Below are 72089 nucleotides of genomic sequence, written 5' to 3' on the forward strand. Positions count from 1 at the left end.
TTCTCTTCCCCCTCACTCCCAACAGGTAAGTCCCTGAGCCTTCGTCCTGCTAAAGTCAATATTTCCTTCCCACTGTCTCACAGTTATCATCTGTCAGCCCCATGTTGGTTCTTACAGAAAGGTTCCCTTAATGAGATTCATTTTTGTCTGCAGAAACTGCACCCCGGGCAGATGACCTGCCACCTTGATGACATCAAAGCCTACGAGGGAAAAGAGTTGGATTCGGGGTATATTTTGGGTTAGACAAGCAAAAGCATTAAAATACAATGCTGTCTGTTGACAAAGAATAAAAAGAACAACAACACAAATCTCATTTTACTTTCCAAAATAAGCTTCTTTTCCTAATTATTTACCTTTTCGTCTAAATTCTGTATCAAGAGCAAAATCTTGGATGAATAGTGACATAAAAAATATCTTTCATAATTTTGGAACACTTGATGAGATGATCCTGTACCTCAGTAGAGTTGAACACTTTTATATATGAGCCATATTAACAAATATCACCAGCAATGTTGTCACCTTGAAAGACTGAGAGCAACATTGTTTCACAAAGCAGGAGACCCAAACAGCAACACTCTGCTAATAACAACGATAACAGGACATAGAGATCAATCAATCATTCAAATTACTTTCATGACCTTTAACCTTTTTGTTTGCCATTTTCTTGAGCAACAATTTTCAATGTAAGTATTCCAGGTTGCTAGAGTCTGTCCTCGACTTTATCAGCAGTCATATTCAACTGGCAAGCTCTCAAAGCATCTATTAGCATGTTAGTTTGGGCTTCAGCTCCTCGACTCTTCCTCCACTCCTTCAGCAGCTCCACTGCCGTCTCCTCTAGATCTGTGGGATGCCTTTTAGAGATGGACTCCAGCTTGCTTTCACTCAAACCTAATTTGCGGCCAAGTTTTCGCCAACTCTTTCCAAGATTTTCGGCAATTACCTCTGTGGCAATTTTCAGTTTTGCTGAAAAGGAGAAAAACATATTAACAGGTTAAATGTAGAACATGTTTCTGATATGGGTAAAGATTCAACTTTAAGATACTTTCTGGAAACCAGGGCAGCCATCTAAACACCCTCCAGGAAACAATGAAATGTGGCCCCAAACAGGGACGACTAGAAACAAGCCTGTAGCATGAAAGCCTCTCTGTGTAAAGACCTACTTATAATTGCACTTATCTAGTCGATGACTGTTGCAGACGTCTGCAGACAATACAATACACTCTTGATGTATTTATGGTTATACATACAACAGTGCAAGTCTGGTTTGTTGTATGTAGAGATAAAACCCTCTAAGAGAAAGCATGTGGCGACAGTGGGAAGGAAAAACTCCCTGCAGCAGGTCTTTAACCGTCTCCAGGCAGACGTTGCAGACTTGCAGCAGTTAAACACTAATACCCTGATTACCCCACAGACATATTTTATGAGGTTTTGTACTCAGAAGTACGACTGCAGGACTTGGTTGTGCATTAGCAACAAAAACCTTAATTTGGGCCTGAGAGGGTTAAACTCTGGCTCTCTCCCATGAGCATCTTTTAACCTGTGTGTCTGTGCACTCACCCCCAACTGTTCATGGCCCCGCCCCTCCCTGAGCCTGGTTCTGCTGGAGATTTTTCCTGTTAAAAGGGAGTTTTTCTTTCCCACTGACACGCTTTCTCTTAGAGGGTTGTGAGGTAGGGTCTTCTTTCTCTCTACAACTGAGCTGTCACATGGTGAAACCTGGGGTAGTAGTGTCATAAACTTCTTTAGCACAACTGCATCCTTACCAACTTCATAAAAATGAAGAGGGCATGTGGCAGACAGGTAATCAAATGTGATTAATTGATTATCAGCAGATGTGACAAACGCTGTAAAACCCAAACTTTTTTGATCGTTTATGTGTCCTAGCCCAAAATCACAGACACCATAACTCTACAGGTCTGAACAATGTTACATTCCAAGTCAGTGTTGTTAGAAAAACAGTGAAACACTGTGATTGTTTGCAAGAGGAGCTGAAAGAAGAAAGCCTCTAAAAGGATGATCTTGCAAACACCGAGTCAATCATGAACTCAGTCAAAGTCCAGACCTCGACCTAACCAACACTGTGGTGTGACGTTAACACAGCTAAGAGTAAATTAATGCCTCCATAACCTTTGTTAAGAAGAGTGGGGAAGACACTGAAAGTCAAACAGAAAACCGTTAGTTCAAGTTATTGCTGCTGAAAATGGTTCCACGAGTCCCTGAATCGTGAGGCGCACTTAGTCTGCAGAGTCTTGTGATAAACATTGTCCTGGTGCATCCACGGCCTTTTTTACTAAGAAGAACACAAGATTTTGTCTTAATTAAAAAATAAATATTAATTACACCATAAACGAAGTTAAATACGTTAAAAAGCTAAAGTTACTGTACATTACAAACATTTCTTGATTTTGAGGTCAGCTGGAAACGATTGTGGCATTTGGGTGATTTTATATTGAGTGACACAAAAACAGCGTCTCAGCTACTGAATATATTTTTGGTCGAAAGATTTCAGGATTGAGAACTTTTCATTTTCTCTTTTTTCTCTTTGCAATCGGTGTGCAGGAGAAAGTGACTGAGCCAAACCAAATGTGATTGCTAAACAAAACAGCTCATCCACACTGATGGTTTTTCATTCGTCATGTCAAATGTCAAGCTTTCATACTGCACTGTGACAGCATCTCTTCAGCAGTTTAGCCTCCAGTGACCAGACGACTTCACAGATGTGCTCAGCTGTATTCAGGCGTGTTAAGTATGGGTGGAAGCTCAGAGTGTATAAATGTCTAACTCAGTCACAGGAATCAGTGCATCCTTTGGCCCTCTTTGTATAAAACTCAAATGAAAGTATTTAACAAATGAAGCTTGTGAGACGACATGTATTTGAATAATGTTTGGCACTAAATGAGAAAGGCCGTGTTTGTTAATACAATCAAACACGCCGGTATTTAAAGTGACAGTCGCTCATTTTCTGTATAAACCAGCGTCCACACTTTGTAGCACGATGCAGATGTATTATTATTACTGTTATTATCGCTGCTTTTGTCTCCCCACAAACGTGACTGTGCTCACACGTCCATGTCGTACCTTTCTCCTCCTCACTCAGGCCGTCGTCGGGTTCAGGCTGAACACTGAAGTTGTCTAACTTGTCCGAGAGATCTTGTCGCTTAATTTCTTTGAGAAGCTTTGAAAGAAAGGCCGTGTCATCCTCCGACAGTTTGCCTCTTTCCCTGAAAAGCTGGAAGAGTTCCCGACCGCTGCCGATCTTTTCCAGATTTCTTTTCCCGATCTCTTGTTGAACCAGGAACTTCATGTCGTTCAGCTGATCAGCAGACATGGCGTTAGAGATCTCCAACAAGACGCTGTTAAACTGTAAAGCGCTCATGTTGACAGGACGAGCACAAACACAGCAGCCTCCGAGCGGCTGACTTTTACTTTCATTTCGGTGACTTACGTCTATCCGGCGCGTCTGTCGTTCAACTTCCGCTTACCAATAACCAATGGAAACACGGCACACGTACAACACCGAGGAGTGTGTTTGCGGGGATGGGAAGTTTGCAGTGAGCATGCCCGTCTGCTGAGCAGCGTTACGGGTACGCTCGATCCGAGGGTCCGCTGTATTGATCCCCCGGCTCAGACCGCCAAAGACCTATAGTTGTGATAGAATCACGTGTTGTTACAATTATTATTTAATATTGCTATGGTAACGTTTATGGTAACGTCGTGCCTATGCTGTGGCAGACAGCGCTCCAAGATTGACCCCATAAGGCATCTCAGCTACTTCACCCGTATGTAAAGTAAACGCACACAGTGTAAACAGATTTTTAAGTTGGAAAATAAAATAATATACTAGTAGTTAGTCATTATTCACGGGTTTAACTCAAGAAACTGGAACAAACTCTGTGTTTTGTAAAAGGCTGCTATAGTAACAAAGTACCTACAGACACAATTCAGTTGTCTGTTATACACACACACACACACACGCACACGTATGTATATACGTGTGTGTGTGTGTGTGTGTGTGTGTGTGTGTGTGTGTGTGTATTAGAAAAAGCAGATGAAATCACCTTTCCTCAGCATACACAGCTCATTTTATCAAGTTCTATCTTGTAGTTTTTGGTCGATTGATATTAACTGATGTGTATCACTAACAAAGGTGTTAAACACACCTTTGTTTAGTGATACACATCAGTTAATATCAACTCTAAAATCTCACTAAAAACAAATCAAACTATTATCTAACACAAACGGTCTCTGCTGACTCGTGCAGTCACAACTTGAGCAAATAATCCAAATCTACCCTGACTCGACTTTAACTGTGCAAAAGATGTGAAATTACTCAACACATAAAACAACTTGAGGACATTCACCTTTTATTTTGCAGTAAATATAAATAATAAACAGACACGTTATCAAAGACATGAGTGTGCACTGACATACATGTGTTTAAATACTAGGATGTTACATTTGTTGTTTCATTAGTGTTGAAAACAGGAGAACATGATCTCATCAGGGCGATCCAGAGAGGGTTCATGTACGACATCAGCTTTTACAAAGTTATAAAAGGTTGTGATGAAAGAAATTAAGCTAACAAAGGCACTACTACCCCGTACATGTGCTCTATTAATGACTATGACTACTAACAAACTAAGCCAGAGATTACTAAAATTATTTAGTAAATTAAAATGTGCAGTTGTTGTGACAGCTCAGAAAGAAGTTACACTATTAGTGATAAGAATATTTGTAGTTTCTTGTTTACAAAACTATGAATTCAAATTGGGACAACAATAATCCATTTTTAGAAAGTTGCTAAAGTCAGCAGATCCCTGGTCACCTACGGATTCATGAAACTCATTCATTGAATAAATATAAAAGACAACGTTATTCATTCTTTGTGCTTAAAAAGCTGCAATTGCAGCTTTAAAAATGGTTGCAAGGTAATGTTTTTAAATACAAATATATGAAAAATGATCATTGTCGACAGAAAGACGATCATTTCATGCTGAAATCTCTCGAGGAGCTGAGTGATTTAAGGCAGACAACCTCCGTAACGCTGTGTTCAAACCTGTTCCTGTGGTGACTTCATGTGACACTCTGCTCCTACTTTTCAGAGACATCAACAACTTAAAAAATGCAAAGTTCTTGTCTTGTTGACATTTAAAAACACAATAACACGCACACCGCAAACACTTACTACTATATTTCATTTCCCTTATGAGCACACAAACTCTACACTAGTAATTAAGAAAACGCACTTTTACTTACTCATAGTTGATAGCTAGCTATGCCAAATAATAGCTTGAATTACAAAGTGTGAGCGCTGTAGTGGAAAATGTTTTTCTTTGGCAAAATCTTCAAATAAATAAAACCTGAAATGCTGTAAATAGTTTTAGAGTTTAAATCACTTCTTCTGGCTCTGTAAAGCCGACAGGCAGAGAAAGGGTTAAAGAGAGGCTGAAGGTTGAATGGCTTTTTCTTTCCTTGTTTACATCCAATAAAGAAGAAGTTGGTAACATAAGTTGAGGATTTATGGTTAGTGGTCTAAGATGGAAAATGCAAGTGCAGCAAAGCCTTTGCTGATATTACAAACTGACTGTTAATGTGGACTGAACACAGGTAGCTTTGACCGTAACCCGACCGCTCTGACAGCTCAGTGACAGGACTGGTTTTGCTTATTGCCATCTGTGATTCTTTTCCCACCAACCCACAGGTTAGGAGCAGTGTGCCTGTGAAACAGGGCGTGAGCGTGGCTGTGGCGGCCTCTGATTAGCTGACGAAGGAACTGTGCAGCTGTCTTGGTTGTCTCTTGCTGCAAACCTTTTCCCCTGCTCCTCTTTCATAAAGAGCTCCACCATCAGGATCTTCTCCTTGTGGATCTGGAGGCTGATGTCCTTGGGAATGTCTGGGATAAGCCAGTCCACAAAGTCACTCATAAGCATCACCACATTCTGCAGAGTGAACAGAGCACACAGATCATGAGTGATTGAACTTCGTCTTCTCTTACATTAAGAATAAAATGTGCAATAAATAAACCATTAATCCACGTCAGCTGCAGCAGAAGTAGCAAAGAGTGCTAAATTAACTGACAGTTATATCATTTACCTCCTTTTAGATAGGACAAGAAGACAGCATGAGAGGAGCTCTACAGAAATCTCAAATCTACAAAGTAAAGTTCAACAGGTTCAGAGAAGATCGCTGAAAATGGCAGGAACATAATCATATCTGTGTAGACTCAACATTATTTTTAACCTCCTAGGACCTGCGTCCACATGTGTGGACATCACATTTTGGGTTATTTAGACCAAAATACTTAATTTTGTTCTACAAGGGCCTGAATCCACTCACAAGGACATTATTCTGCTGCTGTTCTATCAACATTTTAAATGAAGATCCTCATTTGTGGCTCTGATTTTTTTCTTAGAAACAAAAATCAGGTAAAAAAAAAAATCAGGTAATTCTTTCTTTTTACATTCATCGGGTCCCAATCAGCCCAAATATCAAAGGGAAATGAAAAATGCTGCCGTGTAAAGTAAATTTGACTAAGTCAGAGGCTATGCCAATTGGGAGCCTTAATTCAGTGCCAGCTGGACTGTTTTCTTTCCCCTTCAAATGGTCCCCCACAGGTTTTGTATACTTAGGGATATTTATAACTCCAGAATTTAAAGAAATGTATAAAGCAAATTTTGTCCCTCTGTTCGAGAAGGTAAAGCAGGATTTGGAGAGATGGAGATCCCTACCCGTTTCCTGGTTAGGACGTATAGCTTTGATTAAGATGAATATTTTACCTCGACTGTTATATCCTGTTCAAATGATTCCAGTTATATTTTCAAACAGGGTGATGAAGGATCTGAATGGCTGGCTAAGCTCTTTTATATGGAGCAAACGCAGACCAAAACCTAAGATGGCTACACTGCAGCTCCCAGGTTCAGTAGGAGGTCTAGATTTACCAAATATTAGAACGTATCAATTGAGCACTCACATGTATTCATGACTGGGTCACAAATAATTCACACTCTATCTGGTTGGGGATTGAAACCTCTCTTTCAAAGAATCCATTAAGAGACTTACTGTTCTTTAAGAACTTTAAAGATATTAGATTGAGCTGTGATAATCCAGTCACACTTAATACACTTAGGGCCTGGCGGTCAGTATGTCGAATTGAGGGAAGGTTGAAGTTAACATCTGTGTTTACCCCTGTTGTGAATAATCTTGACTTTCAACCGGGGTTGTTCGATACAGGTTTTAAGGAATGGAAGAACAAAGGAATACAGAGACTGAGGGACTTAAGTGTGGGAACCATACTTGAATTATGTGGAACCTTATGTTTCTAATATTATGTTACAAGGATTCTCTTGAGTGTTCAAACTGCAACGTACTACTGGGACCACAGGTATTGTACTGTATTGTATTCTCTCTTTATTTATTTATTTATTTTTTAGATGGAACTGAGCTGGTGTTCTGTGCTTAGTTATCAGTCTGTTTGTTTTTGTTTTTTGTTTGTTTTTTATTTATTTATTTTTGGTTCTGAATTGTACACTTTATTATGTTATGTAATTATGTACTATTTGTGAAAACAGAAAAACTAATTTTAAAAAAATGCTGCCGTGGAAGAGTTCGGGTCTCAGGAGGTTAAAGGAATAAACGGACTGCTTCTTATCCAGTCCTTTGATGTCATCAGACGTTTCCGGGTCCAAATATTCGCTTCAGGTCCGCTTCAGTCTAACGACCACTGCAGCATCACTGAGCTAAAAACTGTAAATTCTTTCATCTTTAATAAAATGATCAGTGCTGCTCTGTCAGGTGTAACAATGAAGTTTAACATGAGACATCCATGAAAACAGGTTAAATAAAAGCAGAGTAGTTTGGACCTGGAAGCAGGTTCATCACCCAATCACTTAAAGACCTGATATAGTGCTTTTCTACACTCAACGTGCTTTATACAACACGTCTCATTCACACTTACTCATACAGGTTTGCATACACCACTCTATGCTTAATGGCTTTCTATCTGACATTCACACGTTTCAGACTCTGATGGACACGTTGGAGAGGAACTTGTATGCAGACTGGAGCAGTCAGGGACCTTCTGATTAATATGCTGTAACTCCTGAATTACAGCTGCCTCAATAAGTCAACTGTAGAACTCGACTTCCTGTTTTTATACTAATGACTGAAGAGTACTCTGGACTTAAGGCTGTGAAACAGCAGGTACCTTCAAATGAGATGTCACAGGCTGTTCAGACGATTTCATGAAATAAACTAAATGATAAATGGTTTGTTTGCTTTGTGTGATCTGATCTGTGCGTTGTTCCCAACCTGAAAAACGATGACGAAGGCGAGACGAGCTGCTAGGATGGCCCAGAATTCCTTGGAAAGTTCATATTTCGTGCTGGACCAGGGAGCATCTCTGTAGTCCTTGTATCTAGAAAACAAAAAAGCATTTTTACATAAAGTTTATTCAAACTGTTGTTGTGCTTTTATAATAGATAAAATGTGAATATGTTTGGATATATTGAGTATTCATTATATGGATATCGTCTGATGACTTTAGCAGCCTCAGGTTCATGACCCTAAAGCAAAACCTTACCTGCACACTGACACCTTGTAGCCCAGGTGCATTGGCTGCAGAGGTTCTGTGCCTGGATCGAAGTCGGTGACATTAAAGTATGACAAAGTGTGATTGACAAAGCCGTGCAAGGTGCCGTCAGGACTGTACACGTGTTGGTAGACAAGCCGAGGGATGAAGTCAGAGGTGAACGCGATGACAAAGGCCTGCAAGACAAAAAGTTCAATTCAGTTTCTTTATGTAGCAGCAACTCAAAACAACAACAATCATATGAACCCTTACAAGAAAACATTTTGTGAGAAGTAAGAACTTTCTTTAACAAAAAACAACAAGCTCAGGCAGGAGTCGCCACCTGTGAGGGGAGGAAGACAAGATAAAGACATGCTGTGGAAGAGAGCCAGAGATTAATAATAACTAATGATTGAAAGCAGAAAGGTGACTGAAGAAGAAACACCCAGTGCATCATGGGAATCTCTCAGCAGCCTAGACCCACTGCAGAGTAACTAAGGGAGGATTCAGGGTCACCTGGTCCAGCCCTAACTATATGCTTTAGCAAAAGGAAAGTTTGAAGCCTAATCTTGAAAGTAGAGATAGTGTCTGTCTCCTGAATCCAAACTGGAAGCTGCTGTGATGAGCTCTGAAACCTGACTGAAACTCTTCAAATAAACCATTCCTCTGCAGATGATCTGTTAGCTGTTTGACAACTACTCTTTCAAGGATGTTTGATATAAAGGAAGGTTGGAGATTGGCCTATAATTAGCTAAGACTGCTGGGTCTAGAGATGGCTTTTTGAGTAAAGGTTTAACTGCAGCCACCTTGAAGGCCTGTGGTACATAGCTGATTATTAGAGATAGGTTGATCATATATAAGATCGAAGAATTAATCAATGGCAGGACTTCTTTGAGCAGTTTTGTAGGAATGGGGTCTAAAAGACACGTTGATGGTTTGGAGGAAGTAATTATTGAAGTTAACTCAGAAAGATCGATTGGAGAAAAAGAGTCTAACTTAACATCAATGGTACTAAGAGTAGCTGTAGATAATATTACATCTGTGGGATGATTATTGGTAATTTTTTCTCTAATGATAAAAATTGTATTTGTGAAGAAGTTCATGAAGTCATCACTAGTTAACGTTAAAGGGATGGTTGGCTCAAAAGAGCTCTGACTTTTTGTCAGCCTGGCTACAGTGCTGAAGAGAAACCTGGGGTTGTTCTTATTTTCTTCAATCAGTGATGAGTAGTAAGCTGTTCTGGCTTTGCGGAGGGCTTTCTTATAAAGCAACAAACTATTTCTCCAGGCTAAATGATGATCCTCTAAATTTGTGACACGCCATTTCCTCTCCAGCATATAAGTCATCTGCTTTAAGAGAGTTTTGAGTTTGGAGAGTTATAATGTGGCGAAACATGTCACTCCTGGTCCGACTGGGGACAAAAGAAAACTAGAGTCTGACATTGTTTTGGCAGCGATTCAATATTAATATTCTTCTGATTGATGTAACTGGGTTTTCATTACATTACTCAGTTCATAAGCATATGATGTGCTTTTAATTAAAATGAAATTTGGCCTCACCAAACCAGCAAGTTTAATTCTGCCAGTGGTGTTTATATTTAAAGCTGATCTCTTCCTTTTCTGCTGTGTAAAGTGTTGTCGGTGTTTACTGAATGTGTAGGACACATCTGCACTCATCAAAGTCCTCGGGGTTTTGGATGAGCCCAGATTTACCAAGACAATGTACTAGTGTAGTCTACACAGTCCTGACTGAGTGAAAATTGTTTTTATATTGGCATTGTATAACCATTGCTGATGAGACTTACGTTGACAATGACTGCTACCTTGCTGAGGCCCCTCAAGAGGTTGTACCAGATACCTGCAGAAAGACAGAAGAGCCGTTATTCCTGAGAAAACAGCAGCTCCGAAATGCACACGAGTTTGCACAGTGTGATTTAGTACAACTACAACTCACTGGTTCTCTGCATGTTGTAAACACCACTGCAGACTGAGATTAAGCTACTTAGTCGTGTCACTTAACTTCTCTACGTGAAGAACACCAGCTTTCAGAGATTTCAGTCTTGCAGCATATAACTCTACACAATGTTAGCTTCATAACAGGTTTGCTGGAGAGTAGTTCAGCTGTAAGCAGAGCAAATTCACATGTCCACCTTCAACTGTCTTTTTCCTTACAGCAGCTACTAGGATGGCACATATAGCAGTCCTTAGTTTTATGTGTTTGCCTGCTGTGAGAGTCATACATTTAATTTGAAATCAATTGAAATGTATTTTATTCATATAGCCTCAAACCACGAGGACAGTCAGCTTGAGGCATATTGTAAGCTACAGACCTCACAATAACAGAGAGGAAGCCTCAACAATGAGATGATCCCCTTTGAGTGCACACTTGGCAACAATGGGAAGGAAAACCCCCTTTAACAGGAAGTTCATGGGATGGGCCACCTCCAAAGACAGATGGGCATCAGGGTAAGGATAAATGTATTTAGTTTCATTGTGTTGGGACACAGAGCACGGCAAATTCACCTCTTTCACCCAAATGAAAGAAATGCTGTTGCAGACGTCTTAGGGCATATTTTAAGTCTGAATAACAGAGAGCTAACTTAGTAAAATACACAAACGAGCACTATTAACAGATGCAATGTGCTGCTTTTGTGCTGTTTTAAGTCTGTGTGCATTTTTTGTGCTGCGTTTATATTTTTGTAACATTAGTCAAACACATTTCTTAACAGCAGATGTTATAAATACTATGTGAGGGTTTAATCTCACAAAGGGATAAAAGAAACAAACCGATGTCTTTGGCTTTAGCTGCAATAGGCCTGCGGAGCTCCGTAACAAACTTCTTAGCATCCAGACGAATTTCAATGATGTTATTCAGAAGAGCAAAGAGAGGCGCCAGAGGGAAGGAGGCCACGAACAGAGTCACCATCCCAAACTGGATTACTGAAGGAGAAGGGAAACAGACAAAGAGAACAGCATGTAGCCATGATTCATCCTCGACTGGGTGAAAGAAAATTAATACAGGAAACTATTTTAACATCTATAAATAAGCATGATAAAAAAAATTTCCTGCAGAATTTCTTTAAAAATTCAAATAAAAGCTATATAATATAATATAAATATAATATAATAATATAAAATATAAGCTGTGAAAACCTATTTCTGTTTAAGCACGCCATGTTTAATTCACTACATGTTGTTTGTGCCAAGATTCTAGCTTAAAATCATCACTGAGTTTCTTGTGACTGTATTTCGATCGTAATCAGAAACAAACGTTTTATTTGCTTCGCTCGTCTTTGTCCACCACTGCTCTTTAAATGCGTTGAGTGCAAACCAGGTGATTTATTTATTTGCAAACAACACGATTAACAAAAGTGATGAAACTGTGATTTACTCATTTCCATGTACTCTGGATTGAGGCCAACAAATGGACCCAGGAGCTGGTCCTTCTCGTAGCGTTTCAGAGTTTTATGCAGCACCGGCTCTTGAATGGAAACCATCTCTGACTTCCTCTCGCGGAGCATTTTTTTCAGCTTCCTGCAAATCCCAACAACACATAAAGAAATTAAACAATGAGATTTGTAAAAGCATCACTCAGTTTTTAAAGTATTATCGTGCAAATGCATGCGCGTCTTTGATTTTTGTTGTTGTTGATTTCTCCTTAACTTAATGGATTATGAATCCCAACATTTGGGAAATTATTAACCACATTTAGACAAATACAGGAACTCGATTATGAACACTACGACTACGATAAATTCTTCAAATTCTTGAGTTCTTAATTGTTAGGATGTCTAATACTGCTGGAAGCACCTCAGTCACAGTGTAAGTACACAGAAAGGCTGAGCAGGCTACAGGCTGACAGGTCAGCGAGGTGCCGTCTGGTTTCCAGGGAAATGTGGATGAAACTAGACGAGCAGTATCCTCAGACATACACATAACTGAGTGGGTGTGCACTGTGCGTTCTGTGACTTACTGAAGCCACACAGTGGGATCTATGCACACCACTGCCGCTCGTGAAGCTTGCACACACTCATGTGTGTACCAGTGTATCAGCACATGTAACGTGACAATAAAATGATTTGATTTGTGTTCACGTGTGTGTCTGAGCTGCAGTCTCTGTGTTGCACTCACGGTAAGCCGATCTCAAACAAGTTGTTCTGGATGAGCTGTTTGCCCAGCATAGTGATGCACAGCTGAATGCACAGCTCCATGAGGCAACCTGCATGGGCACACTGTAGGAGAGACGGTGAACAAGTGTAGAGACAGACAACAGTGAAACATAAACAGACCATTTGAGAAAAGAAATGTAAAATTGAACTTATTATTGGTTACTAGAATTTTTCCCCTTAATCTTTATATGAGAATGTTAAACTAAAATAAACGTGACTGTGTGCTCTTATCATAAAGCATCATCTAATCTAGCTGCTGATTGTTATCTGAAGACAACTAACTGACTCCCTCCCTCCCTCCCTCCCTCTCTTCTCTTGAGCATATTTAAAGTTTACCTCTTCCATCCTGTAAGACCCAACAACATACAGGTAGTTTCCAGGCCTCCCAACAAGCCTATAAAACAAACCACAGTCACAGTCTGACAAAGAAAGCATTGACTGTACAGAATCATCATGTTTCCTTCTTCCAGCAAAACATCTTCAGACAACAGTGAGTTGGATAAAGTTGTGTGTGCATAGTGCTCGATTTAGTTTGACTAAAATGAAACTAAATCATGTGTGAAACTGTTGTTTTACCTGCCCCTGAAAAAGGCCAAGTAGACAATGGGTGTGAAGGCATTGACGAACTTCAGGATAAAAGTCTTGAAGATGAGGCGTTCCTCAAAGCTCTTGTCCGTCTTTGGAACCTCTGAAAAAGCACAGTCGATGTGTTAGATTCTCCTAAGACGCCGTTCCTGTCCTCTGTCAGACATGAGTCAGAGATTGCTGCGTCAAGCACCATTTATGCACTCTACAGGACTAATGCTGCACTGTCAATGAGACATCCTCGGCTTTCTATGGTTTCCACATTTGTGGGGGCTGTTGTAGCCCCGAGCAAGTTTAAAGATGTCTAAACAAACAATGAGAAGGTGGAATGACATCTGCACGAATGCAGCTGTTGTTCTAGACTGTTGAGCTGAAGATATTCTAGCACTCACGTTTGGCCACAAGCTCGAGGTAACGTCTGAAAGAAAGATATCATGGACACGAGACGCTACAACGTTTCGCCTCATTAAGGTGGCGCTCAGGCTTAGAGAACTTTTAAGGCAGCTCAGAGTAATTGTTGCATGTCCATAACGGCTAGATTTGGGCAAGTTTACCATGCACACCAAACTAAGAGAAGACCCATAATTCTCTTTATTATCTCTCATGTGGTCTGGAAGGGGATTGGTATTTCCGCCCAGGATTAATGAAAACACTGCTGGAGAAAAGGGTACCAGGAATGCCCGCCCGCCACCACGAACTACTTCAGATAATCAAATTTAAAAGGACGGATAAAAGAAAGACTTTGTGTCATGGTTCTTGGTCATTCTGACCCAGCATTTTTTCTGTATTAGGATTTATGTTCTGATTCTTTAGTTCTGCTGTTTTGATTATTATTATTATTCGAGATTTAGTTCAGTGTCAAGTCTGCGTCTTTGTTATTTGTTTCCTGTTTTACTTTGAAGGTCCATGTCTTATGTTTTACTTCCCCCTGTCTCGTTAGCCCTATTTTCTCCCAGCTGTGTCTCCTGTGTCCCATTCCCTGATTATCCCTCTGTGTAGATAAGCCCTGTGTTTCTCTTTGCTCTGTCACGTCGTTAATGCTGCTGCCCTCTGTGTGTTTTGGCTGGTACTCCAGTTTAGTGGCTCAGTTCCTATGTGCAGAGTTTTGTTTCTGTGAGTTTTATTTACGAGGAGTTTTTCCAGCAACAAATGCTGCATTTTGAGTGAAGTCCTGTCTTTGAGAGTCCTGCGTTTGGGTCCTTTCCTGCACACATATGACACTTTGTGTTGTAAAGTCCTTTTGTGTGCTATACAAATTCTTCTACAGACAGTAGGAAGAAAATAATATTTGGTAAGAACATCAATCCAACAAAATGTGCCTCACCCAGTCTAGTGAGCCAGCGGGCAATGGCTCCATAGATTTCATCCAAGATGATGATGATGATGAGGTTGATGATGGCAGCAGTGGTTTTGACTGTGGCTCGGATATTATACCGAACTACAGGGTGGCTGCTCATGTGCAGCGCTGCCCTGATGCTAATCCGGTACAGGATGACTCCAAAGACTATCACAAACGTCACAGTTATCTAAGATACAAGAGAGGCAGAATTTAGTGTGTTTTTCCTGTTACATTCATCTTTGTGATGGCACACAAACACATGAGATGCTGGTTAAATGCGTCAGAAAAAGCTTTCAGCTACTGAACCTGCTGCACACAGTGAACACCGTGAGAAAAAAAACCAACTCACCAGAGAATGATCTTCGTTCTAGGGGATCAAGTCCCTTTCCAAGGACCCTGACATCAAAAACTCTCTAGTGACAACTGAATGCACAGGCCTTTTTGATGGCCCTTTTCTAGTCTTACAGCCCTCTCAAGCTCCGCCTCCTGACATCTGACCCACATTAAACTCATGGACTGAACACACACAAAATAGACAAAAACAAACTAATGCACAACCGTACCCTCATACACACAATAATAACATGGACTGAACCACCACTCACAAACACCAGCACTTTATAGCCTCTGTAGAAATTATCCACATAACTGCACTACTGTAAATGCTGTATAGACAATCATTCTGTACATACGATAATTATAATTCTACAACTGTTTACAACTGTTTACAACTGTTTACAACTTGCATATTTCTGTATAGCTTTATATTTATATCCTGTTCATAGCCTGTACATATAGTTATAGCATATTCATAACATACCTTAATACCGTGTACACTGTAACATACCATAATAAACCCATTTCTGTAATATATCTATATTATGTTTAAAGCACTTCTGGATGGATGCAAACTACATTTCGTTGCCTTGTACTTGTGACATGTGCAATAACAATAAAGTTGAATTCTATTCTATTCTATTCTATTCTATTCTATTCTAAGCACACAGTGGATTATTCTGCATGCTTTATCTAACTCATATTGAGGGGCAAATTAAAATCACCAGTTAACCTAACCACCATATTGAAGCATTTAGATTGGTCACATTTATTTAGGGCGATCGTGGCTCAAGAGCTGGGAGTTCGTCTTGTAATCGGAAGGTTGCCGGTTCGAGCCCCGGCTCGGACAGTCTCGGTCGTTGTGTCCTTGGGCAAGACACTTCACCTGGCGCGATATGGCAGCCTCGCCTCTCTCAGTCTGCCCCAGGGCAGCTGTGGCTACAACCGTAGCTGCCTCCACCAGTGTGTGAATGTGAGAGTGAATGAATAGTGGAATTGTAAAGTGCTTTGAGGGTCTTGAAAAGCGCTTTACAATGCATTATTATTATTATTAAATACCCACATCTTCATACAACAGCATATTCAATCACAGCCTTCATTTCATTCCACATAATCACATAATAAATACCCGATAAAGTGCTTTGCAAAGGTAATGTATGCTCCACAGCCACGTTGTTTGATGACCTTGTAATTCTAAGCACCTTGTTATGGGAATGTACTTGCATTTGTTAAGTGGTATAAAAAACGACTGTTAAGACACTGGCATGAGGAGGAGTTAATATTGTCTTTAGGGATTAATGACTGAAAGTGGTGCTAAAGGTACAACGTCTACAGTTTCTTTGAGATTGGCAGAAGAGAATGCTAACACACTACCAGACAGAGCAGGTCATCTACTAATCATAAGGTTGGTGGTTAGATCCCTGGCTGCTCCAGTCTGCATGCCATGCTGTATAAAGTGCTATATAAAAATCACACCATTAACCATGTAAGTAGTGTATAACTTCATGCATTTTACAATAATAACAGTTTAAGTTTCCGTAGTACAGCAGTATAATCCCCTCAGCTCTTTTCACCACCTAGGACCAGTCAGTGGATCCTCAACAGTCAGTGAGGGTGGGGAACACGTAAGACTGGACTCTACACTTTCCACTTAACAACAAAATAATGACCAATAACTGTTTTTGTTCACTGGAGAGACGACTGATACTCACCATAAAACCCATCATGACCACAGTAGTCATGTAAGCAGGCAGCCTGTCTGTACATGTCAGCTTCACCTTTTCATCCTACACACACACACACACACACACACACACACACACACACACACACACACACACACACACACACACACACAGTTAGTATGTGCAATCCCCCTCCACGGCCTTATTTCGGTCTTTCAGTAGCAGCCCTTTATGGTCACGGAGTTGCACAAAGCACATGTAACAAACATCGACACAAATCAGTGGCTGCAGTGGAGCAGAGTTAATTCTGCCTTCAGCTGTAGCGTCACATTTAAAATTGGGTCAAGATGCTGAGATGACTCCATGTTTACAGGATGAAGAAGATGTGTCCTCGATATAACACAAGGATCAGGATATCTTACACTCTGAGCCTCATCTTTATTCAAAAGCTAAGTTTTGTAACAAAATCATTAACCAATCAGATTAAACCAGGCTGTACTCAGAAAACCAGTTAAATTAAAGTCATCACTATGTAGGGACCTCTGTGGCTGGCAGGTCATTACACAGCAGAACACAACATATCACACAGTGCTTTATCATATCTGCTTATATCTACATCCAATGGCAATTTAGAATAACCAGTTAACCTAACATGCATCGATTTGAACTTTGGGAAAAGGTGACGTGACAACAACCACTGAACCAACACTATTTTTAAATCAGCAACTGTCTATGTAAATAAAATAGGATTAAACCAACATCCATATTTTCATAAAGCACTGGAAACATGAAAAAACAGAAAAAAATTGACTTAATTTTACCGTCAAGCCCGAATGTTCCAGTTTCACTTTCTTTTGCATGACCCTGAACTCGTACTCAGCTCGATTGTGGTCCTGGAAGAGAACATCTGCTTGTTACTTTTATCGATGGTGCTTTGTGTTGATTAGTACTAAATGTGCAAGACGTTAAACTTGCAAGAGAAGATCCCATTTGGAATTCAGAACGGAGATAGAAGTTAAACAGCCTCGTGGCAAAAGGTTTGCAAAATAAGCACTTGGTGTTTAGGTTCCTGTACAACTCTGCACAAGAAAAGGAAGATATGCATCATCTCACCATGAAAGAAATACACCAGCCTGCAGTTTAGTGCACACTTTTACCCAATTAGGGTTAATGATGTCAAGGTGCTTCCCAACAACATGTGTGTTAAGCACAGATTCAGCAGTTGTTCAGCCGATTTTGGCATGTTACAGAATTTTAAGGTGGAAAGCATCAATCCATCATATTTCTGCTCATTTAGAAATTTATTAACACCCATTAAAACGGCAGTATTTTGGGGATTTCTTATATTTCTGGGATCTCCCCCCCAAAAAAACAAAAATCCCCAAAGAAACGAACAAACAAGTATTACATAAAGTTTAAACATTATATTGGTTCCCAATTTTTATTCTTTCCTTCCAGATTTTAACTCTTAACCATTTAATTTACAAATGAAATGAAATGGTTGTGTAATAGTGATGTGTGTAGCTGATGGTGAAATGTTCCTTTAATGGTGAGAAATACATGTTTATATGTTAATGTGATATGCAGCCAGAGGTGAATGGTGTGTACCCAGCGGAGGAGGAGCTGTGCGTAAAGAGAAAACAGAGCTGACGGTTAGACAGAGGCCTGAAGGTGCATGTGTCAGGCTCGTGTACAGACACAGGCTCAGTGAAACATGAGCAAGCTTCCACATAGGAAAAGGACAATGTTGTCCAGTACAGCTGAGGAAGCAGAGCTGGTCTACAGGGTGCTGAACACGGCTGTTTTTCATGAGGACCGATCAGGTACAAATAGCTTGAACTTTTTCAAGTAACCATTTTTCTAGATATTTAACAAACATTAATTCAGAAGCTGCTTCACATGATCACAGTGTCGATATGCAGTTTCAACACTGACGAACTACAGAAAGTCGACGACATGAAGAATCTATTTGCTTCCACTGAGACTTTCTATTTGATCCATTTTGGAGAAAATACATGTATTTGACATGAGATTATTCTACCAGCCAACATGTCCACGGAGGCACCACCAGAGCTAAACGTGACCTGAAAGAGTTCATGATTCTGTATTACGTGGACCTAAGCCTGTGGTTTCTTGTGAGGCCGGTGCTTTAACTGAAGCCCATAACCTGCAGACTTGGATCAAGAAGGACCAACATATTTACCATATATGATACCATATTTACCACTTACACAAATGATACCATGCCGTTTGCACTGCAACGTTCCTGAACCTTGCACGACCTATCCTAGAAGTCAATCCTCCTCCTTTCACAAGGTCCTGCTGAACCGCCGCCATTTACTCTGCCTTACTGTACGTGGACATTTCTGCCCTTATAATTCTGTTTCAGTAGCTAACTCAGGTTTTTATGCAAGCCATCACAACCTTCAGCTGTATTTATCACGATTCTAGTTTTTCTACTACGTTTTGTTCTTTGTTTGTTTTGTTGACTTGAGGTCCCAAAGATGTATTTTATTCACAACATTGATTTTTCTTCATCACCTGCCAAAGGATGGGAGACCACATCCCGCTGACAAAGAGAGGCCACCCTAACTACTCATGCCTAGCATGGCTATCGTTTGTAATAACAACCACACATAATTACCTTTGATCTTTTTCTTCTTTTTCTAGCTTTACTGCTCGTTTTAATCACCATGTTCGACACATTTAATCTTGAAAAGTCAGACCTTGAACTGGGCTACAGCATCTCATGAATAACACTGAATTACTTTACCTTAATTCATCTGATTACAAGCTTTTTATGTTTCATAGCTTGGCTCCATTTCCTTCTCAGAAACTTCTACCTGCATCTCTGAACTCAAAGCTCAGCTAGCAGCTTCTCTCAGTTGCTCCTTCATCTCAGGTCTCAGTCAATGAATTGTTAAACCACTTTAAATACACATCAAACATGGGGCCAAACAATCCTGCCTGTGTTGAATCCTCGTTGCATTTGAGATTTTTATTTCAAGAAGATTAAAAGTCAAGAATTGGCAGCACTTATTACAGCTCGGTAATAAAGGGGTAATAGTAGGGTAACAAGAGTAATAATATGGTCATTTCTAACTCATTACTATGCAATTACTGAAGTAATAACCACTTAATATACAGGTAATATAATGGTAGCAACAGTAGTTACAGTTGAGTATTATTACCATGAAATTACCGTAATAGGATAATAAGCGCACCAAAACTGGGGGTAATAATATGGAAATACAGCTCTGTAATAACATTGTAATAGCAGGGTGACAAGGAAGAAACAAGAATGTCATAATGTGGTCATTTCTAAGTTATTCCCACTAAAAATAAAAGTTAAAAAAACTGGATAAAAAAGATAAAAGTCAGACAACTTCAGAGCTATGAGTCCTGGAAATGCCAGGACTGCTGCATTGATCACCTGATTAATGAGACCACATCTTCAGAACAAACCTCAACAGATAGTCAAGCCAGATGTGCAACACAACTGAACCACAGAGACAAAGTCAGGTAAAAAGACCACGTGGAGACTGTTAGACACCTTAAAAGAGAAGAAAAGTAGTTTCAGAGCAGATCTGTAACAAAAAGAAGTCAAACCTTGTGTTCCCCCTGTGAGATAAACCAAACACATAAAAACATAAAAGCGACATCAGTTTACGTGTCAAGTTAAAAACATTTCATGTTTTTTAAGAGTAATATAATGATGATATGATATTGTACTGAACTGTACTGTGTACATTATCATTTAAAAGACATTCACTCCTAAAGGTTTGTGTGGGAACCTCATCTTATCTCAACCATTATGTTACTTATCACTACAGGAATGTGTTTTTAAGATTCCTACATCCTTTATATCCATATTTGTCTCTATTTGAAGAAGAGTGTTGTTAAACCTTCACATCTGCTTTCATTTCTGACCAAAGCACTTTCTAACCTGAGCAAAGATCAGCTGGAACATGTGGCACTGCAACAACAAACTTAGAGTTTCATTTGTGTTTCTAGCATCTTGCATCACACATTTAAACTACAAACTGTGCAGGTTTTGTAGTTATTGTGGTCCTAAACATGTAATTAGCACATTAACATTAAAAAGCTGTACAGTAATATTTGCACAGAAAAAGAACTTGTGCAAAAAGTGCAAACTCATTATTCATTATCACCATTTACTAATTAACACCAGGTAACAATGATGCTGTGTGCATTAAAACATGTGGGGTCATCTCACCTGCTCCTCCTCTCCAAACCCTGTGAGGTCCCAGACATAGTTCAGTCTCATCTGCCGCCTCTTCCAGTGCTCCATGAAGAGAACAGCTACACAATGAGACACAAACTCAACGCATGCTCGGACACCAGGCAACCAATGGCAACCATAGAGAGTATGAACATTTTATATTTATTCATATATGGTTATGCAAGTTTTATTACATAATGTACATAATCAACAGCAGGCAGTGCCTTTATTTAAAAAGTACAGATTTATAAAAATATTTTAAAATCATGTACATCTTACAATCCTCCAAATGCTTTTTGTTAATTAATATAAGGTTCATAATAAATGTGCTGACGTTACATTGCTCACAGCTGATGACTCCACTTGTATGATTGCACCGTTCATATTTCTTAATATAAAATATGAAATATAAAGTCTGGCAGTATTTGACTTTGCAACTGCCAACACTAAAAATGCCCTGAAACAAAGGTGCTGGTTCCACAGATCAAACAGTCTTATGTTCAGAGCTCCTTAGGCTACGATGACCTGACGACTGAGAACCTTTACAGACAAATACAGTCAGAATTTGGTAGTTTTAGCGATCCTTTGCTGCACAAGCTTTATTTGTTGTGGTCTACATATTTTCTGGTTGTTGCCTATATATTTGGACATGTACTCACCCCATAGAGCCATGAAGACGGAGAAGAAGACAGTGGCTGCGTTGTCAAACAGATGGCTGGCTCGGGCTGTGCCACATGCTGTGACCAGCTTCCAGTAGCTGCAGGCTTGGTCGCACAGTGGACACATGGTAATATTGTTTCTGGGATCACAAATTTCCATGCTAACAAAAAAGAATAGATTTCAGAAATGAATCATCTGAGCCAAAAGTTGGAGAGACCTTCCCGTCTGTTACTTCCTGTACTTCCTCTGCACTCTTCATCCGACTCTCACTCCTTCATTACTAATCCTCTCCACCTCCTGATTTACCAACAGTCCTCTACTTCGTTCATCTTCTCAACACATTTCCGTCATTTCTTAGCACATTTCCATTTTTGTCGAACCTCAAATCTGTTGCACACCCTCTCTGGCTTGATCTACCTACCAAGTCCTTTGGTACAAGTCCTCATTTCTTAGCTTCTAGCTCCACATACAACTCACTATAAGCCTTTTCCATTGCCACCTCTCTCTTTACTGTAGACCTATGCTTTCTTGTACTCCTGGCTACGTTCTTCTTGACATAAAAATGAGAAATTTGTTCACTCCGTTTGTGATGCAAATGTCAAAAGGTCACAAAAGTGTAACCTACCTGCTGTGAGTATTAGACAAAATTGGAATCATAGCAAGCTGACACTTGCAATAAAGGCAATAAAAAAGCGTGTCCAGCGTACCTAGGTATGTTATCATCGACAGTAGCACAGCCATAGAGAAATACAATTACTCCGATGATGGCAGCAGGGATCAGCATCTGTGTGTAGACTCCCAACCAGGCAAAATACAGTCCAACCTTCTCCCCAAAATATTTCCTGGGTGAGAGGAGATACAGAGGACACTGTCAAATCCATCACTGCAAAATTAACTGTGATCCCTTAATAGTTGAGCTTAATTCCATGTAAATAGGTCGTGTATGCCACTATTAAAGTCATAATTACAAGACCTTTCTGATTAAAATTAATTTCCTCAATTTAAAGTCATAGGACAAATAAATTGTGGTTTTGCAAACTGCGTTTCCTGTCAGCAATTTTATGCCAGATATGGATCTCACCTGATGAGTCCAATGGGCTGGTACTTGTAGAAAACGCTGTAGCTTGCCCACTGTTCGTACAGGAGCTGTGAACAGAAGCACGACTCAATAAATATATCACATGCTACATATACATATATATATATATATATACACACATATATATATATATATATATATATATACATACAGTGGGGCAAAAAAGTATTTAGTCAGCCACCGATTGTGCAAGTTCCCCCACTTAAAATGATGACAGAGGTCAGTAATTTGCACCAGAGGTACACTTCAACTGTGAGAGACAGAATGTGAAAAAAAAATCCATGAATTCACATGGTAGGATTTGTAAAGAATTTATTCGTAAATCAGGGTGGAAAATAAGTATTTGGTCACCTCAAACAAGGAAAATCCCTGGCTCTCACAGACCTGTAACGTCTTCTGTAAGAAGCTTTTCTCTCCCCCACTCGTTACCTGTATGAATGGCACCTGTTTGACCTCATCATCTGTATAAAAGACACCTGTCCACAGCCTCAACCAGTCAGACTCCAAACTCCGCCATGGCCAAGACCAAAGAGCTTTCGAAGGACACCAGGAAAAGAATTGTAGACCTGCACCAGACTGGGAAGAGTGAATCTACAATAGGCAAGCAGCTTGGTGTGAAAAAATCAACTGTGGGAGCAATCATCAGAAAATGGAAGACATACAAGACCACTGATAATTTCCCTCGATCTGGGGCTCCACGCAAGATCTCATCCCGTGGGGTCAAAATGATCATGAGAACGGTGAGCAAAGATCCCAGAACCACACGGGGGGACCTGGTGAATGACCTGCAGAGAGCTGGGACCAAAGTAACAAAGGTCACCATCAGTAACACACTACAACGGCAGGGAATCAAATCCCGCAGTGCCAGACGTGTTCCGCTGCTGAAGCCAGTGCATGTCCAGGCCCGTCTGAAGTTTGCCAGAGAGCACATGGATGATACAGCAGAGGATTGGGAGAATGTCATGTGGTCAGATGAAACCAAAGTAGAACTTTTTGGTATAAACTCAACTCGTCGTGTTTGGAGGAAGAAGAATACTGAGTTGCATCCCAAGAACACCATACCTACTGTGAAGCATGGGGGTGGAAACATCATGCTATGGGGCTGTTTTTCTGCCAAGGGGACAGGACGACTGATCCGTGTTAAGGACAGAATGAATGGGGCCAAGTATCGTGAGATTTTGAGCCAAAACCTCCTTCCATCAGTGAGAACTTTGAAGATGAAACGAGGCTGGGTCTTCCAACATGACAATGATCCAAAACACACCGCCCGGGCAACAAAGGAGTGGCTCCGTAAGAAGCATTTGAAAGTCCTGGAGTGGCCTAGCCAGTCTCCAGACCTCAACCCCATAGAAAATCTGTGGCGGGAGTTGAAAGTCCGTGTTGCTCGGCGACAGCCCCAAAACATCACTGCTCTTGAGAAGATCTGCATGGAGGAATGGGCCAAAATACCAGCTACTGTGTGTGCAAACCTGGTAAAGACCTATAGTAAACGTTTGACCTCTGTTATTGCCAACAAAGGTTATGTTACAAAGTATTGAGTTGTATTTTTGTTATTGACCAAATACTTATTTTCCACCCTGATTTACGAATAAATTCTTTACAAATCCTACCATGTGAATTCATGGATTTTTTTTTCACATTCTGTCTCTCACAGTTGAAGTGTACCTCTGGTGCAAATTACTGACCTCTGTCATCATTTTAAGTGGGGGAACTTGCACAATCGGTGGCTGACTAAATACTTTTTTGCCCCACTGTATATATATATATACATATACATACATATACATATATATATATATATACACACATATATATATACACATATATATATATATATACATATATATATACATATACATATATATATACATATATATATACATATACATATATATATACATATATATATATATACATATATATATATATACATATATATATATATATATATATATATATATACATATATATATATATACATATATATATATATACATATATATATATATACATATATATATATATATACATATATATATATATATATATATATATATATATATATATATATATATATATATATATATATATATATATATACATATACATATATATATATATATACATATATATATATATACATATATATATATATACATATACATATACATATATATACATATATATATATATATATATATATATTTATATATTTATATATATATATATATTTATATATTTATATATATATATATAAATATATAAATATATAAATAAAAGAATTAGAGGCTATTTTTTGCAGATTTATCAGTTTTTATCAGTTTCACGTTATATGTCCTAATGCAATAACATTTATTGTGCCAAAAGAAAAGTTTCCAGATTTAGATTTCATAATCATCCATCCGTTCATTATTGGGGGTTCGGGGATCAGAAGTCTATTACATGGCTGACACAGAAACAACCATTCACATATATAGTCATACCCACACCCAACTGCGATATGATGCAGTCATAAAGCAGTTGACTGCATTAGCTCTGCACATTCTCATTTCCTAATTCTAGCAGAGGGACAGCACATGACAGTTAGCCCAAAAGGTTGATTCTGTTCATCTGGATGTTTTCAGTGGGAGAAACGTTTCATCATCATCAGGTGACGTCTTCAGTGTCAGCTGACTGCAGGTTTCAATCTTATAAACAGCACATTTACACAACAACTGAAACCAGCCCACTGAAGGAACAATGGCTGTGAGGTCAGGTTTTTGATCACTAATATAACCAGAGGGAAGCTACACCAAGTCTGAAAGGTTTACCAAAGATACATAAACAGGGTGCACCTTTAAGACCAATAGTCTGTATGATCCACTCGGTCACCTATAACATCTCCAAGTTTCTGGCTTCAGTCCTCAACCCGCTGGTAGGCAGCTCTGAACACCACATCCAGAACATTTCAGATTTTGTTGAGAAGGTGAGCGATATCATTATGGAGGCAGATGAAACCATGGTGTTGTATGATGTTACATCTCTCTTGTGTTCGAGTCACTGAAGCAGTCGACGTAGTGCTTTTAAGACCTACCATAGAACCAAGTCCACCAGAGCTTATATTATATGTTTACATGCTGTGGAGCCATTTTTGGGAGCATTTCAAGTTGCTATACATCAATACAACCATTATAGCCCAGATTTTAATAATATGCATGCATTAAGTGCATAGTAATTACATAAATTGCAAAAAAGTGCAATAAACTACAAAAAAATTGAAAATCGTTTTTGTTTTTTAACATATATTTCTAGTTAGAGAAATTTCAGAGGCTTATCCCTCAAAACTGTAAATACAAAAATGTTGCACAAAATAGTTTCCCACCACAGGAAACTTATTTTGAGTGTCTTCATAGTTTTATTTTTGAAATACACCAATTTTTATATACTGCAGGAAAAACGAAAATAAATATTATAATGCAAATTTGCAGAAAAGCAGCATATGCATCAAAATAAACTATTTCCAGCAGTGTAATATGAGTCCTAAGCATCCCAGAAACGACACAGAAAGTCATAAAGTCAAAGATAACTTTTAAAAACACCAGTATAGGCTCATGAGGCCCGGATGGTAAAAAAAAACTACAAATGGCGGTAATGCAAAAGTTCACGCTGACGTCTATTCCAACGTAGGAAGTGTTACGAACAGCTGATCGGATCGGCAAAGCGTGTTTCTGGAATATTATGTTTTTGTTGCTGCAAGTGCTTTTTATGCAGTTTTTGCAAAGCTATATGTGGAAGGAAACTGTGACCGAGGACAAGCTGATGGCATAAGATGTAAGTACAACTCCTCCGGTTTCACATGCAAAAAAAATTATTGCGCTAGCTCACGTGGTTGCAGAGCTACCGGGATTTAAAAATAGTTACGCAAAACAGAGCGTGCCCGCTCCGACCGGCTTTAAAGGGTTAAGAGATTACAGGATGACCCCGCTCTCAGCACCAATCAAGTGTGTTTGGACTTGGAACTGTGTCTTCATTCCACCTACTTCACATACCAGGGTCAGTGCTACAGACAGAAACGCAGGTGTGCCATGGGCTCCCAGTTTCACCCATCAAGGCCAACTTGTACATAGAAGAAGTAGAAAAGAGGGCCATGTTCTCCTACCCAGGAACACAACCAAGTTACTGATTCAGGTATGTGGATGACACCTACAGGCCTACTGGTGTAAGGGTGAGTCGAGGAGGCCATTTACGTGAAAAGAGACCATCTCTGAATCGAGCAGGGGGTCTAATTGTACATCTGTCACCATCTTACATGCTGTGATTGCAGCCATTCCCCAACTCTCTGTGAATGGGACTCATGGTTATTGATCAAGTGTCATTTATGTGCAATCATCAGAGGAAACCTGCAGTCAGCTGAGACTGAAGCAGTCACCTGGATGAGTGACGACACGTTTCTCTGAAAACGTCCAGATGAACAGAATCAACCTTTTGTGATTTCCTTACCTGGAAGATTGAGCGTGCATCAAGATACATGATAGTTAATTCAGTATCTGTGATACTAAATGGACTAGTTATTAGTTATTAGTTATCAGTTATTACGTAGTGCTTTTCTACTTTACTTGAGCTTCCAAACTCCATTGTCAGTTAAAAATAGGGTCACCGTTTTGTCATCAGTCAATTTAGGCTGAATATAAGTGAGATGTTTTTAATAGACTATGTTTTGGTGTAATACTGTTTTTGTGTTCTCTACTTACCTTCCTGTCATTAGGTTCTGCACTCAGCCCTTCAATGTCTCCCTGTAACACACAGGTTTTATAGTCAGTATTAGACATATTTCCACTGTATTACAGCCTCCCGAGTTGACTTTAGGTTAAAATTTAAAAAAGGAATATTGGTAAAAATAACAACAATAATACATTTATTTACATTTTACAAGCAATTAAACAACAAAATCACAGCAGATATGAAATAAATCAGTAGAAAGACACCATGGAATTAAAAGTCAATACATCATGAACTAAACACACACAGCACTTTACACAACTTGTACATTCACGAGTCACACAAACACCTTTTCTGTGCTGTTTCTAAGTGCTTCCTATCTGACATCCATGGATGCATCCGAGAGCAGCATGGAATATTTGTGTGCAGACTGGAGCAGACTGGGATCAAACCACCAACCTGTTGGTTATTAGCTGACCTGCTCTACCACCTGAGCTACAGCCTCCCCAATTACAGCATCACAATTAAAACAATATTACTGTCTTAAACTGAGCTACATAAAAATACATTAAATCACATTGAATAAATCACAACTGGTCAGAGAGCTCAGAGTAAATGTAAACAGTGTTTTTGTTTCTTTTTAAATAATAGTGTACAAGCAGAAACCCACAGACTATAATCATTATCTTGGTGTATAAACATCAGCCTCAAACACGGCAGAGAAAGTGTGATACTCACATCATGGAGGGGATAAGCAGATGTGTACACACCATTGGCTAGCAGACTGGTGAGCCCTGCATGAAGGCACATTTAACAGAATTATAACTCAGAAACACACACACACACACACACACACACACACACACACACACACACACACACACACACACGATCAACCATTAGTTCGTTATCTGAAGCCCTTGATTTGCTTTTCAGTATAATGTCACAGTCGGCTCTGATCATCAACATATAAATCGCTCATAAATAAAAGCTGCTGTCCTACAGAGTTTCTGTGTTTTGTACAGTCGTGCAGACCACTGCCACTTTTGCTGATAATAACAGTGCCCGTGGTCACAATTTTATTATCATTTGTTGTGCAAATGTTGTTTGTTGTGTTGTTCCTCTGAGTTATGTGACCGTCAGCTACATTTTATATTCTTAATTTAATATTCTTCCAGTTTAATTTAATATTTTTCTTCAGGTGCTGTTAAAACCTAGAAGTGGACTTTAACAATTGTTTTACTGTGTTAGGCTGTTTTTTCCTCTGTGGGAATATTGACGTTCATCTAATATTTCAGCTGTTGCACTGATATGGTTAAAATGGACATGATGTGTCCAGACCGCTCTCGGCCTGTGGGACTAATCACAGAGAGACTGAGATTAATTGCACATTGATCCATTCCTGGTATCAGAAAGGCAGATTTCTTACCCAAGGGATATTTGGGTTTCATGCATTTTGTCCTCTTCAGTACCTCATAGACCTGACCGTTAAACAACAAGAAAGAAAACTGTAGCAATAATGCAGTTTCTATCTGTGAGGATGAGGAGTGAACATTTAACACAAGACAAAGCAGGGAACTGGGAACCTTATAATCATAAGCCAAACAATTATTTCTTTATTTTGACATGTAATTGAATCAATATCTACAGAGTTAACTCTTCAACCATCCAGCTACTAAAACAAACACTCACGATGGAGCTCCGAGTCTTGCTGTCAAAGAACTTGTTCTTGTCAGAGAGATCAAATCTGATAAAAGAAAACAACACAGATGAGTTACAGATGCAAAGAAACACTTGTGGCATGTTTGTGAGATGTGCGTCTATATAATAGATGCAGGAAAAGAAAAACATACAGGAAGTCTGAATTGAGTGAATCCGTTATAATTCCAATATTAGACAGGAATTCCACAAAGCTATTCCCCATGTTACCTCGATAACCCTCAATTTAAATAAAGCTTTTGGCTTTTTTTTCATTGATTAATTATTATTTATTAATCATTTCATTATTAACTGTTTCTTTTCAGATCAGGCACTCCCCCCCATCTCATGTTCTTCTTTCCATGATGTTTATCAGCCTCTCTGTGATATTCTGTTGGTCATTTTGAATCATTGCAGTCAATCAGCAATTGTGTTTTAGTTTTTTGCCCTTGTTTGTTCCATCAGCTCTGTCAGCATTAACATGTTAAAGCTGCAGTTTCATTGGTTGAATGGTGTTCTTGTTTCATACCAAGAAACGTAACATTGCTTTGGAAATCATTTAGTTCAAGACAACTGTGGAGATTTGTAGGAATCAAAAGCATTTCTAATGAAGCCAGAAATATTTGTAAGATACATTTTGTAATTCGAACTGGGAAAGTTGCTTAGGTCAGAGTGATTTCAGAGCTGAACATTAAGTAACAGAGAAAATGTGGAGGGACATCTCTCGCAAGCTCTTAGTCAGAGCTCCAAATATAGCTGCTCACTGCCCACTCTCTCCTCCATACATCGCAGCAGGATGACTGTAAGACATCAGTGCTCTCTTATTACTTTAAAAGCAAATTCACTTATAGAGAGAACATAAAGCCTTTGCAGCCTGTATTTAGTCAAGTTATTCTAAATCGTTTATTCTGTGATTTCTCTTTCATTGTGCTGATAAAATAAGTGTTTGCTGTAGACTAGCTTTATTTGGAAATGGATGATGATCACTATACAACCCTTGTGACAAAGTGGGTGAGAAGACCATTTGTCCATATTCTTAGTTAACATTCTTGTTTTGAGTTAACCATATTTCACAGGTAATCTGCAATAGGCAAACATCTACTATCCCGGGTTTGTTTATGTTTTGCACTTTTACAGATTATATAATATAACATCTTGGTTTAAATCAATTCCTACAAGTTTGTTAAGTTAACATGTTATTTATTTCAACTGTTAATTTGTATTGTTTAGAACTTACCTTACCTACCTGTCTTCCAGAAACAAAAGGAGGAAATGTAGTTTTACTTCCTGCTTTATAGCTTCTGGGTTCATTTGAGGTCACAGGAAGAGACCAAGTGCAGAAGGGGAAGAACTCTTATAATTTAATAAAGTTGATTTTAGAGGGTTGATGAAGAAGTAGATTTATTGTTATAATATGTATTGATTACACCAGAGTTCATGTTGCCAGTAAAGAGGAGTAGTAGAGACTTGAATATAATCATGTTCATCATATCTACCTACTGAATGGAATAGTCCAGAGGAGAAATTGTTTGATTGAGTGGACTATTTAAGCAGAAGAACTCAGGTGTTTCAGGAAAGGTTTCGGGTCAGTGTAGCTGTGTGCAGTTTGACCTTAATTTCCGTTGATTTAAGTTCAGTTATGTTTATTTGAACTGAGTTAATTATAGAGTTGAGTTTCTTATTTGTTTCTTTGTAAATATTGTTTCGGTTACAAAATGGTGAATAAATCACTGGCTACACTGGACAGCATCAGTCTCCTGCACTTCTTTGACCGCATAAGTCGAGTCCTACCACAAACCTGATCATGATGAAAGCTTCAGCTTTCCTGTTATAAAGTTGTAAAGTTGCCAGCTCCAACTTCAGTTCAGTTTAGAAAAACAATATATCAAAGTCTATCGTGTGAATTTATTTTTCTCTGATTCCAGATTTGCAGTTATCTTCTCTTATCTGGTTTTTAATTCTAAAACTGATAGTAATGTTCTTGTTTCGCTCACTCAGAATCCATGAAAACATATTACCTCTTTGTCAGCTAACATTGCTCATTTATCCAACTATTTAATGTTTTTGAATGGACAGTCTACTACATCGAGCTTCCTTTCTTTATTATCCACATTTTAAAGGTGTTTAAAATTAACACAATTAGCATATTTTAAATTAGTTTTTGGTCACTTGATAAATCTAAAACCTATATTTTCATTTTGTATCGCATCTGTTTCAATGTACAGCAGGTACTGAAAATTGTTATTTAAGACTTGTTCAGAAACAGCCTTATAGCTTCTTATCTTACTGCTATTTGCTACTGAGTATAAAGTGAGTTTCTAGGCTCTTTCTAGAAAGCCACGAAGATACTTGAATGTATTCACTTGGGGCAGAAGTTCATTCCCAGCCTGGAGGTGGTACTGCAACCTTTTCCAACTGAGAACCATGGCCTCAGACTCAGAAGTTCCAGTCCACATCTTAGTAGCTCTACTTTTGGCTGCAGAAACCCCAGAGTAACCTAAATGCTTCATCAAGCCAACAGAATCACACCAACTGGAAAAAGCGATCAGATGCAGAGAAAATTGAATCCAACCTCTTAGCTGTGCCTAGAAATTTGATCCATAAATTATGACTAAAACTGGTGACAAAGACTGGAGTCCAGTACACTCAGCGAACAAGTCTTACTCTTTGCCAGCAGTACAAAACCAAGTTCCCACAATGGTTGCACAGGGTCCAAATAGCGGAAATCATTAAGCCCAGAACCCCATATTACCAAAGCACCCTGTAGTGTACATCAAGGGTGCATTTGAATACATTCTTGAAGTGCAAAAAACAGATGAAGACTGGCTGGACAACCTTCCATGTATCCTTGCACAGCCCTGAGTTTCCCACTACTGGGACAAAAGCTACATTTTAACTTCTGAATTCAAGATTTGACTGATGGGAGACGTTCTTCTCTAGTATCCTCAAATAGCGCTCCTCAGGGAATCTGAGAATTGTGATATAGTTAAAGCACACTATTTGTTCCCCCTTTTTTAATAGGTGGACCACCACAGCAATTCAGACAACCCAAGGGAAATGTCACTGATTTCCAAGAGGCTTGTCAACTAGGATAACCCCCAACATTTAAAGCATGTTTTTAACCGTCCCAGTGATCTCGGCTGCCCCCGTGTTTCCAGACCACCTTCTCTACAGCAGACATGTCAGTACTGTTTAGGAAAATTCAAATTACTGCCTGAATGCATCCTAAGTTGAAGTCAACAGCAATCCAGTAAACAGTGGGTAGGGAAAATTTTCCCTTTCCAAAATTTTCTGATGGTCTGCCCGAATTACTTCAAACCAAACAAAAGCCTTTCAGAAATCACCAAGGTTTTGTTTCAGTTGGTACCTAACAGGTGTTTCCAGGATCCCAAAAGCCAACAAAGCTCAACAGCACTGCTTTAACCTGACAGCATTTTTCATCTCTGGTGTCCACCATGTAGTTCATGTACTGGTGCTACAACAAGAAGCAGCTACCAAATAATGAAGGTCTGTGCAGCCTCCTCAGCAAAAATGCTGTGAAATGAGGTTGAGGTTTCTCAACCATAAGCTCAGGCTCCTTCCACACCAGAGAGGTGGCACTCCATATGCCTAAAGGAGCTGTATATTAGATCACCAAGACCTTCAACTGTACACCAATCCACAAACTACAGGATCTGTAGGTCTTCACCTATATCAGCTGAGCCCAGCCAGGCCCTATGGGTTAAGGCCTACGTGCTTTCAAATGAATTGGCTCTAGGGTGGTGCCCTGGGTAAGGTTTGAATCCCTCTTGAATATATCGTCACTGAATTTTTGGAAACTCAAACCAGTAAGCCAGCTTACTTGCAAATTTCACATAGGGTCAACTACTTTGTTGTCTTCATTTTAATTTTTTATGTTATTTTAAATAATAGATTGAAGATGGCGCCGGATGTCATGGCACGCCGTCTCTCGGTTCTGCAATGTTTACGTTTTATGTTCTTAGTGGTGTCCCTGCTAGTTTTAAAAACTCACTCCCTGTTGGCGTATGAGCAACAGACGCTGCTTAATATCCGTGACTCACTGCTGAAGCTTTCCAGCGTTAGCGAGCGATGTGGAGGACTCCCTCTGGCGTCGGTACCAGGGGAACTGCATCGCCGTGATCCCCCCTGGAATCCTTCGAAACGGAAGCGCTGGAGAAGTGGACGAATGCGCGGCACGCGCTCTGGGAAGCGTGTTCGGGTCAGAACTCCGATGCGGCGGGTCGTTACCATCGGTGACCGTGGCTGTTTAGGACTTTATTTTGGCCTCAAACAGCGCTGCCTTCTTCCTGTTTACCCGACCTCATCGGAGCACGCTCACCCGAGGCTGCTTTATTGGTCGCCATGCCGAGTGGATACGAGGGGAGGTGGAGCAAATATGAACAACCTACAATTACTGCCTGCTACCACGGATGGACAGAGTTAAATTAGCTCTCTTAAACGCAAGATCCGTATCAAATAGAACTCATGTTCTTCGGGACTTCTTTGGTACTCATAAGCTGGATGTCATGCTCCTAACTGAGACATGGCTGCGCTGGTGAAGTGGCACCTTGCTGTAACTTTGCCCACCGATGCCAGCTTCTTCAGCTCCCCCAGGTTGTGTGGGAGGGGAGGCGGGGTAGCCTCTATCATCAAAGACTGTTTTAAATGCAAACAAAGTCCTGGTGTTTATCCCCTCATTTGAGTCCCAACTGCTGACTTTAGGCTGTCCTGTGGTTCTAATTATAGTCATCCATCGTCCACCTAAATATAATGACTTGTTTATTCTGGAATTTTCAGACTTCTTGACATGTTTTATCGCTCACTATGAAATGATTCTTATAGCGGGGGACTTTAATATTCATCTGTGTTCTGAGGATAAACCCCTGGTCAAAGATTTCTTAAATGTAAATGATTCCTTAAACTTCACACATGTCTGGGCCAACACGTGAGGGCCACACTCTAGACCTTGTCTTGGGCTACGGGCTGAATGTATCAATGACTAAAAATTGTGTTTTACCTATTCTAGACCACTCAGCAATATTATTTGATATTTTAATCCCTAAATCTCCAGCTTCTGTGAGGGGAAACTTGCCCCTCAGATCATCTCGTTATATTAGCCACGAAGCATTGCTTGGAGTTAAATTACATCTACCTGATGTGTTGGACCCTATTTTTACCCAGGAGTTATGTGTGGACACCTTGACTGCGAATCTTAATAATACACTTCTTGAACTACTGGACTCTGTCGCTCCTGTAAGGAAGTTGAAATGTCAAAAAAGGAACCCTATGCCTTGGTTAAATGAGGAGCTCCTGAACTTGAGAAGAAATTGTAGAAAAGCAGAGCGTCACTGGAGATCTTCCAGACTAGAAGTATTTCTCCAGGCTTGAAAGGACTCATTGTCTTCTCTTCCATCAGCGATGTCGACAGCGAAAGCAAATTATTTCTCAAATCTCATCATGAGTCATAAACATAACTCAAAACTCTTATTCAACACAGTGTCACAACTTACAGAGAGTAAGTCTACTCTAATTTGACAGCTCATGACTTTCTTGCGTTCTTCAGAGACAGGGCTGCAACACTTAGGAATCAGATTACTCCCTCCTCAAGCTGTTCTCAGACTACTCAGCTGCTTTGCCTGTTGGTGCTGAAAAACTATTCTCTGACTTCGAGGTTATTTCTCTGTCTGGATTAACTAAGGTTGTAAAAGCAGCTCGATGTACAACCTGTTCTTTGGATCCTCTACCAGCCTGGGCTATAAAGGAACTGTGGTCAGCATTAGGACCCTACATTCTGTTTCTTTAAATACTTCACTGACGACCGGAGTCTTTCCTGAATGTCTTAAATCAGCTGTGGTAGTGCCGATCTTGAAAAAGCCTGGACTGGATGTTGACATGGTCGCAAACTCTAGACCCATCTCACACCTGTCTTTTTATCTAAAGTCTTTGAAAAAGTGTTTTTTAAGCAGCTCACTGAGTATCTGTCAACTAACAATCTGTTTGAAGCATTTCAGTCTGCTTTTAGACCAAATCACTCCACAGAAACAGCTTTAGTCAAAGTGGTAAATGATCTGCTGGTAAATGCAGACAACGATCGCACTTCAGTTTTATTACTGCTGGATCTAAGTGCTGCGTTTGACACTGTGGATCACTGCATTTTATTAGATAGGCTTGAACATTTTATTGGAGTTACAGGAAATGTTTTATCATGGCTGAGATCTGACCTGTCTGGGAGGTCTCAGACTGTTAGTTTTAAAAATGATCTCTCAGAGACCTGTGCAGTGAGGCATGGGGTCCCTCAGGGCTCCGTACTTGGACCATTGCAGTTTTCTATGTACCTGCTGCCTCTTGGTGTTCTTTTAATGTAACCTTTCATTGTTACGCTGATGACCTGCAGCTTTATGTTCCTTTAACCATTGGAAATTGTGCTGAAGTCTCTAAACTAGAATGTTGTTTATCTGCAATTAAGGGCTGGTTATTGGATAATTTCTTGCTCCTAAATCCTGATAAGACAGAGTTGATGGTCATTGGGCCACACAAATTTCAGCACTTGTCCCAAAATTTCATCTTGAAAATTGATGACAGTGTCATAAATTGCAGGAACAAGGTAAAAACTTGGGTGTGTGGTTTGACATGGTGCTCTCCTTTGAATCTCATGTAAAAGAGATAACAAAGACCGCCTTTGTTTTTGTGAACATCGTAGAGCTGGGCGATATATCGAGTTTTTAAAAAATATCGATATATTTTTATACGAGATATAAGATGTGGCAATATCCTTTATATCGATATAGTCTATGTTACTTGTGGAGCCGCAAGTTTGCCTCTCTTTCGTCCACTTTTATCTTTACGCAACATTGCACGGCCTCGCCTCTCCTTCACTGAACACAACTCCCCCTCCTCCCCCATCGCTTCACCTGCAGGAAGCGACAAGATGGATACGGCAAATCTCCGTTACCGAGTTACTGCGCATCGCCCCGTGCGTGGGGCTGGACGCCGTCAACGTGTTAACGAGCTAACGAGCTAACCACGCTAACGCCATGCAGCCCAGAGGCGCTGCACAGCCTAAAATCCTTTCGTTTTCTCAAAAGTTGACAGTGCGCCTTATGTATGAATTCTGGTTGTGCTTGATGGCCGCGAACAGATTTTATGTGGTACACAGCGCTCAGCAATCTGTCAAAAAATGTTTTAGTACGACTTTGGTAAGCTACGGTGCTGCACCGGTTGATGGATTGTCGGAGCATTACGGCTACCGTAGTCTGGAGCCTCGCGGAGTGATACGTACTGTGCTTCAACGTAATATTACCCTACTGTGTATAAGGACCATAAATGGCACCTGTAAGACACACGGTTATGAAGCGGATTTCAAACTCCAGGCTGTCAGTCACGAACTTGGCAGCTGTGAAATCTGTCTTTGTTATTCTGCTCAGCGTCTGTTAGTTTACATTTTGACTGCACAATTGTGAGCTTTTTGTTATGCACAAAAACAACATTGTTTTCTTTTATTTATGGAGCATTATTATTTAATAAATGCTCATAATTTATTTTTGAGTAAATTTTATGTACATCTATGCTCCATGTTAATAAAAGTGTCTGTGTGACATCTGGGACACAGCTTTGACTAAGAACTCTCTTTTTGTTCTTACTTTATGGCTTTAAAAAAAAATCGAGATATATATCTTATATCGCCGTCCAGGTAAAAAATATCGAGATATGAATTTTGGGTCATATCGCCCAGCCCTAGAACATCGCCAGAATCAGACAAGTTTTGTCAAGCGACACGTATTGATTATTGTAATGCTCGTCTTTCTGGCCTACCAAAGAAAAGTTTTAGAGGTCTACAGATGGTGCAAAATGCAGCTGCTCGGATTTTAACAAGAACTGGGAAATTTGAGCACATTACCCCTGTTCTGAGATCTCTGCATTGGCTACCTTGTCAGGTTCGAGCAGATTGCAAGGTGCTGCTCACCTACAAGGCTTTAAAATTATTATTATTATTATTATTATTATTTTTATTATTAAAGAGGAATTAAATGGCTTGCAAGTTTTTTTTTAACCTCTTAACTACGCACGCAAAGGTTTAAATGATCTTCTAGGGCAGAGCTTCCCAAAGTGGGTGGTTCGCCACCATTACAGGGGGCGCTGTATAATAATATATATATATTTTAAAAAGAACGCTTGGACACTGCTAGCATAATGGACAGGTTTTTGGTGGGGTAGTGAAAGTGGGGAAGATTGTCTTATAAAACAAAGGGGCACCTAGCAAAACAGTTTGGGAACCACTGTTCTAGGGCATGGGATACGATTTTCCAGAGAACTGATTGGCTTAATGGAGGCTACTGACCTTAGTATTAAACCAAATATCACAGAATTATCCAGAGCAGAGCTTCTCATAAATCACATTATATCCCTAAATTAGTTGCAAAAAGCTTATACTTCATATTGAAAATAAAATGCCTTGATTATACATGATGAAACTGGAACATCTCGATGCGTGCTCATTCATCCAGGTAAGTTCATCTCTAAAAGTTGATTCTGTTCATCTGGAACGCTGTGATTGCAGCCATTCCCCAACTCCCTGTGAATGTACTCATGGCCATTGATCAGTGGTTGTTGATCAATGGTCATGAGAATTTGCATAATTATGATTAAGGAACTGACCTCCCAGCCCATTGTTCCTTCAGTGGGCTGGTTTCAGTCATTATGCTAATGTACTGTTTATAAGATTGAAACCTGCAGTCAGCTGAGACTGAAGAAGTCACCTGATGATGATGAAACATTTCTCCCACTGAAAACGCTTCGTCCAGATGAACAGAATCAACTTTTGGAGTTGAAATTGGAAATTAGTAACAAGCTACAAATTTGTGGTTGTCAACAAACTGGACAACTCAGAGGCAACACACACGGGTTCTATAGTGTTTGCCTAAGAACAGGTGTAAAAGCCTAAGTTTGAGATATATTATTTTTCAATTGTCTTTATAACTATAAGCAGATATTTTACTTACAGGTGCTGTTTTTCTCTGGAGAAGGCGTGAGAGAGGGGTTTCTGACACTGTGATCGGCTGGTGTCGACTTTAGGGTGGAGAGGAGCTGTAACTTTGTGAATGAACATCCTGATCTTCTCCACCACATTGCTGCCTTGTTTCACTTCATAAACCTGCAGAGGAGATCCAAATAATAAAATAAAATAAAAATAAAAATAAAAATAAAAATAAAATAAAATAAAATAAAATAAAATAAAATAAAATAAAATAAAAATAAAAATAAAAATAAAATAAAATTTAAAAAAACTCAAACAATCCAAAAACTACCCAAAAGTAGCAATTTGATTGAATAATGATTTCATTCCAAGAGCTAAAATGTAATATATACTTTTTTGTGTTTACCAGCCATTCACTTCAAGAGCCTTGGCAGGTTTAGGTGTAGAGAGCTGTAGTTCTTTCTGTTGCTGTGTTCTTTCACATACATTTTGCTGTCAGTTTATTAAAAACAGGCTGATGGTCAATAAATTTAAAAATAATTTACTTAGGTACTACAGTGATCATAAACTGGACTACATTATTGGAGATACTTTCAAAACACTTTAAGAAAAGCACAAACTAGTACAAATAGGGGACTGAGTGATAATTGTTGCTAATTATTCCAATTATTTATTTTGCAGTGGATATTTTTGGACTGAGTCAGCTGATATTTTGTGCAAAGGATTGTGCTACAGGACAGCATCTGTACACTTCTGAAGTCAAAGCACAGCAGCAACACATATTTTAGAAATAGGAAATAATTGGTGGAGTACCTTCTTTGTTGGCATTTTGAGTTTCATGAATTCAGCCTCTCGACACAAAACATTCCAAGGAGCATGGATCTTTAAGAAGCCAATTCCAGGGATAGTACTCTGAAATACAACAGAGGTTTGGATATTTCAAAAGCATCAGTAAAAAAAAAAACATAATTAAAAATTCTAACAGATTAATTCCAAAAAAAGAGCAAAGTGCACAAATATAATATATACACATTCTACTGTTTTCTTAGCAGAAATCAAGTTAAAACATGCTTATGTGTTTCTGCAGAAAGCCTTTTTCATCATTTAAAGTAAAACTTAATTCAGTTATATCCATAAGGCCAGAGTTAAAATCACTTTTATATATACCATTACTTATGCACAGTGAAGAATAACAAGTACAGATATAAGCAATTATAAAAGGATGCAATTCTGAGCCAGTTTGATCTTTAGGCATCAAGATCTAAGCCTAGCATCTCAACAAAATTCACAAACCATTGACACAGACTGAGGTGAAGCATCCTGGTGTCTTTTTTTAAATAAATTTTTCATCAGCTACAAAAGTCAGGAAACAGAGTGTTCAGAGTACGCTTTGATTTTGATCATTATCATGATAGCCCATACCCCTATAAAACTCTGTGTTCATTTATGTCTTTAAGAAATGTTCCGCGTTTTAACTAACTGGTGTGTTACATGGCTTTATGAAGAGATAAAGCAGAGTATTACCTGCATAGCAGTGAAAATTTATTCTATGTCCTCTAATGACATAATTTTACAAAAACAGATGGAAGCAAAATCACAAAAGAACACCTTTGTGATTTTGTTTTTAAAAAAACAAAAACAAAACTAATAAATAACTTTGAGAGGCTCTTATCCAGAGCCTATCCTTATCAGGATCGCAGTGGGCTGGAGCCAGCCTACCCCATCTACCATACGGCGAGAGGCGGGGTACACCCTGGACAGGTCGCCAGTCTGTCGCAGGGCTCCCACCCAGAGACAGACAAGCATCTGGACTCACACTGAGGGGATATTTGGATTCACCAGTTAAGTGCATGTCTTTTGGCTGTGGGAGGAAGCTGGTGTACCCGGAGTAACACAGGGAGCATGGAGGACCACAAGAGTCACACATATCGAGATTCTGTGCTTGAATAATGAATTATGCAATAAGATATGTATTTGTAAATTCATTTACGAATTCATTATTAATAATTTTATGTACTGAAACATTAGTAATTTATTACTTAGTAATTTAATTAAAAATAAAAACACTATTTATAAATCAATATTTCAAAATGAATTATTAATCCATTAATAAATACTTGATATTCGACAGAACATCACTTCATATTCTATACTGTTCACTGGTTTCACCATACTTAAGCTATTGTGCAGAGGTCTGGGGCAACAACCACATTACATTCACTTTTTACTCTTCAAAAAAAAAGCAATTCGAATCATCCACAGTGCAGGTTACAGGAACATACAAACTCACTATTTTTGCAGTCGATCTAGTGAAATTCCAAACAGCACAAATTCTATTCAAAGCAAAAAATAAAGAACTGCCAGGTAATATTCAGAGTATGTTTTTCTTGAAAGAAGGAAGTTATAATTTAAGGGGTTTTTGTAACTTCAAAACAGGGAAGGTTCGTACTACAAGAAAAAGCTTTTGTGTTTCTGTTCATGGAGTGAAACTGTGGAACAGTCTGAACATGGAATTAAAGCAACGTCCAAACATAAAACTGTTCAAAAAGAGTTATAAAAATATGATCTTCTCGAACTATAAAGAAAAGGAAAATATTGAAATTAAGTGAATGTCTCTATTTAAAAAAAATAATTAAAAAAATCATGATGTGATATTATAGTATATAGTATATCAGACATCTGTTCACTATTTTTATTACAAATTATATCAGTAAGGAAGCTGACTAAATATTAACTGATCATTTATGGCAAAGGGGTGGGATTAAATAAGTGTTTACTTCTTCCCTTTCAACATGTAAATTAATCAGAACGGTAGCTATATTGAAATGTATTAATTTTTTTTGGATAGTATTTTTTTTTCTAACTCTTATTTTCTTTTTTTTAATGTACCTGTATATTGTTTGCATGCTTGAAATAAATTACCAATCAATCAATCAATATTAAAAATGGATTTCTAAAATCAACAATGAAACTCTCAATAAAAACCTCATTTCAAAAATCAGTTTATAGTTCCTAATTAAAAAAACTGATTTCAAAACAAACAAAGAAAAATACAATTTAAAAGGTAAATAAGTAAATGGATTCAAAAATCAAAGATTTATTTATCACATTAAAAATGGTGATTCCACTCCTCATTTGAAAATGCATTTCCCTTTCCTGTTAGCTCACAGACTTGCTATTATATTAGCAAATCTGTGAATTAACTTTTTAACTAATAACTATTGGATTAGCTATCCGGTCTTTAAGTCTGACGCCATTAGCCGTGCCCTGGCCCAAACTCAGCTGCAGGTCCCCAAGTCACACGATCACTGCAGCATCACTGAGAGTTAAAAACAGTTTAAATTCTTTCATCTGTAACAAAATGATCAGCGTTGCTGCTCTACCAGGTGTAACAATTAAGTTTAACATCCAGTCATCCATGAAAACCGAATTTATGAAAGTTAACGGAGTTAGAAGTCAGCAGGAAGTTAGCTCGCTAGTTTCCACGTAAACATGATATACCGTGTTCTGACTGAGAGATTTCTGAAACAAATTAAAACGTACAGCTCTGCTATCACTTCCAACATAAATGAAGACAGAAAACTAAACAGCTGTGACATAGGTAGGGTTACTGAAGTTTGGCTAACATAGCTGTGTTTTTGTAAGCTAATGGGCTTTCCACAAATAAAAGCTTGAACCAACACTGAGCCCAGTTACATTAAAAGAGTTAAAAGAACTGAGACATGGTGATTAAAATAATCCGGTCGTTAAGTGATGACGTGACGAATCCTACTTCCGGGCCTAAAGTAGTCTGCGTTTAATATGGCTTTTGTGTTGTTAACATGTTTAATGTTTTGTATTTTCTTCTATTTAATCTCAAAAAGCTCCTAAAACAGTCAGTGATCACTGTTGACCTCCCTCGGCTTTTATTACCGCTAATCATTCATTTAAGCTCAGTTTTTAAAACCTTAGGATGTAGCTACAGCCCAGCCCATGCAGCAGTATATGAATGACTAACCTCGTATTGTGGATGGATTATCTCAGTTGTTCTCCTGGCTGAAGTTTGGTCCTTTTACAGCATCCTGCCATGCGATTACATTTGTTCCTGACCACCGAGAACACTCACGTTAACTTTTATCGAGTGGAAAAAAGTTAGCTTGTTTATATTATGCTAACATAGCTGTGTCGCTAGCGGTCACGTAGCACATCATTATATACCAGCTAGCCAAACTTCAGTAACCCTACAAACGTCACTGCTGTTTAGTTTTCTGTCTTCATTTATGTTGGAAGTGATAACAGAGCTGTACGTTTTAATTTGTTTCCAAAACCCCGCAGTCAGGACATGCTATATTAGCGAGCTAACTTCCTGCTAACTTCTAACTCCGTTAAATGTCATAAATTCCGTTTTCATGGATGCCTGGATGTTAAACTCAGTTGTTACAGCTGGTAGAGCAGAACGCTGATCATTTTATTAAAGATGAAAGACTTTAGACAGTTTTCCAACTCTCAGTAATGCCATAGTGATCGTTTGATATATGGACCTGCAGCGGAGTTTAGGCCCAGACACGGCTAGTGACGTCAGACTTAACAACCGGATAGCTGTCAGTTCTCTCGTGTCTGCTAAGACTGGAGATGACACTATTTAAGTTAATTTATTTGAATACGTGAGTGCACACATTCATTCTGCACATAAATGATGATCGAGGATAATGTGCAGTTTTATTTTTTACATGATGCCTGTCTTTATTAATGCAATTTGAAAATTAATACATAAAAGTTGGATGTTTTATGAATTTATCCAATCCCAGCCCCGAACACGGTATGCTGAATCTTAGCATTGAATGTCCAGTATATTTCAATCAGTAGAATTTGTACAGTACCTAAACCTAGTCAAGCGTGTGGTAAAGGTACAGAAGATAAGATACAAAGGCCCTGAATGCTGTATTATATACAGTAAATGATGTGGAGATTATTTTCACAGAGGTCATAAAGTTATTAAATCACTGCTGATACTGTAATGTAAACATCAACCAATTATTTTTGTGTCTTTGTTTGTGTGTTGACTAGTGGTGTGCGGATCGATATTGAAATATCGATTCTTCAGATACCAGTTATTTATGTTCTAGAATTGATTCTCATATTAAAATATCGATATTTCAGTACTCTGGGTAAATTTGTAGTTTTTCCCATTAAAAGGAACGCAGTGGAAAGAAACTATATCATTTGGATCATCTAAATTGGAAGGAACTACTTCCTCTTCCGCCTTTCATAGTCATATGCAAAACACAGTTGTGTAAATGTGTCGCAGCCCCTGGCGTGCGCACTCACAACAATGGCTGAGCGTAAACAGAGTCATGTGCGGTCATATTTTACCTCCACAAACAGCCCACACGCGGTTTGCAATACATGTGGAAAGACAGTGAGGTGTTGTGGCAACACCACTAACCTCATCAAACACCTCAGAGTAAATCATATCACAGAATATGACGAGCTTATGTTGAGGCGAACTGAAGAGGAGGACAGGGACAGGTGCTGCTAAGGCGAGACAGACGTCTCTCAGTGCTTTAGTGCTGCAGGCAGGCAACGTGTTCAAATAGCGCAACTTCAGATTTTTTTATTTCTATATGATTTTACTGCATTATTAAGCAATGAGAACAAGTAGTCTGATGTCCTGTAATCACTATGAAGCTATATTATTATATTATTATTACAATTAAATAATGCAATCTGTTCCCTACCATACTCATGGAGGATTTTACAGCTCTGAGTCAGCTTTGTAGCATCAAACACCCATCTGGACTTGTAGGAAAAAAACATCTTTTTAATTTCATTTTCCTTTTTTATTTTCCTTCTTCCTTCCTTTTATTTTTATAAATGCATTTGCACTCTTTTACCTTGAAAAATATTTATTTTGAAATATTTTGCTGTTTTACAGTTTAGGACCACATGCCTTTAAAAGGCCAAATCTGTGCAAAAAATCTGGATTCACTGTCATTTTCTGTCAGGTAAAGAAACTTTCCCCTCTTGAACGATGTTCAGCTGCACAAGCAGGGTCTCTTGCAGCGTGCCATCACTGCTGGGATGGTGGGTTGCAGTAAGACAGTCATTTGGAATTTCTTAAATGATCCTGAGGGTTATGGAACGAAAAAGTCAAGTGGAAGACCCCAAAAAATGTCACCAGTCTTGAGCCGGAGGATCCAATTGGCTGTCCGCCAAGACACTGGACAATCCTCGACTCAGATTAAGGCGGTTACTGTTGCCGACTGCAGCCCCATAACCATCAGATGGCATCTGAGACTGAAGGGCTTCAAAAACAAAAAAAAACGACTTCAAAGTCCTCGTCTTCTTGAACGCCACAGGAATGACAATTTGGAGTATCTTCATCTGTAGAGATACTCGCGTTCTAAATATCTGGGGTTCCTACTAGACAATAAACTGGACTGTGAGCCAAACACCAACTAGGGCTGGGTATCATCACTGATTTCTAGAATCGATTCGATTCCCAAGGTCCCGAATCGATTCGATCCATGATTCGATTCGATTCAAATCGGGGAAATTTTGCCTCAGACAGTCAGAAATATTATAATTCAGATCATTTCTTTTTACATCTATAAAAAGAAAGCTGACACTTGTGAGACTTTGTCAAAGGTGTGAGCATCACAGCAGAGGCCTTTGTGTCAAAGTAGCTGAGGACAAAACACAGAAAAACATGAAGGTGATTTTCCTGTTCTGGGATTTTATAAAAATATTCAGCAGTAGATCAAAAACGAAAGAAAACCATTAATCAACACATGAACATTACCTGATGCTGCTGACGTGAAGCAGAGCAAAGTTACAGAGGTTTTATTTGAGACGCAGCTGAGTGTTTTGCAATTTTGCATAATTTTAAAGTTTAAATTTGTTCAGTATTGAACAGCAGAAATGAGGCTCTCTTTTCGGAAGTAAGTAGAAGGGAAAAAACGTCGGCCGACAGCCTGTAAACAACCGTAGACTTGTGCATAACAAGCAAGCGAATAATGAAGAAAACAGATTTTTAGACAGGAAACTGTTCTTGAAGTACAGAGAGAGAGAGAGAGAGAGAGCTGTGCATGAAGTGTGATTTTATCGTGCTGGAAGCAAAACAGTAAAAGTCAGAGTGAGTTCATGACGATGTTTATGTGAAGTGTAGTTTGGATCTTCTTTTGCTGCTGGTTCAGTCAATATTGTTTGGAGAGAGATCAAACTAACAGCTTCAGGATCAGCGCAAAAAGGGCGTAAACACAAAGCGCGGACTCGCCGAAACATCAGAATCAGCGAGCTGTCGGCTTTCAGCCCAGAGGGTAAGAAAGCCACATCTCACTGATTCTGATCTGCGGGTCCGCACCTTGTGTTTACGTCTTTGTGCAGCATCCGTGTTCCTGCTCTCATTTACTGTCTTAGCTGTTTGGTGGTTGTTGAAATTTTGTGAGATTTAACCTGAGATTCTGGTGTTTCGGGCAAAGTACATTTATATTTAAAAATCGATTCAGGATTTTAATGAATCGATTTCACGTTATCCAAGCTAGAATCAATTTTAATCGATAAACCGATAATCAAAACCCAGCCCTAACACCAACCTTCTCTACAGGAAGGAGCTCCCTATGGAGGCTAGTATCTTAACATCTGCTGGAGTGAGTTTAACAGTCGATGGTTCCCAGTATGCTTCTCTATGCTGTGCTGGGGTGCTGTTTCAAAAAGAACATTCACAGACTAAATAAAATAAAAAGGCAAGCTCAATTGTTGGTGAACTTGGACCCTCAGGAGGAAGTGTGTTCTTATATTGAATTATTGTTAATGAATATATTTTGTATTTGTTATTGGATCAACTCGTTATAGAGTGACTGTTGCCTTTCATTGAGTGCGGGAGCAGCTGACCACATGTATGAATTACCTTAGGGATTAATAGTTTTCTGAAGTGCAAAAGAAATGAAACATCACCATTCGCTGATTATCAAGAGTCAGCGCATACTGTGCAGCGGTCCCCAACCCCCGAGCCACGGACCGGTATCGGTCCATGAGTCGTTTAGTACCGGGCCGCGAAAGTTGAGGCTCGGGTGTGAAATTTATGTTTTCAGGGTTTTTATTGGTTTTTATTGTTAACTCTGTTTCCCTGAGTCTTTTCCCGTGTGTTATGAATAAATCTTCTCTTTTTTGTTTCCGGTACTGGTTTTATTTTGTTGTATTTGTCTCTGACACCTTAAAGGCCAGTCTGTGAATACTGTCGGACATGAACCAGTCCGTGGTGCAAAAAAGGTTGGAGACCGCCGGCTTAGAGGACCTTTTGTTAGCAAATCAGTCCTGTTATTAACTGAGAGCAGGGACAAACCTGAGCAAAAACGAACAGGATTATGTTAAAATCAAAATCATCATTACATTACCCTAATCAAACAATTTCCCTCACCCCAGCCCTCTCCCTTCTCACCCCTTCATCCTTTTCCAGTTCTAGCCCCGTCTTCTGGAGGTTTTCCTCAAACTCATCCCGTTTAAAGCGCTTGTCATCCTCATGATAGTCAGTCTGATGCTCCTGTGCGGCGACCTCTGGGTCTTCTTTTGCTTGTAGCGGCGCTCGGCTGCTTCTCTTGCTCAGGCTGCGCCGAAGTCGTCGTATGAAGTTGTTACCCCCAAACTTCGATGACCGGCTTCGTGTGCTGCCAGACTTTTGGATTTGGTAAGTCAGAACATAGTCCACACGTCGCTTCCCATCAGAGAAGTACAGGCCAAGTACTTTGTCTGAGCATCGATCCTTCATCGGCTGGAAGCAAGACAGAGATTCAAAACATTTCCATTAAATTGTATTTATACAGCATTATATAGGACCAAAGCATTTTATACTGTAAGGTGAAGCCCCTAAAATAATAGGAAAAAAATCCCCAACAATTACACCCCCCTTCCTCCCTCGAGCAAGCGGTTTAGTGACAGTGGGAGAGAAAACCTCCCTTTTAACAGAACCAGTCTCAGGAAGGGCCAGAGCTGTAACTGGCTGAGGGGAGGAAGACAAATCGCCCACTGTGGAAGGGAACCAGAGGATAATAACAACTGATGATTAAATGCAAAGTCTTGTTTAAACTACTTTACACTTACAGGGAGTATCATTGATCATCACTGATTATGTATGCAATAAAACCAGAGGAAAGATCTGCACAATAATATACGACATTCTTGATATGATTTTTCTTCTATATTGTTAATGCAAGTCAGGCAACCTTACTGAGATATTATTATTTAAACAGGACCAATGTTGATATACTAAACAGTACAGGTAGGTACAGGTAGCATGTTTACACACGAGCTACATGAGCTTTGAAGAGGCCTGGGTGAAGTTAAGCTTTTTTACATGTAGCTTTGTCAAAGGCAATGTCACTGAAATTATTCATTTGGTTTCAAGAATAGATGGTATCTGCATATTTGTTTTTCTGACACTAGCTCAACATACGGTAATATAAAACTGATGCAATGCAGCTTCAATTATTCTGTATGCAGCAAAAAGCACCTGGATATCCTGAACTAATGCACAGACCAAATTAACCTTTAAAATGCTTCATATTAACAATAACTATAGTATCCTACAAAAGTATTGAGCCACCCTAATTTATTTATAACGTCTTCCAAATTGAATTTAGGTGTTCACCATGCATGCAGACTGCACCTACAAACATTTGTGAATGAATGGGTCACTCAGCTGGTACTCAGTTAACTCCAGCTTGGTACAGTGACAGAAAGACTTGTGCAGCAAGTCTAGTCATGGAGTTTCCTCGCTACAAACTTTTACACAGTCAACTGTTAGTGGTATTATAACAAAGTGTAAGCAGTTAGGAACGACATCAACTCAGTCACAAAATAGTAGGCCAAGTAAAATCACAGAGCGGAGGCGCACAGAGGTCGCCAACTTTCTGTAGAGTCATGGAGTTATTCACTAAAGACTCCAAACCTCGCTGTAGCGCGGTTCACCTTTCGCGGCTTTGCTGTTTTGCAGATTTGTTTGTGCATGCTTTTTTTTCCTTTTCTTTTTTTAAACAGTGCATTGTGTTCTGCATCCTGATTGGCTGGAGACCATTGTCGATCAGTATTGTGCTGTACAGAATGCATTCAGCTTGTCGAATTGACATAAATCTAGCAGTGTAACTCTGAAATGCTGTACTTTATGTTTTTAAGTTTTCTCCCCAACAAACAAATGTCGACGAAACATTTTGCACCGTCAAACCCATCTGTCTTGTGTGAAACTTGTATAAAAACATACAAGAGTGAAAACAGATATAAGATCCCTTGAACAATTATATAAATGAAACTTGTATGTTTTGGATACTAAAACAATATATGAAAGTAATGAGAAAGTGGCCACTTTCATGAGTAAATCATAGAAGTTTTTACTATTTCTTTTCCATATGGGGAGGCACCTGCAGTAGCACCCAAAAGGCAGAGGAAGATGCTAACCATTGCACAAAAAGTTGGTCTTTTGGACATAAATGAAGTAAATGAAGGTAGAAGATACTGTATTTTTTTGGTCCATAAGACACACCAGATTATAAGGCGCATTAAGCAGACACAGCAGCAAGTTGAGGAGAAATTTTGAATGGTGCTTCTTCCACCTTCTTAATTACTTGAATTGAAGAGAAATTTGGGGGATTTATTTGTGACATTTATTTAAATGATTAAAAAAAAACTGAAAATGTACACTGGAAAAAAATTACAGCATTCATCTCATAGGCCAGCTGTTTTTGGTGTAAAAAATAAAAACAAAAACACGTCTGTCTGACAAATGGGAGGAAAATAGGCTCAGTGCTGTCATTGGTGACAGCTAAAAGCTTTTGCCTAGAATGCGCTTACTCACCCCCCAGTTTGAAGGCCCAGCCATCATCCTACTATTGTGTAATTGTCATTCTTATTAACCTACTCTCCTCTTCCCTCAAAAATTTCCCTGATAATCCCCAAAACCTAAGTGGAAGGTTTTTCAGATGGGTGTTGGAGTGTGTGATTGTCTTTATGCCATGGCCACATTAAAATGTGAATTTTGATGTAATGCAGTCCAGCAGAGACCGACCAGAGAGAACTCCATCTGAATCCACCAATTAGAAGCAGTTTATTTTTTAATTTTTTTTTTGTTTGTTTGTTTTGTTTTCTGTGCGTGGGTTGTTGTTTTTTTTTTTTCTTCCTTTTTTCCTTTCTTTTTTCTGTTTTATTGTTATCATCCAAATTTTAATGGCCTAATTTGTTTTGATATATGTCTTTATATCGGTTGGTACTTGCTGTATTGGGCCTGATATGTCAAATTACATGTGCAAAACTTTATAAATAAAGAGGGGAAAAAGAAAAAAGAAGCAGTTTATTCCTGATTTAATATGTTCTCAATGAAGGACCCTGGAATAACTTTGCCCGGTAAGGACATCCAGTCAAAAACTTGATAAAAAGGGCTAAAGCAGGAAGTTTGTGTGCGCGTGTCTAACACTAAAAATAACAATGAAATTAGTTCCTTCACTTCTGTTTTAACTCGAGAAGAGTGAAATCAACAATGGAGTGAACAGGACAGGTGGAAGCAACTTTTGATAGTTATAGCCTCCCATTTTAAATTCTGTAAGTCACTCTGTTTTAGAAAGGTCATTTTGTGGAAGCACAGAAAAATGTATGGGCAGAAATCTGTGCCATCAGAAACTGAAGTTGAATAAGTTAAATCTGAATTTGAATTGCTTGGATTGAATCTGAATTGTAACTTGAATAAATGCTTTTAAAACTGAATTTGAATTAATCTAATTTGAAATTCAATTTATTGGTTTGAAAATGAATTCATTTGCTTTGAAACTGTAAATTATCCTTTAAAAAGCTCTCGAATAATTTCAGATTCACTTCTCAATTTCAGTTCTACAATTCAGTTTTTTGGGGCTTACATCCGGTTCGAGAGTAATCGAGCGCAGATTAATAGAACTACGTTTTACTAGCGGACCGAAAGTGTTACTGACGGGAATCTACAGCATCATGAGCTGAATTCAGACTTCAGAAGTCATTCGTCATGTCGAATGACCAGCGGATAAACTCGCAGGTTGGTAATAAATGTATTACATGTATAAGAACAAGCGTCATGTTAACAAATGATAGCTGTACAGTAACTTTTATGCTTATTGTAGATGTTAGCTAAAAACGCTAATTTAGCGTAGTTTGCTCTGGATTCAGCTTTGACAAACATGATCGACTGTTTCTAGGAGAATTCCAAAGTTGTCATCTTGCACCCTGTCTGAGCCCTGTATGCTTGCAGAGACCCCTACAGTAGGGAAACATGCAAAACGGTGTCCAAATCTTTGTGTTTGAGCTTTATTTATGTCTTACACAGCATCCCAACTCTTTAGCTAACTTAATAACTTTAGCTAAAGTGAATAGTGACGATAACGCATGCACTGTGGGGGGAGGGGGGGATACAAACAAAGATGGAGACTGGTGCGGTGAGTACTGAGAAGGGAGGGTAAAGTAGATAACAGATAGTCCTGTTGGAAAATTATTCAAGCATATTTAAAGTCTTAAAACGTAAATATAAAGCACCCTGAGCTAACTGTTGTTGTGATTGGTACTATATAAATAAAAATAAAATTTCATGAAAATCTGTCTGAGAACTGATCATTTCTCAGCAAGACAACGATCACAAACACAGCATCAGTGCATTAAATCAAAGTCTGGGATGCACTTGACAGAGAACAGAACCAAGAAACACCCAAAGAAGTGCATGAAGCAGGCTGTCCTATTCCCACAGATCAGAAGAAAACTGCCTCGAGAGAGTTCAGGCTGCGTTGAAGAATAAATGTAGTCGTACCTGATTTTAATTCAAGCTTGTTAAACTCTGTGTTGCCTTATATTCTATATTTACTTGTATATTTTCACATTTTTCAATAAATCTGTGCATCTATTTCCAGTTTTTCTATCAACGTATAAAGAGAGTGGTGGCTCAAGACTTTTGCATATTACTAGATAAAACTGTAGAATAGAACTAGATTACACAGATTAGTCAAATGTCAAAATCCAGTTGAATACATGTGAATTCTCTTCATAGCTGCAGGTCAACGATGAATCATAAAACTCACAACGATTTAGCTTTTGTGCAGCCACTCCACTGTGCAGCAACCCTGTGTGTGTCTGCGATAGGAAGCATTACAGGGAGATGGTGCACACACGAGCTGGTTAAGCACACACACTCTTAAAAGGAAGTAGTCATAGCTGCATAGGTCAGAGGTTGCTTTTCTGAGGGCCCATGAGGATGTGGTAGTCCATGCATCACTGACCAGAAGGATCTCTTTTCTCACCACACCACCAGGAAATGTGGTTCTCCTCTCCTCCAGGGCTTCAGCATAGAGAAGTGCAGCTGTTAAACAGCACTGCATCACGCTGAATCCTTCCTTTTTATTCTGCTGACTTGTGCACACTGACAGAGAATCTTCTGCATATAGATTAGCAATAACTGGCTGTTGGTCATCTGGAATATAACATATGTTGCAAGCCTACTGTTGACTTAGGCTACGTTCACACTGCAGGTGAAAGTGCATCAAATCCGATTTTTTGACCCTATGCAACCCATCTATCCGATCATGGTGTGACAGTGTGAACGGCTCAAATCCGATATTTTCAAATCCGATCTGGGTCACTTTCGTATGTGGTCCTGAATCTGATACATATCTGATGTTTCAGAAAGCTGCTGTTTGATGGTCATGTCGCATTAAATCAGTCTTTTACGTCACTGACACAAGACAGACGCCAATTATCAGCGCGTGAACGCTTCCTGTCCATCCGGTGTAGATGTCAGTGAAACTGCTGGGAAGACAACGTTGGAGAAACGTGAACATTTTCTTTGTTCTGTATAATCTGCAGATTCTGACAGAAATCTGCAACCATCCTTTGAAGCAGCGCTCCTCTAAAACAGCAATAAGGATCATTATTAGGTTATTTACATTATTATGTAAATAACAAAATAACATAAAGCAAAAATTGGGAAACGTGAAGTCTGAAGTCTTTATATTAACGGCATCAGTCAAACAATACTGTTGGGGTTCTTCTTTAGACCCAGTACTGTTCTGGGTCTAAACAGAGCGCGTTGTGTGTGACGTATTCTTTTGCGCATGCGGCCGCTTTGAGCGTTCACACTAGAGCGCGTTTGCTGTCACATTTTATTTGTAGTGTGAACGAGCAGACAAAAAAATCGGATTTGATCAAAAAATTGGAATTGAGCATTAAGACCTGCAGAGTGAATGTAGCCTTAAAGAAGCCCAGTTGCCATCTTTTTTCTTTAGACCGTTGAGGTAATCACTGGCTGATCTAAGTTTGTGAAAACATTTCATGTCTCAGCCAAGACGCTTCTTCAGCTCTAAAAACAAAAGCTGGACAGTCACAGGTGTGGAGAGGTGGTGCGAGTCGTCGCATTAGCCACGGGTTGTTACCATCACCTATCATGTGACCTACTGAGGTCACCTGAAGCACTTCAGGAGGGATCTCAAGATTATTGTAGTCTTTACCTTACAGTAGAGGACCCAATTTCAGGCAAGCTTTAGCTGCCAGACAGATGCTTCATATTTGACTCTAGAATACTTTTACATGTATTTTATGAAAACGTGTACAGGATTCAACTTAAAACTAGGAGAATCTTGACAGTAGGGCTGCCACAAACGATTATTTTGATAGTCGACTAGTCACCGATTATTTTTGCGATTAGTCACTAATCAGATCATCATCCATTGGACGTAAAACTACAGCTTATTGCACCAGCAGCATCTGCTCTTATATAACTATCATTAGCTTACAGCTTTAAGTGTTTAAGGTATGTGCTAACTAAAAATAAAGACAAGATGATAGTTTATTAAATTTTAATGAAGTTTGCAGATTGTTTCGGTGAAGTTTAATAAACTCCTTGCTATCTAAAATATAACAGGACACCGGAGTAAATTCTCGAGCATCTCACACTTCTGATAATCAGCTGTCTGCTTGACGTTTATTCAGCTGTGTAAAAACTATAACTTTAATCTCAGCCAAACCGATTTACTCAGGAACAAATAAAATACTAAAAAAAGCCAAACAATAACATTTTTAAGTTATCTAAGTGACTTATATATGTTTAACCTGAGTAGCGAAAGACAGCGGTGGGTTTGAAAACGATTTGCGGGAGTCCGGTGTTCTCACGGCTCTAGTTAGCCTAGCCCCCGGCTAGCTATCGAGCTAGTGGCTAACAGACGTCTCCGAAAACGTCGGAGCGCTTTTGAAAATATGTGGTGTCTTGGTAAACTGAGCAGATATTTGAGGTTTACACAGCTACATTCTCGCCTGAAAACATGTTAAACGTTTATTTTGTGACCCAGAAAGAATAATAAGAGTAATATTAAAACTAACTAGCTGCCGCCATTGTTGGAAACTGAGCTGGGCCGCGCTATGAATTCTGGGACACAGCTTCTTCTTCTTCGGGGTTTAACGGCAGCTGGCATCCTTGTACATGCAGTGCTGCCATCTTCTGTTTCAGTCCGTTATTACACTCTTAAATCCTACTACTTATTCCTGCGTCTTTTGTGATCTTACAAAGCTTCAAACGACTCGACTATTAAATCAGTCGTCGACGATTTTAATAGTCGACGTAATCGTGACTAGTCGACTAATCGTGGCAGCCCTACTTGACAGTGAGAAATGGCATCTTATTTCAGTGCATGATAATACTGACTACATTTTTCAATTCTTTGGCTTTTATTGTGAAGAGTGTCTGTGTAGCATTAATTGGTAACACTGGGTGGAGTAAAAAAGCTCGACTGATTTCATGGACATGAATTAAGAAAAAGATATTCACTCCAGTAACTGTCGAGCCTGGGATGCTACGAGTGCATTAAAATTTGAGTTCCAGGCCTTTTTAAATTTTTGTTCTTGTGTCTACTTATTCTGTTTTACTTTCATCTGATTTTTTTTATTTGTTTTCTGTTCTTTGGAAATGTTTGATGATTGATTTTTTTCTTTATCAATTTACTGCAAACATCAGTCATCCCTTCATTATTATTATTATTATTATTGCAAATGATGCATCAGGTCAAACATCTACGTCCAAACGACTCCAATCAGTCTTTGGTATAGCTAATTCAAGCTTTTGCTGCTGACAGCCTGAGTGTGTGATCTGGCCTTGTCTTGCTGAAAGAAGAAGTCCCATCTTATCTCAAAGACCTCATAGTCTGAGAGCGCTTCACTCCTGGTTCCTAGAATATTTAAAAGTACAATGGGAGGCAGAGCCTTCAGCTTTCAGGGCCCTTTTCTGCGGAGAGACAGACATTATCTCTCCTTGTAAGATCAGGCTTCAAACTTTCGTTTTTACTACATCATATAGTTAGTGCTGCATCAGGTGACCCTGAATCCTCCCTTAGTTATGCTGCAATAGCTCTAGGCTGCTGGGGAGTATTTCTTCTTCAGTCACCTTTCTCACTCACTGCGTGTTACACCTCCCCGCATTTACAGGATAGGGTGCTATAAATTTGCAATTGCAAAGCAGTTGCAAACACATTCCTGCAGCCACCTCCTTCACATCAAACAGTTTCTATGTATTTGTGAGACCTGTGGAAACCTTTATAGCAGATACCTACTATAGACTCATCGTTCTTTGCACTGGTGACAAAATCCACGTCCAGGTTCCTCTCCTCACTGGAGACCGGCTCGTAATCAGCACTCATAATTGTAGGATGCGTCTGCTGCAGGCTGCTCGAGTGCTCACAAGATGATAAGGGGCTAGAATCTGAGGAGGAAATCAGAAATGCATTTAGAGCTTTTTAAAATACAAATCGTGTTTCTGCTGAACACTTTGATGAATCCTGAAAAAGAAAGTCCTGTTAAATCTGCCTCAGTGAACAATAAGAATACAATACAATCTATTATTACCACTAATTCAAACTGTCTCAGGAAATCGTGCCTTTGTTGTCTCACCACAGGTTGTGGTATTGCTGATTTTTGTTTCTGCATTGCTGACACCAATGTTCCACTAAAACTGTTGAAAATGAACATAATGTGATAACCAGCAGTGTTGAAATGAAACCACTTTCCCAAGAAACTGCTCGTATCATTTAATAATCCAACCTGTCACGGTGGCTCATCAACAGACCCTGACACCTGATTGGTTACCTTGCTATATCCCTAATGAAGCATCCTGGAATTTACAATCAATCATCTCAATTGTGTAAAGCTTTGAAAGTTACTGTGCTTAAAATACACTTAAGATTTTTTTAAGGTGCAATCTTCAAATATTTGGTGTTGAGGATTCATCAAAGACAAAGCTACAGCCCTGAAACCCCCCACAGACACGTCTCAGGGAGTTATATCCTCTGTTTATCCCCCATTCAGGTGATCTCTAATGGTAAGTGGACTGATGCTAATATAGCGGTTTTCTCCCGGAGTACTCAAAGCACTCAATCCAACATGCCACATCCTCCCAAGCACTTTCTTCTAAATGTTTAGTGCTTCCTAGCTAACATTCACACACACTCACACTCCGATAGATGCATCGCAGAGCAACTTGGGGTTAGTATCTTGCCCGAGGCTAATTGGCATACAGCCTCGAGGAGCCAGGGTCGAACCACCGACCTTCCAATCAGGAGATGACTTGCTTTACCTCCTGAGCTACAGCCACTCCCATGGGTGATGTTGACACTGTCTTTGGATATCCAAAACAGCGATACCAGGCCTATTCCAGAAATGATCAAGACGATTCCAGAGAAGGTTCTTAATATTTATTCAACAGTATTCTACACACCAGCTGTTGGATTTGTATTGTTGATTATCATATATGCTTAGAGTTTATAATTAGTTGTAGATTGATAGAGGTCTGATCCTTAGTAGTTGCCAGAGTGTTCTGGCATTCACACCCACATGCTGGGAGCATGGGAGAGGTCGTACCTGCTCTTGTTGTTTCATGGTAGGAGAAACGTGTCTATGTCTGTTTTAGGCTAAGAGCCTTTTGTTTAGATGAACTGTTGGACTTCCAGGCAGCAGGTTTAGGGAAGTCTTTATGTGGCCACACTCTGACCCCACACACACACACACACACACACACACACTTACACACACTCATGCGCACGTGCACACACACACACACACACTTACACAACGCACAGGCAAGGTACTCTTTGTGTGTATGTAGACGTGTTAATGAATCTATGCATATTCATGTAACCTCAATAAAGAGCAGTGTTACGGGGGAGCGGACGAGAGCGACTGGGGCCAAGCGAAGGAACGCCGTTCGTCCGGTTCTCTCCCGTGCACGAGAAACATGAAGAACTTTGCCAACTCGTGTCTTGTTTTGTTGTGTAATTAAATTATGTTGAACGTTCCAGCGAATAGGTTTAAGCTACAAACCTGTCACCAGCCGTCTCTTATAAACTCTCTGAGCTACTAGAACAAAAAGAAGATGAGAAAAATATCTGTTTGTCTCTTTAATGAGCAATTATGAATACATGTATAATGTTTTTAAATATGATAAGTAATATTCAGTTGAATACACTAGTGTTCAGTGGCTGTAGCTCAGGAGGTAGAGCAGGTCACCTACTGATCGGAAGGTTGGAGGTTCGATCCCAGGCTCCTCCAGTCTGCATGTCAAATATCCTTGGGCAAGATACTAACCCCAAGTTGCTCTCCGATGCATCCATCGGAGTATGAATGTGTGTGAGTGTAGTTAGAAAGCACTCAGTATAGAGATAGTGCTTGTGAGAATGGGTGTGACTGGGTGAATGTGGCGTGTTGTATAGAGCGCTTTGAGTACTCCGGGAGAGTAGAAAAGCGCTATATAAGAATCAGTCCATTTACCATTTACCACGTTCACATCCTTTCACATTAAAGGCTCTCTATAGCCTACCAACGCGCTTATACAAAAGAACACCGGTAATTCGATCTATGTTTTTAATCTATGATGTATTTTTATTTCATTATTATGAGCTCATCACAGATATATGCACCCCATGTTTGGCTTTTTGAAGACAGAACTTGAAATTGAAGAAGAGGGTTACCACTCTCACAGTGCTGTGTTAAATATGGAGCTGGAGTCAACCAGAGACTATTTATGGCTGCGTCCACAATAATGTGTTTTCATTTGAAAATGCATCTTTTTCTCTCCGTTTCGGCCTCCCGTCCACACTGAGACGGCGTCTTCACTCATGGAAAACGCAGCGTTTTGAAAGCGCTTTGAAAACGTCGCAGTGTGGACAGCGAAAAATGCAGACTTTCCAAAACGATGACGCATGTTAGTCGTGTGATGCAGTCATGTGACCAATTAAACTAAGATAGCGGAGGGCATTATACAGCAGCTGTTTTGTTTGACAGCGCTATTAAAGATTAATATCAGTCTGTACATGTTTCAGAGAGCTTTTCTTCAAATTCTTTAACTCTCACTCGCTTTTGCAACTTTGTTCTTTTGTGTTACTCGCAGCAACAACTCCAGCTCGTTGTGAGTCCATTTAAAAAACTCGATGCTTTTCCTCAACATTTTGCCGCGACGTTTCAACGAGCTGGAAAGTAAATAAACGGCAGACAGAAATGAGGCAGGTGAATCTTCTTGCGTTTCACGCATGCACAGGACTGGAACGTAGGCGTTTTCGGCCGTTTCAATGTGGACGCACAACTCTGTGAATGACTGAAAACCCTAGTGATGTACCTCATCTAAAAGTACTCCAGACCAGCGGTCTCCAACCTTTTTTGCTCCACGGACCGGTTTATGCCCGACAATATTTTCACGGACCGGCCTTTAAGGTGTCGCGGATAAATACAACAAAATAAAACTAGTACCGGTACCGAAAAAAAGAAGATTTATTCATAACACACGTGAAAAGACCCAGGAAAACAGAGTTAACGATAAAAACGATAACAAAATAACACTGAAAACCAAACATTTCACACCTGAGCCTCAACTCTCGCGGCCCGGTACCAAACGACTCACGGACCGGTACCGGTCCGAGGCCCGGGGGTTGGGCACCGCTGCTGTAAAGTACTCTCTCTGACAGAAACATAAAGAACCTCGTGTCGTAGGAGGTTGTGTCCATTACTGCAGAGCGAGCACAAACTCTTTGCTATGAAGTACGTATCAGGGAATTTTCCCTCTTTGTCAGTTTCTATTAGCAAAAATCTACTAACACTGATACAATAAGATATAAGTGGCAGAATGCTGAGCCATTTCAAAATGACCACCTTTCTACGACTCTGTATAAAACACTTCAAAACCCTGTTAGTTCAACATTTGTTTGTTTTATTAATGATTTAAGTTTTTTTTTTAAACTTTCCTTGACCTTACCTGGCCTGCTCACAGACACACCTCGAGTAATGTGTGCAGTAACCACACAAGAACAAATGCTGCCTGTTTATATTCAGGAGACTGAAACGCCGGAGGTGAAACTGCTGTTGCTTGTGTGGCTCAGGAATTCCTGAGCAGTGTTTACCACAAGCGTGCAGCTTCACATCAACAGCTTTCTACGATTTTATGTAATATTTCTGTATTTCCTGTATGAAGAACGTGCTTGGAAATATCTATAATTAACATGTTAAAATTAAATGCATATTTTTATTATGTGGAAATACATTTGTTACTTTCATTTACTGCACAAAACAGTGTTGAAATCTACATTTTCAAGAACATCTCATCCAGTGACCGTGAGGATAAACACAGTGTGCTCCTCGAGATGGACATTAAACGTTTTGATGCGGTCTGTTCTGGTTCACAGATTTCACACAACCTAATTTATACCAACAAGCTGTGAAACGCCACAGCACTCCACCTGACCGCACAGACAAAAGATCAACAGGTGAGCCCAGTGCAGCCTTCAGTACTGAAGATCAGTTTTCTCAGAGCTAACAGGGACCAACACAAAGACACTGTGTCAACGCAACGCTGCGCATGTGGTCACGCTCTGGTCCGAAACATGCAAAGCAAGTATTCTGTGATTTAGCCCCCGAGGACCTGCGGGCTGAATCAAAGCCATTCAAATGAAAATGACAAATTGTTTATTAGCTTTACTACAAAATCTGAACGAGTCCTTTAAAGGTCAAGGCTGGTAAAGTAACAGGAGTTCACTTCGGAACTAGCAGCCTGCGTGCAGGTTAAATGGGCATCAAGTCTACGGCACTCAAAGCCATCAGCATCTTAATGTAGCAACATAATTAGAGACTATGGCGCAGCACTCACAGCCCCATCGGGGCTGTATCAGTGCGCCTGTGTGCCCAGCTACAGCGAAAGCTGCTGAAATGGCTTAAAGGTCTTCTCCGGATGACACAAATAGAGCTTTATTTCATCATCATCAAACTCATTCCAGCGGAAATGTCAAATCTCTTACCGAGCTCCAATGCGCTATCATTTTGGTCCAAGCTGTCCGTCCGCTTCCTCTGACGCTCCATCGCAAATATGAAGGCGCTCAGGGTTCCACAGATACCCAACCAAATCTACAGAAGCGTGGCCCTCTGCTGCATCATCTGTTCCTCACAGCCGCCCGCGCTGTTGCATGGAAACGCTGGACGGAGCGCTACCACCTACCGATGCTGTGGACAGCTCGGAGACTGAAAGCAACTGTTTCCAAAGAAACTGCACCAGAGACGCGACCGTGTGGCTGCGAGGGAAAGTGGAGCTCCTTCACAATTTAATTAGCCCTGTCTACATGTGTCAAAATGACCATGCCCTCCCCCGCGTGTGTGAACACGTCTTTTACCAAACAGCATTAACGCGCGCGCGCTCAGCGAAAAATCGTGCTGCAAAAAGCCCCAGAAGCGTGTTGCGTTCAAATCCAGGATAAAAGCAGGGAAACGCTTCACTCGCGTTGGGAATCGTAAATATCTCCAAAAAGAAAAAGAAAAGCTTCATTAACACACATTATTAGTAGCAGCAGTACATATATATATATATATATATATATATATATATATATGTATGTATATGTATATACATATACATACATATATATATATATATATATATATTTATTGTGTGTGTGTATATACATATATATATATATATATATATATATATATATATATACACACACACACAATAATCATATGACCCCCTATGAGCAAGCTGTTTGGCAACAGTGGGAAGGATAAACTCCCTTTTAACCTCGGGCAGAACCAGTCTCAAGGAGAAGCTGAGAGGGCTTGTACAAGACATGACTGTTCATTTAAAAGCACAAGAGTCTGGAGATAGAGTCCACATGTCTGGAGATATGGGCTAATGCATATAAAACGAACACTCTTCCTATTTTCAAGTTACAAAAAAGAGCTATAAGAATTATAAACCAATCAAACTATATAGAACCAACTAACATTTTGTTTATTAATCTGAATACCCTGAAATTTTATGATTTAGTTGAATATAAAATGGCACAGATAATGTATAAAGCACAAAATAACTTGCTTTGCCCCAGTACTCAGAAGCTGTTCAAAGTCAGAGAGAGTCAATATGACTTAAGGGGAACAGATTTCTTTAAAAAAACAAGATAAGGACAAATATAAAGCAGAGATGTGTTTCTGTTAGAGGAGTTAACCTGTGGAATAGTTATGACAGTGATTTAAAAAGGTGGAGTTCATTTTCCTTGTTTAAAAATAGAGTGTTAGAAAAATATATATATCAAGAATGAAAAGAAAAAGAAAAAAAAACAAAACTTTTGATTCTTTTGCTTTGATGTAGTTACTTATCTAAGGTGGAAAGTTTGTTTTTTTCTTGCTTGTTTGTTTTGTTTTTGCTTTGTTTTATTCTTTGCTTCGAGCCCTGTGTACAGGAGCTGCATGCGAAATGATCTTCAGCCAACACCTTTTGATTAGCCTTGTCTCGTGCTTTCTTGCTTTGTGCTAGATCTTTGTTCTTCACTGAGATATTTGAATGCTAATCAATAAAAACATATCACTCAAGACAAGTACTAATAAATATGAACGTTGATTTATGGCAGTGAGACGGTCATTTATAACTAAGCAGGTGAGATTCACAGGACCAACAGTCCACGCACATTGAAATTCTTGTGCAGAGGTCAAGTTCATGCTGTCATTACATTAAACGACAGCACATGGAAATAGAAACCTATAGAAATACCCGACCTTGTCCCACAGCCCTGCATTTTGGTGGATGTAAGATCAGAGATGTGCTGTACAAACAGCTGTGATGACAAACATTTAAAATGTGCGCTAGCGAATTAGTAAAGGAATGCAATGGGAGCTCAGGAATCGCTTCAACTGCAGAGCTTATGATTCCCTGTCAGATGTGAATGCCGCATTTTTGTCGAGCCTGAGCATCACTGAGTCAACTGGTGCCGCCTACTCGAGCTGGGGTCTTATCCAGTGGGTGCGAGGTGAGCGTAAAGTGGCAATCAGGAACAGACTGATCCAAGCCCGCAGAAAGCAGCTATGGAAACGCCGCCGCAGTCTGAGACATCGGTCTGCTCTGAAGACCTCTGCCAGTTTAGGACATTTTCTACCCAGAGCAGAAAGAAATGTTTCTCCTCTCCGTGTCAGACTGCAGTGCGTCTGCTCTCCGTGCCCACGGCCTTCAGTGTGACACCTTCTGGAGAGTTAATCGCGAATATTGAGCTCTAAACTCTCGGGGACTGGAAACGACGCTAATGAACCGCGACCGTGACAATTGTAAGCGCGTCTCCTTCCGCGGTCCCGCACAAACACGAGTCTCGAAGATTTAAGTGAACGCGCACAGGCAAACGCGTATCTCGTCATTTGACGCAAAACAGACAATAAACGCTCGTTTTTAAAGTGAATCAAAGAGAGATCAGCTATCATACACCATATAGACAAATGACATAAACAGGCTAAGCTGCATTCTGCAAAAAGCATAAAGAAAGCAGGAGACAGCAAGTGCGACCAGCTTAAAGGGAAACTGTCGCGTTGATAATAACGAATGTTTACCTGATTCTCCGGAGTTACAAAGTTTAGTAGAAGGTGAATGCAAGTACTGACAAGCTAATACTTCCCTCTCACCTGTACAGAGAGGGTGGAGGAGGAAGTGCTTCTGGTCTCCTCAGGTAAAGACTCTCCTCCCACAAAATTAAGTAATTGGTGGGTTGTGTGATGTGGCACTGTACAAGCATGGGACTGAACGGTGTGAAGCCCACAGAGTGCATATCCCAAAGCAAAGAAAACATGCAGGCTGATAGATGTGATAGCATGGATTTCTTTATTAAGGATGAATACAAATACAGACAGGGAGGCAACTCAGAAACACAGCCATTCCCATACAGGCACGTTTAGACTTGCAGTAGACGGCCGGTAGTTTTCCAGTTCTGAAACACACACACATCCTCTGAAGTCGTGTTTAAGGACAGAGCAAATGTTTCAAAGAACAGACAAACTGCATATATGTAGGAAACTGTCTTGTTTTGTTGACAGCAACCAGGCAACGTACAATGTGTTGCAGAGAGAAACGAACAACAATTCTTAAAAGTTTTCCTACCAAATGTTTCAGCAGTGTGTATTTCCCTATTCAAAGTACAACTTTGTGTGCATGACGTGATCCTCAGAGTTTTCCTGTTTAGAAAAGGAAGAGCTGGTGGTTCAGTGAAAAATCCACTAAAAAATGAATGCATGTCTTGTGCATTGCTGGTCTAGAACAAGTGATCTAGATCCTTTTCTGTGGGTCCAAACCAAGCAAAGATAGTGTCCTGCTACTCCATCCTGATTGTAATACCCCATAATGACTATAGAGAGGGTGTGGTGCATCACTAAAGATAGCTTTGTCTTAAGCAGTGTGGACAAGCATTATCATAGTATTTGCCATTCTAAACCATGCACTTTATTTCCATCTGTTCTACATTCAGTCCTTTGACCTCCTGCTTCCTTTAATAGGAACAACAACAAATGCAGTTGTAGCAGCAAAAGTAGAAAAAGCAGCAGCTGCAATAATTACAGAAACACCTTATGAATGGTTGAACTGTAAACTTCTGCCCCTACAAAATAAAAGCACCTTCAGTTGACTATTTGCAAAGAGCTGCAGTGGGAGGAGCAGGTGTGGTGGCGTTCAGAGTGAGGAATTTTACATCTGCTCGCTGTCAAGAGGAAGCTCTTTCATCTGTAGAGCAGAACTGGGTGTTTACGTGCATACATCAGGACTAAATGCACGTATGCACAGTGTTGGGAAGGTTACTTTTAAAATGTATTTAATTACAGAATACAGAATACATGCCCCAAAATGTATTCTGTAACGTATTCCGTTACGTTACTCAATGAGAGTAACGTATTCTGAATACTTTGGATTACTTAATATATTATCATGCTGTTTACAACTACATGAATGTACTATTGCTGTGATTTATTACTGTTACTGAAGGTCCGCGGCTCCGAACCGTAGTAAAGGGACCTCTGGCTAATACGGTGGGTTCTGTGTCGGCTCGTAGCCGAAAACTAGCTTTACTTTGTTGTCTGGGTCAACTTTGCTAGCAGAGACAGAGAGAGGCGTTGAAAGGCTGCTCCAACAGAACTTATTGTTTCAGAGGAAAACACGAACACGGTGTACAGTCGAGTCTTAATAGCTTACTTACAGCTGGGCTCGTCAGGCTCTCTTCTTGGCTGCAGTGGTTATTATTATATTTACATGCTTCCAGCTCCCGTTTCTGCTCGATGACAGCTCGTACTTTTCCTTTTTCTCCCTCCTCGCGCTCACAGACACATAACGTGTATGGCAGTCCATTCTCCCTGCAGCACGGACTACACTGCCCATGATGCTACATTCTTTAGAGCTATACCTGTAGCATTCTGCCTGTTAGCTTAGCACAACAACAACAAAAAGGCCTCTCTCACCCAGGACACACGCAGAGAGAGCGTCACCCTGTAACCATGGCAACCGTAACGCTGCCGCCTGGAACAACAGAACGTAGCTGTCAAACAAAACCCAAACAGTCCTGACCCGCCACAATATGAAACAGGGAAGTACCGCCGTGTAATCCATTTATTTCAACAAAGTAACTGTATTCTAAATACCACCTTTTTAAACGGTAACTGTAACGGAATACAGTTACTCATATTTTGTATTTTAAATACGTAACGGCGGTACATGTATTCCGTTACTCCCCAACACTGCGTATGCATGCAGATTCATGTATGTTGGTGAATGCACAGTTCCTTGATGCAACAGTGAAAGTAATCAAAGCTGACCTGTGTGGTGTATACCCTGATGTCAGACTGTAGCATCTGTGCTTTTAACCCTACAACAGCTCCTTAAAATCACAGCAGGGACTGCTGTTTGCAAAGAATTTGCCACATTTTCATCATGACTGTCAGTATGGACACTGAAACTCGAGCCTTCACAGAGGTCATTTCAGACCAGGCTATGCTAGAAGGGAAAAGAGGTGTGCATTTTAATGAGCTTAGTCTACCTACTGTGTTTCTCAATAATAAAGAGACTTTCATTGCCCTGGGTGTTGCTTTAAGGAGCCCACACCCAGCCATAGCCAGTTTTCAGTCATTCTGGTATTGGGCTCGTTTCTACAGTGCTTTGATACCAAGTCCCGATGTTTTTAGTTGCTGTAACTGTCCCTGAGACAGTTAAAATAAAGTTGGTTATTTCATGTTTCTGTGATAGATTCATGCTTAATTTAGTTCATTTATTTATAAGATAAGAGGATAAAAGTTTAACATTAATTAAAAAACATGTCTAAAATATGTGATTACAAAATATGGGTTCATTTAATATGTAAAGTGCTGTAATGTTTGTATGAGGTAAAGTTGTAATTGTCACATGACCAGAGTTTGGTTGAGAGCGCAACCATGGTATCGTGGAGCTAGCATGGATACATGGCTACAGATGCATCTACAGCCTCAACGTTAATGTCATTCTGCATGTGGTCCAAGAGGCGCACACGGTATGGTTTCATGTATATTGTTTGTATAATGTTGCATACGTGTTCTACACTGGTAATGAGAGGACATTTTTGTTATATCCATTACTGTGCATTTTTTCTGTTCTACTTGCACAAGACTGTTTATGGACACTGATATGAGAGACTGATAAGCTCAAAACATTTATGTTGTAAACTTTGTGTTTCTTCAGTTTTCACGGTGTCTGAAGACAATAAGAGTGAGAGAGAGAGAGAAATAAATTTCCGAAGACATCAGTATGATGCGTGGCCATTCTTTGTTGGACCCCTGTAGTTACAGTTGCTTTCTGTTTTATTTTGGTACTTCCTTTTGTCCTGTCATGTGAGACATTGGTCCCAAACTCAGGACTCATAACACAAAGGGATAAACAAAAAGAGGGAGCTTTATTGCTATGAAAAATTCAAATACAAACAAAACGAAACCTAAACTAGAAGCTAGGAACAGTAAACTAAGAAACTGGGAGCAGGGAGTAGCGAAGAAAATGAGGAACAGGGCAACACAGCAACAAGGGACAACGCGACAACAGAGGACTTCAATACACAGAGGATAAGGAGAGAACAGGAAACAGGAGGGAAAACATCTTGAAATCGAAGGAGCGTGAAAAGAAAAGTGTCTTAAGCTTCCTTGAAGACGTTTCAGTTCTTCAGAACTGAAGAAGCTTCTCAGGTGAGAGGTGAAATATCTTTAACCTCTCAAACTCTTCCATGACATTCATTTAAATTTCTCTGTGATAGTTGGGCTGATTGGCACCTGATGAATGTAAAAACAAAGAATTACCAGATTAATCTTTTTAACCTAATTTTTGTTTCTGAGAAAAATGAGATCCACATATGAGGACATTTGTTTAAAACAGTGGCAGTATGACGTCCTCGTAAGTGGATATCAGGCCCTTGTAGAGCAAAATGTAATACAGCGGAACCCCAGCTTACGAAGACCCCATTTAACGAAAAATTCAAGTTACGAAGGCACTTAACAGCAATATGTCTGCCCGAGGTACGGCAAAATGCCCGCGTAACGAAATAGATAAAATAGAAAATTTTAAAAAATTAATGTTTTAATTAATTAATATTTTGTTCCACAAAGTTATGTACATGTACACGTACGTATGTATGCATGCATACGTACGCTTTCTTCAACCTCCGCCAAGAACTTCGTCTTCAGCCAGCATCGCCTCATTCAAAAGGCGATGGAAAAAGGTGCTTTGACTTACGAAAGCCCCTCTAGAACAAATTAATTTCGTAAGTCGGGGTTCCACTGTATTTTGGTGTAGACAACCCAAAAGGTCGTAGGAGGTTAAGGAAACTTAAAGAAATTCAGACACTTTTCTTTCCAAGCTTCTTAGACAATGACCTGGATGACTGAGAACCTTCACAGACACATCTTGAAGTAATCAGACACAACTGGGCAGGGAGGAAGCAAAACTGAACACAGGACGAGAGGCTTTCAAAATAAAACAAGAAACACACTGAGATGCAGACTAAAAGATAAAAGCTTGACGCTGGGACTCGGGGGAGAGAGACATGGGAACAAGGCAGACTGAGGAGACAGAGAGGGCGAGAGACATGCCGGGCTGGGGAGAACACAGACCAAGAGTGCATGTGTTCATCTGTGTTATACAGATTACACGAACAAGAACCTGAGAGCTAGAAATATAACACGAATTCAACTCATTTTAATTAAACTAGAAAACACACACTGGGCCACAGACCCAGGGCTAAGCCCATTTAGTTTTACTTCCCCCTTGTGTTTTTAGATTCAGATCAGCTGTGGCTCACTTTCCGAGCTGATCCCAAAAGGTTCATCTGGACGTAACGTTTTCAGTGCGAGAAACATTTCACCAGAGTCGGCTGACTGCAGGTTTCCCCAACCTTATAAACCTGGGGTATCAAACATAAATGAGCTGTTGCCACTGTTGCCACTGGTCGTGTCCAAATTCATGGGCTGCATCCTCCTGAGGACCCGGCCTTCGCGGTCTACGTGGGCTGGGTCCTCAGAAGGTCGGGTAGGCCGGAAGTAAACGTCTGTGAAATTGGACGGTCGAGCCTTCTGATTAGCGTCACCGCTGTCTCGGTGGAGTTTAATAAACTCGGCCGTCTACTCCTTGCTATCTAAAATATAACAGGACACTGGAGTAAACTCTCGACTGTCTCACACTTCTGATTAATCAGTTTTCTGTTTGACGTTTAGTCAGCTGTGTAAAAACCAAGGAAGAACCCACCCGGGGGATTAATAAAGTTTTATTATATCTAATCTAATCTAATAACTTTAATCTCAGCCAAACCGATTTACTCACGAACAAATAAAACACTGAAAAAAGCCCAACAATAACATCTTTAGGTTGTCTAAGTGACTTATATATTACGTTTAACCCGAGCAGCGAAACTCCGCGGTGATCTGAAAATGATGTGCCGGGAGTTGTGCCGTTCTCGGTGGCTTCAGTGACCCTCGAGCTCCCGGCGAGCTATCGAGCTGGTGGGTAACAGACGTCTCCGAAAACGTCGAAGCACATTTGCAAATATGTGATGTCTTGATAAACCGAGCAGATATTTGATGTTTACACAGCTACTTTCTCACCTGAAAATATGTTAAACGTTTATTTTGTGACCCAGAAAGAATAATAAGAGTAATTTTAAAACTTAGTAGCGGCCGCCATTGTTGGAAACTGGAGTTTGGCTGGGCCGCGCTATGAATTCTGGGATATGGTAGGCCGTGAAGGACACACCCGACCCATCCTTTAAATTCGGGGAAATGAAGGACGCATTTGTCGGTGCATTCGGAGGAGTCTACAAATTTGGACAGCCTTCGGCGCGTCGCTGTGACGTAATCGGTCTACAAATGCGTCCTCAGGAGGAAGCAGCCCATGAATTTGGACATGACCACTGTCATCTCAGTGGAGAGCCACTTTAGTGTTTTTCAAGTAGTACAAAAAATCAAACAAACAAGAAAACACCCAGAAATATATCCAGAAATGTTTGTTTGTTTTTTAGACCAAACTGCAAACGTGAGTGCAGATCTTTTGTGTTTTCCTCACTCTTAACTGACTGAAGCCTTTCATTGAACTACCAAATAAACACATTAGCACAACTTCACAACTTCAAGGGTCAAAATGCATTATATTTATTTTAGTGCTGTCAGCGTTAATCTGAAAAAATGTTGTTAACGTGGCAAATCTCCGTTAGCGAGTTAACGCGGATCATCCCGTGGTTGGGGCTGGACGGTGCTAATGTGCTAACGTGTTGACGCTGTGCAGCCCCACGCACGGGGCGATCCGTGTTTACTCGCTAACAGAGATTTGCTGCGTTAGTGCGATTATGGCGTTAACGTCATTTTAATGAGATTAACACTGACAGCACTAATTTCTTTACGTCAATATACGGAGTGAGTAGGGGTGACGTGGGCCGCAAGTTTGAACCCCTGTGTTATAAACAGTACATTTGTATAATGACTGAAACGACCACCACTGGTGAAGAATGGGCTGTGATGGGAGTTTGATCATTAATATGCAAATTGTCATGACCACTGATCAGCAACCACTGATCAATGTCCATGAGTCCCATTCACAGAGAGTTGGGGAATGGCTGCAATCACAGCATGTAAGATGGTGACAGATGTACCCTTAGGCCCCTCCTCCATTCAGAGATGGTCTTTCCCTTTTCACGTAAATGGCCTCCTTGACTCCGCCCTCAAACCAGCGTTCCTCCCTGTCCAGGATGTTACATCCTCAGAGTGTCCACACTCTAAAAAGTAATTCAGAGGCTGAGTAAATATCACTATAAATATAAGTTAGACGAGCCTGATAAAATCTATGAATATCCTTTTAGTAATTATTTGAGTTTGATAAGTTGAAATAAATGTCTAAAATGTTAACATATGTGTTTGTGTTAAATTAAGGTGTTTATTTACATTTATCTCAGACAAAAAATTCAGTGTGTGGTTCACAGAATATCTTATTTGCATGTACTTAATATTTTTGTTTAAAATTGAATCAAAATATTTGAGAAATAGGTATCTATACTCATCAGTATCTTGTACTAAAATCATTAATTATTCAAACCAATATTATTTATTGTCAGCAACTATAACTAAACAAGTGAAACACGATAACGTAGAGTATTGAGCACCATGAGCCTTTTTCATTGTTTTGTTCATTTTGTTTTTTAAATACTCTATTTGTGTTTGCTCTCCTGGTTTGACATTCATCCTTCAAGTATGTGAGGCTTTGAGCTAAAAGGGGAAAGGCTCTCGTCTTTTTAGTGCTTGTTTATTTCAAGTTATTTCCATGTTTATGAAAATTAAATTTTTATTTGGAAAAATGTTAACATGTGGTCGTTTTTCATACATGTATTATGAAACACACAACTACATATTAGTTTGTTTTTCTAGACTAAGACTACCAGTGAAATACAATAACATTCATATTTGCATGTCGGGGGGTGATCGTGGCTCAGGAGTTGGCAGCTCGTCTTGTCATCGGAAGGTTGTCGGTTCGAGCCCCGGTCTCAGTCTCAGTCGCCTATAGGCCTGCTCTGTCAGTGCGCCCCAGGGCAGCTGTGGCTGCAGTGTAGCTGCTGTCACCAATGAGTGAATGTGAGAGTGAATGTAGTGTAAAGCACTTTGGGGTCCATAGGGAGTAAAGCGACATACAAATACTATTTATGACTATATATTAGTACAACTTTGATTACATTCAGTTTACAATATGAAGTAAATGGAACAAAGTTTTGGATTAACTGACGTCTATATTTCAGTTACATGACCAAGCATGTCAGTGTTATTTACTCAATGTTTTCATGTTTGTGCAACAACTACAATTATTAGAATAGAATAGAATAGAATAGAATAGAATAGAATAATCCTTTAATTGTCCCACAAGGGTAAATTTGGTTGTAACAGCAGCCAAAAAGACACATATACAAACAAACAGGACACGGAACAGAAACATACACAATTTTTCTTACATATTTACATCAAGGACAATGGTTACTATAAACAGAGAGTACTGTACAGTTATTAAATTAAATAAAAATAATTACAGGTAAGAGGCAAACAGGTTGTAGTGCGAATCGGTTAATTAACTTATTGCAGTTACAGCATTGATGTAAACATCTGTTTGTTGGGAGCAGTTCTGATTGTACAGTCTGACAGCTGCAGGGAGGAAGGACCTGCAGAAACGCTCCTTCATGCATCGAGGATGCAGCAGTCTGTCACTGAAGCAGCTCTGCAGCAACATCTACATGCATGGGGTGGGAGACTCTGTCCATCAGAGATGTTGTTTTGGCCAGAGTCCTTCTGTCTCCCACCACCTGCACTGGGTCCAGGGTGCATCCCAGAACAGAGCTGGTCTTCCTGATGAGTTTATCCAACCTCTTCCTCTCAGCTGCAGATAAACTGCTGCTCCAACACTGTAAAAAATGACAGATGAAACCACAGAGTCATAGAAGGTCTTTAAAAGCGCTCCCTGGACTCCACATGACCTCAGCAGGGAGAGTCTGCTCTGACCCTTCCTGTAAAGAGCATCAGTGTTGTGGCTCCAGTCCAGTATTCATTTCAACTTAATATGTTTAAGCTTTAGTTATGCAATTGATCAAGTATATTGAACAGATTTGACTGGTTTCCAATCTACTCAATATTTTTAAGTGTAAAGGTGTTGCCTCAAAAATGTTAAGTAAATATCAGTTTTAGTTTTTAGAGCGCACTGGTCTGTAGGTGTCCATCTGATTATCTGGTGATTTAAAAAATGTTTTTATGCTTCATTTAAATTTGCTGCTGAGTCTATTTTCATTGTTTCTGCTCTGGTGACCAGCAGGTTGTCTGTCAGTGTCAGTTTTGTTTCATTGACCATTTTACACTTTTGCAATTGCAGCTACCAACACACACCAAGAATACCTGTTCAATCTGTCACATTAATCTGTCACATTAAAAATACTTTTTTTCTGTGACAAACAGAAGTGATTTTAAATTCTCCTTTATCAGGCTGTGGAACAGTAAGCTTTAACGTTGTGTTGACAAGCCATTATATTAGGTACGTCTGTTAAGCATTCAGCTGCCATTAACAAAAATAAACACAGCAACTGTAGATTTAGGCTTGTAGACTTGGATAAGACAATGTGCTGGAGTTCAAAACGAGCATTAGAGTTGGGAAAAGTGATTTAAATGACTCTAAATGTTAGTAAACATACCAGGCACAGAGTTGCGGTGAAACAATTTTAAATAGATTTAGAATAGAATAAATTTCAAATATTTTGTTTAAATAAACAATTTATTTACAGTGAAGGGGGATTTTCAGGGACAGTGTATATACAATAAACGCGGAGCCCGGACATGCAGGTGAGGAGATGCACACTGGTACTCGATCTGAGAGGAGAGGAACAGGGGAATTAGGAGGGTCTTGCCCGAAACCGAGAAAACCATAAAAGAGACTTTACCGAGAGTTGGAGAACTTGGTACTGTTTGCCAAAAACCTCCGAAAGGGAAACAAACCAAACGAGGCGATCCGGAGAAAAAGGGAGACAAAAATCCTGCTGAGGAAACAAAACTCCGTACAGTCACCAGGAAAAATACTCCACAGGTTCCAGTAGTGGTGTGCGGATCGATATTGAAATATCAGTTCCAGTGATTTATGTTCTAGAATCGATTCTCACATTAAAATATTGATATTTTAGTACTTTGGGGTAAATTTGTAGTGGAAAGAAACTATACCATTGGGATCGTCTAAATTGGAAGGAACTACTTCCTCTTCCGCCTTTCATAGTCATAAACGTGTCGCAGCCCCTGGCGTGCGCACTCACAACAATGGCTGAGCGTAAACAGTCATGTGCGGTCATATTTTACCTCCACAAACAGCCCAGATGTGGTTTGCGATACATGTGGAAAGACAGTGAGGTGTTGTGGCAACACCGCTGACCTCATCAAACACCTCAGAGTAAATCATATCTCAGAATATGACGAGCTTATGTTGAGACGAACTGAAGAGGAGGACAGGGACAGGTGCTGCTAGGGCGAGACAGACGTCTCTCATCCTTTAGTGCTGCAGGTGTTGATGCATTCTCAATCGTCCAGGAAAGTAAATTTGATTTGTAAATTTCTGTTGAACAGAATCAACTTTTAGAGATTCAGTGCTGCAGGCAGGTCACATGCTCAAATAGCACACAACTTCAGGTTTTTTATTTCTATATGATTTTACTGCATTATTAATGAGAACAAGTAGTCTGATGT

General features: G+C 39.7%; 3 protein-coding genes across 4 annotated transcripts in view; 1 reads left to right on the plus strand and 2 right to left on the minus strand.

Moving 5' to 3' along the window:
* Positions 1-308, plus strand: part of LOC118455238 (low choriolytic enzyme-like) — a 6872-nt gene extending 6564 nt beyond the window's left edge. The window contains exon 9 of the mRNA XM_087843086.1: positions 154-308. Within this exon, the coding sequence (XP_087699212.1) occupies positions 154-155 (2 nt within the window). The 3' untranslated portion in view covers positions 156-308. The remainder of the gene's footprint in view (positions 1-153) is intronic.
* Positions 1-3624, minus strand: part of fadd (Fas (tnfrsf6)-associated via death domain) — a 5674-nt gene extending 2050 nt beyond the window's left edge. Inside the window, exons 1-2 of the mRNA XM_006804169.3 lie at positions 3079-3624; positions 1-963 (exon numbers count right to left, since the gene is read on the minus strand). The exon at positions 1-963 is cut by the window's left edge and continues 2050 nt beyond it. Of these exons, the coding sequence (XP_006804232.1) occupies positions 701-963; positions 3079-3376 (561 nt within the window). The 5' untranslated portion in view covers positions 3377-3624 and the 3' untranslated portion in view covers positions 1-700. The remainder of the gene's footprint in view (positions 964-3078) is intronic.
* A 731-nt stretch (positions 3625-4355) lies between these two features.
* ano1a (anoctamin 1, calcium activated chloride channel a) lies at positions 4356-59770 on the minus strand. Of its 2 annotated transcripts, XM_087843092.1 has the most exons (26): positions 59345-59770; positions 54623-54771; positions 46471-46800; positions 38865-38963; positions 38077-38228; positions 29072-29126; positions 28809-28860; positions 28118-28173; positions 27412-27453; positions 22664-22728; positions 22290-22424; positions 21582-21742; positions 20917-21002; positions 20289-20300; positions 17501-17572; positions 16707-16781; positions 14644-14845; positions 13311-13422; positions 13071-13128; positions 12697-12797; positions 11957-12099; positions 11353-11505; positions 10371-10423; positions 8579-8763; positions 8308-8413; positions 4356-5939 (listed from the first exon to the last, which is right to left on the minus strand). In XM_087843092.1, exons 1-26 carry the CDS (start codon positions 59403-59405, stop codon positions 5703-5705), a joined length of 2952 nt encoding a protein of 983 aa, XP_087699218.1. In that variant the 5' UTR covers positions 59406-59770; the 3' UTR covers positions 4356-5702. The 2 variants fall into 2 exon arrangements, with proteins under 2 accessions (XP_087699218.1, XP_087699221.1); XM_087843095.1 differs by lacking the exon at positions 20289-20300.
* Positions 59771-72089: the final 12319 nt, after the last annotated feature.

The sequence above is a fragment of the Neolamprologus brichardi genome, chromosome 1 (assembly GCF_056152115.1).
Source record: "Neolamprologus brichardi isolate AB-2024 chromosome 1, ASM5615211v1, whole genome shotgun sequence".
Lineage (NCBI taxonomy): Eukaryota > Metazoa > Chordata > Actinopteri > Cichliformes > Cichlidae > Neolamprologus > Neolamprologus brichardi.

Coding starts and splice junctions, on each gene's coding strand:
- ano1a (XM_087843092.1), bottom strand. CDS start 59,405: ATGGAGCGTCAGAGGAAGCGGACGGACAGCTTGGACCAAAATGATAGC. Junction 13,423..14,643: donor CCGCTGGCTCACTAGACTGG/GTGAGGCACATT, acceptor GTGCTTTTTCAG/AGGTTCCAAAGACGGACAAG. Junction 8,764..10,370: donor AGGTAGCAGTCATTGTCAAC/GTAAGTCTCATC, acceptor TTTGTCTTGCAG/GCCTTTGTCATCGCGTTCAC.